The 60,948-nt window shown below is 24.7% G+C and overlaps 4 protein-coding genes across 6 annotated transcripts in view; 3 read left to right on the forward strand and 1 right to left on the reverse strand.

The window, feature by feature from the left end:
- LOC145849583 (nuclear migration protein nudC-like) overlaps window positions 1–253 on the forward strand; it is a 7,986-nt gene extending 7,733 nt beyond the window's left edge. Inside the window, exon 8 of the mRNA XM_082954546.1 lies at window positions 122–253. Coding sequence (XP_082810672.1) covers window positions 122–173 — 52 coding nt within the window. The 3' untranslated portion in view covers window positions 174–253. The remainder of the gene's footprint in view (window positions 1–121) is intronic.
- A 9,640-nt stretch (window positions 254–9,893) lies between these two features.
- Window positions 9,894–11,978, reverse strand: LOC145828635 (uncharacterized). Its single transcript, XM_082936390.1, has 4 exons — window positions 11,891–11,978; window positions 11,081–11,263; window positions 10,623–10,728; window positions 9,894–10,214 (listed from the first exon to the last, which is right to left on the reverse strand). The coding sequence occupies exons 1-4, from the start codon at window positions 11,976–11,978 to the stop codon at window positions 10,049–10,051; spliced, it is 543 nt and encodes a 180-aa protein (XP_082792516.1). The 3' UTR covers window positions 9,894–10,048.
- Window positions 11,979–22,145: 10,167 nt separating this feature from the next.
- On the forward strand, window positions 22,146–41,244 carry LOC145849587 (guanine nucleotide-binding protein G(q) subunit alpha-like). 3 transcript variants are annotated; one of them, XM_082954553.1, is made up of 8 exons: window positions 22,146–22,162; window positions 24,825–24,945; window positions 30,637–30,821; window positions 32,287–32,447; window positions 34,073–34,201; window positions 35,203–35,332; window positions 38,907–39,060; window positions 39,325–41,244. In XM_082954553.1, the coding sequence occupies exons 2-8, from the start codon at window positions 24,825–24,827 to the stop codon at window positions 39,513–39,515; spliced, it is 1,071 nt and encodes a 356-aa protein (XP_082810679.1). In that variant the 5' UTR covers window positions 22,146–22,162; the 3' UTR covers window positions 39,516–41,244. The 3 variants fall into 3 exon arrangements, with proteins under 3 accessions (XP_082810679.1, XP_082810677.1, XP_082810676.1); XM_082954551.1 differs by lacking the exon at window positions 22,146–22,162 and adding an exon at window positions 22,281–22,899; XM_082954550.1 differs by lacking the exon at window positions 22,146–22,162 and having other exon boundaries at window positions 24,728–24,945; window positions 39,325–41,243.
- A 13,821-nt stretch (window positions 41,245–55,065) lies between these two features.
- On the forward strand, window positions 55,066–58,256 carry LOC145829189 (uncharacterized). The gene is made up of 10 exons (XM_082936919.1): window positions 55,066–55,228; window positions 55,389–55,727; window positions 55,835–55,965; window positions 56,024–56,137; window positions 56,208–56,365; window positions 56,569–56,776; window positions 56,977–57,117; window positions 57,223–57,391; window positions 57,594–57,742; window positions 58,004–58,256. The coding sequence occupies exons 1-10, from the start codon at window positions 55,099–55,101 to the stop codon at window positions 58,109–58,111; spliced, it is 1,647 nt and encodes a 548-aa protein (XP_082793045.1). The 5' UTR covers window positions 55,066–55,098; the 3' UTR covers window positions 58,112–58,256.
- The last annotated feature ends 2,692 nt before the right edge of the window (window positions 58,257–60,948 follow it).

Below are 60,948 nucleotides of genomic sequence, written 5' to 3' on the forward strand. Positions count from 1 at the left end.
AAATTCAAAAAAAAAATTTGACGAAATGTTTTATTTATAGTTGCAGCTTCAATGACTGCTGCATTTATAATAATGTTATTTAAAATTACATTTAAATTTAATTAACAATTTAACGTTGCAGATTCATGAAGCAACATCCTGAGATGGACTTCTCAAAAGCCAAATTCTCTTGAGTTAATTAAAAAAATTTCTGCAGTGTAGACTATTCATTTTAGATTATTGCTTTTTCTTTCAATAAAAAATGCTTTTTGAACTGTTTTTATTTTAGCTTTCCCTAACCTTAATAAAATTTATCTAATTTTTAAACCTAGTCTTTTAGCACTAGGTGAATTTTGAGTAGAAAAAAAGCACAACTAACTATCAGCAGGGCTGTCACAAGGTCAGGAAAAACTAAAAAAAAATGACAAAAGTCTGGAAAAAATGGGAGTTTTTGATAAAAAGTCAGGAAATTTGACAACATTTGAAAAAAATGCCAGATTTTGTCAGTTCAAATTCACAAAATTCCTTATTTTCCAAGCCTTCAAATGGTAAAAAATTAATTAAAATTGTAAAATTTTCCTATAAATTTACAAAATTATTTAATTTCCAATGCTTTCATCTGGTAAAAAATAAGTAAGTATCCTTTATAAAACTGCAAAATTTTTCTATTAACATATTGGACAACTACCCTACTTGAACAAGCAGTTCTTGTATGTTTTTAGTATTGATGATCTGTGGCAAGGACACTTCCATAAAGAAACTGATATGTAATGGAAGTGAGATGATTGAATTCAGCAAAAAAACCGTTGTTTTAACCTGTATAAACATAAGGTTGAGAGCTTTATATAGTTTAAGTGTTTGATTATGTATTTTAGAATAAGTTTAAATTAAAGTTTGATTTAGAAAAGTCAGGAAAGTTTTAGTAAAAAGTCAGGAAATTTTTCTCAGCTTGATATGTGGCAACCCTGTTCATAGTCACTTAGTTGTTGTTTATGAAGTCACAATGATTTAGATATTAGAATTTCTCTAATTTATTCTCTTACACAATTTTTGATATAATAGTAGTTTTAATTAAGCAAAATTTGAAAATAATTTCTATAGGAGCATTTTTTTTGTATTGAATTAACTGTATTCTTTCCAGTAAAGATAATTGTTAAGGGTATAGGGGGGGTCCGACATTTGTTATTACTAAAAATGACATTGGATCTTATATGAAAGCTTAAAGTTCAAACTACAAGCCAGTTTTAAAAGAATTAAAAAATCTTTTTTAACTTTTAAGATATTGTAATTTTATAAAAAGTTTCCGATACAAACATATGGACCGCAAAATTTTCGCGGTCATTTTCTCGAAAATTTAAAAAATCACTAATAATCTATCTTCTCCTTCATTTTTTGAGCTAGAGACCTCAAACTTTCAGGAAACGTTCCTTTTATAGTTTATAAGACTTTGAACGTTGGAATTTTAAAAATATTAAAAAATAAATATTTTAGATAAGAAAATACAAAAAACTAGGTGGTTTTTTTTTTAATAAATTTTATCTTTCAAAATTAAAAAAAAATCCTGCTTTTAATCTTTAAAAAATTTAATAATACACTTTATGTAAAATTTTGAAGAAGATTGCTTAAAAAATGAAGGAGATAGATTTTTAGTGAAATGGTCTTTTTAGGCGTTTTTAGTTTGCGCCTCCCATTAGGAACCTATTGAGGTCACAGACTTTGATCTCTCATATCTCAAAAAATACTAATTTTTTCAAGCGATTAAAAATGTCTGATAGCTCAGATAAGACTCTATAAAATAAAATCAACTTGTAAAAATCAAGGTTGACCCCCCAATGGCCTTAAACTAACATTTTTATAGTTATTAGCACAGCTGCGTATCACTAAGTAAAATTTTGAATTATTGAAAACGAATTAAGATATCAGAAAAAAAATCAGTGGTAAATCTTTTTTCGTATATTATTTTAATCTTGCAGTCGTTTAAAACTTTTACTTTTTTCGCTGTTTGTTACTCAACTTTATATTTCAAATCTGTCAGTTAGACAAAAAGATTTTTTTTGTAAATAAGTAAATATGAAGTTTACACTGTATATATAATTAAAATTTGCCTTGAACGTTAATAAGTGAAGGAAAATTAGAAGAACCATGATCAATTACAAAAAACGCTAGAAAAGTAAAATTTAAAACGATTGGTTCCCAGTTAATAAAGTTATTTATATTTAAGATGTTTTCTATATAAACACATAGGTATTAGAGGTAAGTTTTGTATATTATACAGGTACGATATTTTGAGTTTTGCATTATGACATTGGGTCAGCCTTTTCTTTTGATTTATTTGGGAAAATATGCTCTTATGTTTATTATGAGAATAAATACTATTGTACTCTCACAATCCCAACCAGAATTTTTATACACTGATACCCCTTACCCTTGGTTGGCAAGCGGTTCTCGGATTTGTTCGGTTTACTGTGCGTGTCTTAAAATTTTTATATAACAGTTTTATTAAAGCTCTTACTATTTTAACTAGTATGTACAATTTCAAATTTACCTGTATACTAATGCTTGTTTGCAGTGACTCATTTAGTTTTTGTCCCCATAAAGGAAAACCTTGCTTTAAAAATATTGATTAAGTCTTTTAAAGCTTTAGATAACTACCACAAACTAAATGTTCATTGCTCATAAAAACAATATCAGAAGTAAAGAAATAGAAAAAATTATGTTGTTTTATCTAAAAAAAAAGTAAGTTCTATATTTTAACTGTTGAGTTAAAAGCAAATTTGACAGAGTAATCTATCCAAGAAGATTGAAAATTAAACTTTCATTATTATAAGAAGCACAATTAAACATTTTCAACTGTTTAATTTTAATACAATTTAAAAACTCCCTTTGCGGTGAAACAGTGTAATTATGTTTCTTAAAATAATAAAAGTTTAAGTCTATGTTTTGTCGATAAACAGTTTTTAAACTAAAACTTGATTCATAAAGCTTAACGTTTGAAACTAATATAATACTTATAATCTGTTTTAATTAGAGTATATAAATTTATTTGAAATTTTTTTATACTACTAAACTGTTCCTTAAACTCTCAATTCATATATCAAGATGACTATTTTCTGAGCTCCTAAGGTCTGAAATAAATAAATATAATACCTACTCTTTGTGTGCTATAAAATTTGTAAATAAATTTCATTTTAAAGTACTGTAAACGGTTAGCATAAATCGGAAAACTTTTAAAGATTCTACTAGTCATTAACTTTTATTAATTGTGCAGAAAGTTGTAGATTTTAATTGTTAAAAGTAAAATACAAACTTAAGTGTTAGAGGCTTATGTTTTCGCAGAAATAACGACTAGCTTTACTTAAAATGAAAATGAAACCTTTATTTTGAAACTATACACCTTAGTACAACGAAAAACAATACTTAATACAACAAAATATAGCAGGACTGTTTACCTAAAAAAAAATTAAGTATCAAACGTCCTACAAACCTTTAAACTCTTTTTTAATCAAAATACTAATTTTAAAATAACTTTATTTTCTTATTTAAATATTTACAACTATGGTGTTAATTACAAGTAAGCTTTTTTGTTAATTTACTTTTATTTCGTCATAATATGGTGGCTGGGAAAATTAAAGTCAATTTTACTATAACTTTAAAAATTCGGCAAATTTACTTATATTATTTAAATTCTATAGAGTATATTTTTACAGAACAATTACAGTTATTTTAGGTCCTTAATTTTTTATTAATTGATTGCAAATCATTAATCGTTGTTTGCTGATCATTGTAGTTTTCACTGCATTTACATAATTAAAATAGAAATTCTTTTCAACCAAGTATTATTTGTGAAAAAGTAGTTTGCATAAACTTATACCATTAGATGTTAGGTAGCACTAAACTTTTGTCTACTTTTAAACTATTTATCATACGTTTAATTTTATCAGAAAAAGATTAAAGATAAAACTTTTTTTAACAACAAAAATATAAAATAACAATTGGATTTCGATTATCAGCCCAAACTCATACAAAGATTAATTTGACCACAAAGTAAGCAAGGTTTGATATTTATTGGCTCAATTCGTTTACACATAACTCTAATTAAATAGAAACAGCACAGAAGTTTAAACATATTAAAATTTTGTAACTTCTATTTTCCACCCATCCTTATCCTCATGATGGTGGTAGTCATGGTCAGGAACAATATCAACGAATTCCAGATGTTCTTTTTTCTTTAATCCCTGCAAAAACTTTTCATCCTCATTATCTCCAAAGCATACCAGCTTTCTGTTCTTAACAAAAACTTTGTATTATAACACAAACACTTTTTTTCTCAAAATACTACTTTATTTGACAGGGATTAGAAGGTAGGCAACAAATTAAATTAGTCATATTTTATAACGTTATATATTTCATTAATAAAGAATAAAAGGAATAATTAATCTTAAATATTACAACTTTGCTAACAAATATACGCTAGCATTTTTCAAGTAACAAGTTAAATGCCTATCTTTACAAAACTTTATTAAAGGACATGTCATACTTGTAAACAACAAATATTTGAAAAACTTGTTTTTAGTTATTGCAAAGTAAAACTATATGTAACTAAAACACAACTGACTTTTCAAACATCACATAGACAGAAACAAAAACGATTAGACAAGCTGAAAACATGGCTGCAAAACTTGACCATAAAGGAATAGCTTGGTCTATTTTTTCTCCATGATCTGTCGTTAATAATTTCCTTTTTTTTTAAGGATCAAAGATAAACTTTTTACAAATTTAAAGTAAAACAAACATTTATAGATTGAATTATAAAATATATACCAAAACTCCACAAAGTTATTTGAAATATTAAGGATGTCTATAAGAACAAAGTTGTGCATTATATCAATAAGAAAATAAACTTAATATAAATATTTTTCATAAAAATTTTTGAGATGTTTTTAATAAAAATAAATAACAAAAATAACCTTCGCACTTTGTATCACACTCATCGTAATGGGTGCCTTGAGTAAGTTTCTCTCCCTGTTTAAGTTCCTTGTACATGCACCATGTTCGATCTTCAATTAGAGGTGCACACTCGTCTTTGTAGGTGACACCCTCATAAGTGAAAGTTGACAAGCACTCATGTCCGTCCTTCGTGCATTTATGTTCTATATTGAAAAGAATAAAATTACTATAGAAATCTTGTCGTAATAACAGGGTTGCTTTAGAGAGGCTGATCTTTAAGAAAGCAAGCAAGCATTAATATTAAATGCTTGATATGCTATACAATGTATAACTTAGTTTTAAAAGAAGTTTGTTAACTCATTCTTAGGTCTTATTAAGCACTTATAAAGTGCACTTATAAAGTTGCTGAGATGAATTATTTTATTAAAATTAAACTGTAAAGTGAAATGTTAAAGTAAAAAGCTATTTACTGAAAAGCGATTAATGTTGAAAGGTTTAGTTTATTCCTTAACTCATTTTTTTTTTAAGTTGCAGCGGATATACAGGTGAAGTTAATAAAATATCCTATGTATGTTTAATTTTTTCTTTTATATATGTTAAAGGTTTAAAAATATTTAATAATAGTTTTAAAAAAGCTTGAGTAAAAGTTTAGTTTTTCTTTAAATGTTTTTTTCTTTTTGAACCTAACAAAAAATTTGAATCAGCGACATTAAGTGTTAAAACTAACACTACTCAAAATAATACATTTTAAAGTAAGTATTTTATCAAAAACCATTAGTCAATTTTATTTAGTATTTAAACATGAGTTATAATTTTTATTCACAGAAGACAACAGTTTACTTACTTCCATTTGAACTAGATCCAGATCCATAAACAGTTGAATCTTTAAAAATTAAAACGGTCAAGAAAAAAAGTGCTGAAATATAAACCATCTGAAAAAATTTTAAAGGTTACTAATTTTTTTTTACTTATTTATAAAGAAAAAATATACATGTTGAAAAATTAAATTTGATAAAAAATACTTTTTCAGCACTCATATTGAATGGACTTTTATAATGAATTTATCTTTTTTTTTTGGATGAAAAATTAAAATGGTTACTACAAAATTAAATTTATTTTGATTGTTCAATACAAAAGAATTATACTTGGGTTTCAACATTAAAAAGATAATTTAAAATTAATACAACGATTCAAAAAAAGGTTTGTATCTTAAGTTACTAAAACTGAAGTTGATATAATTTGTATGTTTGCCTATAGCTGTAAATCTGAAAGTAGATTCTACATTTTATATCAGTAATTAAAAAGTATAAGTTTTGCAAAAACTTTTCACCTGTCAACGCAAAAGCCTAGACATTTTCATAATATATACTGTCGTAACTATTTCTACTATAAAAAAGTTAATAACACATTAAAAACCTATCCTAGAATTGTTTTGATTTAGTCTATGCAAGAACTCAAACACCAATAAACTTGCAGAGAAACAACATTGCTTTTTATAATAAACTTATTTAGTTAACATTTTTATATTACTATATTATGTAAAATTAACAAATAAAAATATTAGGCTTTGTACCACTTTTGGCAAATTTCTATAAATAACAGATCACTGTTGTTTTATTTTGTATTTAAATCATAAAAATTCTACCTTTAGGTACAGTTCTATATTTTAATTTATAGTTCAATATTTTAGAAATACAGCTGCCTGCAAATGACTTTTTTAAACAAATCTGGCAACAAAACAATTTTTACATTATTTATTATCAGTATTTATTACTTTTAAGATAATGTATGTATTTTTTATTAAAAAGTATTTGACAAAGTTATCTTTATAAACAAGCGTTCTTACACCCGAAATTAACAGTGTTTTGTGGCTTATTGTTTTACAAAAGCACAATTTCATTTGTTGTCCACAAATTGATTGCAGCTAAAAATAAGTTGATTAACGGGAGGACCTGGCCCGTGGGTCGTATTTTGCCGACTCCTACCTTACAATGTACTAGTTGATTACACATTAAAACCTTTTTACAAATTTAAAAATATTTGTATTACTATTTGAATTTTTAATTAATTTATTTTTGTTGCTAATCTCTAATAAGAAATATAGGTCTAATTTTATAAATTTAGAGAAAACTTTAAATAAACAATTTGTTATATTTTCTTTTGCTAGTACTCTATGAAAAGGAGCAAAAAGTGACCATTTTAACTATATATTTGTAGAAAATCTTAACAAATTTTTACATACTTATTGTTTAATTGAAAAGCAGCTTATTAAGTTACTTTTATAAGTTTTACTTTATTGTATTTGTTTTTTTTAACATACATGTTTACTTGTATATTACGCTAAAAAGCTTTTGGTAGTATTTTTAGTTTATATCTTCAAATTTAATTAAAGTATTACTTGAATGATAAATTTATAGCTTATTTCAAGAACTAAAATAATGCAATAGTTTAAAAAGTAAATTATTTAAAATTATACAGAAATAAAACCAAGTTTTTTTAGATTAGCTTATACTTATTGAAAATAAAACCTTACTTAACACATACTTGAAGTTATTATTAAACTAACATCTTTAACAGCCAAGACACAAAACTTCTATAAAATAGTTTTAGCCTCGTAAATCTATTTAAATAACACATTAAAAAATCAAAATAAAAGAGAATAATAACTTTAAAGTCATTAGTTACTGAAAACTGATAGTATTTATTAACTATGTCAAATACACAATAAAGATTTTCAGAATTAAACGAAAAATACATAAAAATAAACTTTATAGCACTTCTCTATATTACACCTACATATATGATTATGCATTTAGCAGTATGAAATAACTGTAAAAGAACGTAATAGAATAATTGAACTTGGAAAAGCCTTTAGTCATAAAGCTTTTCCTTATATGTAGTCAAACTAAATTAAATCCAATAGAGCTTACATCACATTTATAGTTTTTAATTTTTTTTTACATTTTTTCTTAAAAAAAATACATATAGAAAACAAGTATGAGTGTTTAATACTTTAAAGAGAGTGTAAAAGTAAATCTCTAATTAAGTATTTGACAAACTACTTTTTGATGAATACTTTTTTTTACAGTAGTTTTGTTAGAATTGTACTGTGTCACTTTAGCGATAACCTAATTTTTTGCAACTTTTTGGTTAGTCGCTATGTGTTCTGTTTTAAACAATTGTTAACTTAAAGGGTATTCTATATTTGTGTATATTTACATGGTCCTTTTAAAATACTTAAACTCACTATAAGTTAGTTAAAAATTAATTATTTTTTTAAGGTGGATACTAAATGCTTTTATAGAATTTTTCGATTTAGAACACTTTGTATGCAATAATAAGTATATTAGTTTTGTTTACTGTGAAGTCTCATATTTTCAGTTAAAAAAGTAATTAGCTTGCTACTGCTTACTTCTAGCTCACTCAAATTCGCTCAAACTTTAAATAACTTATGAGTTAATTTAAGCTGCTTAAAATATTTAAAGTATATTTATACATACCAAAAGTTCCAGATAGCTTGATTTAGATTCTGAAGTTTTAATCGCAAAAAATTAAATACTTAATTTGTCCAAACCAGTAAAGTACATTTTTAAGTTGTTGCAAATATTTGCTTAAGATAATGTTTTTTATTTTATAATTTAAAAAGCTAAGTATTATTTTCCAAAAAGTAGTTTGCATCAATTTATGCATTTAGATGCTAGGTAGCATTAAAGTTTTTCTACTTTTAGACGAGTTATCATACGTTTTTTTTTTTAATAAATAAAGATTAAAGATAAAACTTTATTAAGCAAAATTAATGTCAAAAATCAACATGACTTTATTCTTTTTTAACTGCAGTTAGTTTGATTACATATTAAACCACACTTGATAATCATTAAAAACATTATAATTTTAATAAGTTTTTAAAGTAATTATGTTGATCTGTTTTATTTAGTTAAGATACCATACTTTAGTTTATACTTTATATATTTATAATATTTTTTATAACTAAGCAATGATGTTCTAAATCTAAATAATAAACTTTCGAAATTTGATTGTGCAGATATTGAATTTGACCAAACAATTTTTTTGCAACTTAAAAACCACTTTTTTTACCTATTTACAAAAAAAAATCAACTAAAAAAGATAGATACATTGATCTTTTTTCCAAAATTTTATTTAATACTAATGTTTTTCACACATAAACTAAGAAAAACATAATTGATCCATTTTTAAAAGCAGTTTTGACTAAAAATAAACTCATTTAAATGAGTAGTACCTATCATTTAAGTAATGTAAGTAAACAAAGAAGAGCATCAATTAAAACTTCAAATATTATAGAATAAGTCTGAAAATATTGTTTCAGTATGTACTGTTGTACACCGTGAATACCATTGGTTTAGAATACTATTTATGTACTAATATTATTAGTTTTAAAATATTGTATAATTATATTTCTTTGTTTCAATTTAAGAGATAATCTCTGAAAAACTGTATATGTGTTCAACGATAATACTTAACGAACATTTCATTTCATGTTATGTAAACTTTTCACTCTTTCAGAGACCTTCAGTTATAACTAAGTTCTTATCCAATTACAGGTTACGTAGTGTTTACTTCGGTAAGAATAGTTTTAGATAAGTGACATATATTATTTACAAGATATTTCTATATATTTAAGTTTTACTTTTTTGACTTTAAAAACATAAGCAACTAAAAATAAAATGTTTGATACATAGATAATGTTCTCTTGGGCGTACTAAAGTAAGAAAACAATATCTACAATAACTTGGGTTGTCATATTAAAAAAAAATTTACAGTAAGTAAAAATCTTTTGATGTAAGTTTTATTTAAACTAACCTGTTAAAAAGTTGAATTAGTATTAATATCTTAAGTTGAAAAAAGCTATTGAAAAAAATAATTTAGACAAAATATAAAACATATTAATTTTTAATGTAACTAAAATATAAAATGAATACATTATTTAAGTACAAACTATTAGGGACTGGTTCCTTACTAAAATTAAACTAAGGAAATTTTCAGTTTTATATGAAACTACCCATTATAACAACATTTATATTGGCTAAATTCATTTACATATGAAGTTGGTAAAGTGAAAAAGGCACAGAGTTTTAAATGCTTTTTAATTTTCAAATTGTGTAACTTCTATTTTCCACCCATCCTTATCCTCATGATGGTGGTAGTCATGGTCAGGAACAATATCAACGAATTCCAGATGTTCTTTTTTCTTTAATCCCTGCAAAAACTTTTCATCATCGTCTACATGACCTTGAAAGCATAACATCTTTCTGTTTTGAGTATAACATCAATAAGTTATTCACATTTTTATTTATTTTAGTTTACTCACTATACTACTTTTTTTAACCGGGACTAGATTGTAGAGAACATATATTATGATTTATATTTTAGATATAGAATATTGTTAAATACTTATTTAATTATAATGTTTTAACCTTGTTACTAGTCTTTATAAAAATATAGTTTAACTAATCTAAAACATAACAACTATGCTATGAATATGTAAGCTATTTCAAAAATTTAGGCTGAATGCTTTTCTATAAAAAAATTTATCGTAAAATTTGCCATGCTTGTAAAAATATTAATTAAATAAAAACTTTTAAAAAAGATTAATTTTAATATTAAATATTTTATAGTTATTTTACTGTAAGACTATATGAAACTAAAAAATATCTAACTTTTCAAACATAACATAGACAGATGCAATGACAACTATACAAGCTGAAAACAGTGCTGCGAAACTTGACCATAAAGGCACAGCATGATCTACATGTTCTCCATGATCTGTAGTCATTAGCAAACTTTTTTAACAACACAGATAAACTGTTTATAAATTTCAATTGAAAAATATTTCTCGTTAATTAAATTCAAATACGTGTATAAAACATTTTCTTAAACTATTTTATGTTGTAAAGGACATCTAATAAACTTGTGTATAAAATAAGCGAAACAAGTTTTTAACATTAATGAAAGCAGGGTTTAAACTTTGTTATGTTTAGAACTATTATGTTTACATGATGTATTATTCATGATGAAGCTCAAATTTAATATAAGAAATTTTTTAGGAAGAATATTTTAATTAAACTTAAATATTTTTCGTAAAACTTTTGAGGTGCTTTTAATAAAAATGAGAGACCTTCACATTTTGTATCACATTCGTCGTAATGGGTGCCTTGAGTAAGTTTCTCTCCCTGTTTAGGTTCCTTGTACATGCACCATGATCGATCTTCAATTAGCGGTGCACACTCGTCTTTGTAGGTGACACCCTCATAAGTGAAAGTTGACAAGCACTCATGTCCGTCCTTCGTGCATTTATGTTCTATATTGAAAACAATAAAATTACTAAAGAAATCTTGTCGTAATAAAAGGGTTGCTTTACACAGGCTAATTTTTAAGTAAGCAAGCATAATAACTAAATGCTTGATATAATAAAATATATAATTTAGTTTTTAATTATTGTTAGCTTTGTTAAAGCATTTGATAACTTGTTAAAATGAATAATAAATACATGAAAACTGTTTTAAGTTATAAATATGTTAAAAATATTTAACAGAAAAAAGCGTTTAAGAAATTAAAGGTTAAACTGTTTATGAACTGTTTTTATATTAGGTTTTATCAAGTATATCATCAGGTTAAGATTTATAAATGTTCTTTATAAATTTTTGTTAAAAAAATTAGATTTAATAAGATAAAGCATAAGTTTGTACAACACTTGAAGTATTTTTCAGAAGTATAACGTTTGAATTAAGTAAGGATTTCTTCTTTTGTTGTTTTTATTTCTATTCAAACATACCAAAAAATTGTATAAAACATTAAGTTTATTAAACAAATATTTCTTAAAACGATACATTTCAAAGTAATTAATATATAAAAATCATTAGTCAATTTAATTTCGTATTGAAACATGGATTGTAAGTCTATTCATTTAAGTAAACGTTTTACTTACTTTCATCCGAACTAGATCCAGCTCCATAAACAGTTGAATCTTTAAAAATAAAAACAGTCAAGCAAAAAAGTGTTGAAGTATAAACCATCTAAAAAATAAGAAAAGTTTCCAACAAATATTGTTGACCTAGATAGAAAGCAAAATTGTATATGTAAAAATATTTTACTTATTAAAAAGTATACTATTTTTGCATAGTTATAGTATAAATAAAGACTTCAATTGAGAAGTTAATTTGCTTTTTTGGGTAAAAAAAGTAAAACATTCAGTTAACAGTTAATATAGTCATGTTAAAAACTGCTGAAATATAGACCATCTGAAACTTGTTTTAAATTTATTTAATTTTTTTCACAAAAAAAAAACTGTTTGTGTGACTATGGTGAACTTTAGGGTTTCTATACTTTTCGAACAAAGTAAAATTATAAATAAAAAGTTTAATTTACGTTGATGCAGCAATAATATTCATATTTTATTTTTAATAAGCTAAGTAAAGTCTCGAAATTAAATTTATGACTTAAAGTATGTTTTATTTTATTTAATAAATTCAAAACTGTGATAAGCTGTTGATTATAGCTGTAAATAAAAAATAATACTCTACATACTATTATAATAAATTAAAAGTTCCTTATGCTAAACTATTTCACTCATCTACGCAAAAAACTAGAATTTGCTTTCGTTTACATAAACCGTCCTAAAGTAATTATTTCTGTCATAAACAAGTAAAAAGAACAATCTTAACTAGTAGAAAATAGAAAACTGTTCTCGAATGTTTTTAATTTCATCTATACAACAACTCAAAACTAATAAATATTAACTTTCTATAGTATAAGTTGATCCATTGATAAAAAATCGTTACACTAGTTACTAGTTTGAAAAGAAAGAAGTTTTTAAATACTACAAACTTGTTTGGTTTTTATTGTTTTATTATTTTATTATGTAAAATTTTAATTTTATAAAAAATCGTTGAGGTTTTTCTACCACTTGTCGGCAATCTTTTAAAAGTAACGGTTTATATTTAAAAAATTTGTAAAGTTGGCGTTTTTTTTATAGGAAAAAAAAAATTCAGACAGCGGTAACTTTTTAAATAATAATAAAACAAAGTAAACTTTTATAAGGCAAAGCTTTTACATTTGATATACATATTAAGAACCACTGTTTACGTACATCTTAGTAGAAGCATATCTTTAAATTTATATAATAAAACGGCTTTCATTTGTTTTTCACAAGATGGTTTCAGCTGAAAATACGTTTAGGGCTTCTGCCCACAGGACGTAGTTTTCCAACCCTTACCTTATGTTGTGCTTGTTTTAACTCATACAGTGAATATACTTTTGATTGAAAAAGTATATACATCAAAGTTTTTTTAAAATTTTACTTTGAATAAAGATGTGCAAATTAAATATTTTAGTTACCACCAGGTTTCGGTGGCAAAAAAAAATTGCGACCATTTTAAGTATAATATAATAGTAAACTACACATAACAATGTTGCTTATCTATAATGTTATTTAAAAACTTTTTCATGCATGAAAATGTAAACAAAAAACTAAAATATTACATATTCGAAAATTCAAGCTTATAAGTGTATAATTAGGTAAAATTCAAACTAATTTTAAAACAAATTGAAAAAAAAAGAAATAAATTAAGAGATTTAAAAAAAAAAGTTTCAAGATACTTATATCTAGAAATTTATTTATGGAATTAAAAACCATAATATTAGAATTTCAGCCTAGTATCAACAAAACATTAACAAAACTCAAAGTCACTGAAAATTTCAAAGTCTAATTAATAACTTATGTGACTTATGGCAATGTAACAGTCAAAATTTAAATGGATTTAAGGTCTATCTGAAAAAAAAATATTTCAATTTTTTTATCTAAGTTGAAAAACTATCTATAATTTTAAATTTAAAATAAATATTACACAACTCAATGAAAAATTCAAAAACCTATTTTGTGCTAGTATTAAATTCTTATTTAAGTTTTATCTGCTTTCCAGTTTATTAATATATTTTTTTTGTGTCTGCATAATTTCATTAATTTCGTTCTTTTTGTTGATGCAATTTGTATCAGATCAGGTATTAATAAAGCTTCTTTTAAGCACAACCTGCATGCTATTGTTCCTGGTTTAGACTTTTTCCCTTTTTAGTATTTTCCAAGTTAATTTGTAGTTCTTGTTTTCTCTTTTTAATTTGTTTGTTAGTTTTGAAAGTTTAGTTGCTTGTTTGTACTGGAGGTAGTTTTTGTCGTTTGCTTTGCTAATAATTTTGGTATTGTGTGTTGCTATACGTTTTTTTTAGCTGATTGGCACTTAGTCCTATGTATTTTTTGTTGAATGTTCTGTTTTTATTGTTGCCTGGTAAATTAGATTTTCTGCCCTACATTCTCCTCCTTCCAGGGGCATGTTTGTTTCTTTCTAAAGCTACACGGTTCCATCTTTGTTTATTTTACTGTTGTTTATTAGTTTTTTGTTGTAGTTTTTTATTATTTTTTCAATATTTGTCATGCAGCTGTCATTTATTTTACTAACAAATATTGAAAACTATGGTTTTTTTTTTTGAACTTGTTATAAGTCTTTATTGAGACAAATAGATCTAAATAAAAATAATCATTGAAGAAATTTTTAATGAAACATTTATTATAATTCACATTTACTTTGTTACTACTCTTGGTAACAGATAAAATTAAAATGTTGTTAATTCTTTTTTACTTATTATTTAGAATACATAAAAAGATTATTTTATACAATTTGTTTGACAAACTACGTAAAAAACGTATTTTTACAAAATTTACTTGATTGTAATTGTTGTTTAACGAAGTTTATTTCTATTTAACGCTAAAAATATATGTTTTAAGCTTTAAATATTATTAAAAAAATTTACTAGAAAAAATATACATTTTAATACCAAGTTTATAGTTCAATTATATGATAAACACTTAAATAGTATTAAAACTAAACACTTATTTTGTTTAACAAATTTTAACAGAACACGTAACAAGAATTATTGACAAACTGATATCTTTAAAAGCTAATACATAAAACTTCTCCCTACTAATTATACTATCGTAAAACTTTAAAAAAAAGCAATAAATAACCAAAACTAGATAGAATAATAATTTTCTTACAAAAGCCTTTACAACTAAATTCATGTATTTTTAAAAACTGTAATTATTTATTTACTATGTCTAAACCTAAATTAAAGTTAAGCATTATACACTAATACTTCACAAAAATGTTTTACCAGTTTTTATAGCACTACTTATACCACAAAATACAACAAAATATTTAGTTTATCATGATTCAAATTGCACATACAGGAAGTTCGTTTATTATAAAAAACAATTTTAACTTAAAATTTGTATCATTTGTAAAAAAATGTCAAGATGTGATTTTAGTTCATAAAATCTAACATTTGAGGCTTATTATTACCTTTTATATTTTACAAATTCCAAGATTTGTTTTTACAATCAATGTCAAAACTACTTTCAATGCTTATGTGTAACAGTTATTTATTTTTAGTTTTATCAAAATTTATGATTTTAAGAGAAACTTTTTTTAATAAAAGAAAGAGTTTTATGTAATTAATTTTATTTAAATTTAGTATCTAAGTTTTTATTACAAATACATATACAAACTTGAAGTGTAGAATATTAACATGAACTATAACTTTTTTTTGTTTACACTTTACACATAAAAATTATCGAATAGGTAAGATATATATATTTAAAAGTTTTGAACATTAAGTCTGTCTATAAATTTATGTAAAAAATTTTATATGTTAAAATATAACAAATAACTGTAAATGATAAAATAAAAAATAATTTTGCAGTTTCTAAACTATCATCGTATTCAAAACGCTATCTTAGTAATTAAAACTTTATTTTACATTATTAATTTAGTAAAATCATTGTTAACAATATGTAAATAGGTTTCTTTAATTTTGTATTTAGTAATAGACAAAAAATATTCATACAGTATTATCTATATCTTTAGTAGCTAAAGTATGACTAGTGTTCGAATACAAAAAAAAACACAGTTTAGTCTTAAAAGGTATTTTCTTCAAAAAGTATCAAAAAAAAGAAATAAGATAAAATAATTTAGCTTACGCAAAAATACGTTGTATTTTTATTTTAACTACTAGAACTAGTCACAAAGTAATATTGATCTTACTATAATATTTTTTCTTATTATCCATATTTAAAGAAGTTTAAAAACTACAAAATAAGTACTTATATAGTTGAAAAAAAAACTTTTGATTTTAGAAGTTCCTAACTTGTTGTCTTGTCTTTTGATTAGCGCCAACATTATATAAAAACACCAAAATTAACTATAATTGTGAAAAATTTACTTCAAGTATAAATAGTTAGATACATAAATGAAGTAAATATACAACACATATTTCTACAGCAGTGTTTTTTTATATTTGAAATATTTTTGTTTTAAGCTTTTTTTCTTTTTTTTTCTTTTAGCTTATCTAATTACCTAAAAGGAAGTGTGTCATCTAGTTAACGTATTTGCTTATAGATTTAAGCTAGTCGAAATTTTTATTGTCAACAAACTCTTTATAGTTAAAGGTAAGAGTTTAGTTCAGAATTAAACACAAATTGTATATAAAACAACTATTAAAGTTATAGAATAACTTTTTTTAACAAAAATACAAAATTTTAAACTTAAAAATCACCTCAAAAATAAAATGAACTGAAAATGTTAAGGCTTACTTTTAAAGTTTTTTATGTTGATACTTAATTTTATTATACTTTTTTAGTTACTTTTATAACAACTTTTCCGAATTTTTAGAAGGTATTTAATGAAATTAACCTTTTAAACTTAAGAAAGTCTATAAACAAAGTTTTGTATAGTAAATTAAATTTTTATGTTATTAAACTTAAAATAAATGAAATAAAAATATAAAATCTCCAAAAGTTTAAAGATAAAACTGCCTATTATGATTTGGTTGAAAAGATTACTTCGAGTCAAATCACATTCGCTAAAAAAATCAAAAACCTACTGTAAGAAGCAACTAATTCAGTTTGTTCATATGTTGTAAATATATTGTAAAACTTGTGTGTGAATTTAGATAGTAATTTTAGTTTTTTGAGCAATCTTTAAAAATTTGTAACTAGATATAAAAAGTCATTGCTACAATTTACTAGCGTGTATCTATAAATCACAGTAAAAAAATTATTTACGAAAATACGACAAAATAAATATAATTGCGTGCACTTTTTAAGTATATCCACAACAGCAAAGTCATTTAGGCCTCATATTTGTAGCCAAATAAAATTTGTTTCCAAAGCAGAGTCGCTATAAAAAATTCTTCCTTAAATTTAGCATTCCTTAAAATACTTATTGTAAGTAATTCGTTAAGACTGGTAGACGCATGATGGTATAAGTGAAAAAAAAATGGCATTTGCAATCTATAAATTGATAAAAACCTAAGTTATTTCAACTCTGATCGACATTGTTTTTAAATAACCAGTTTAAAATTTTCTGCAACTAATGATTATTTTTATAACTATACCATTTTATAAGCTTGATCAAAAAATTATTTGTTTCTGTATTTTTATTACTATATGTAAAGTTCAACAGTATAAAATAGGACACAATAACAAAGTAATGATTAAAAATATTAAAAAAAAACTGATTGCAAAGTAGGAATAAGTAATATTTAATTTTATAAGTAAAATACTTTTGATCAAAACTTATTTTTTATCACTTATAGATATATCTCTAAAATATATCGATTTCAAGTAGATCTCTTTATCTTACAACTTTTAAGAAAATCGAGAAAAATAATCTTATGTTAGTATTTATTAATGTAAACATTTTAAGTTATCATTTTAATCATTTAATATATATTCTAAAAATAACTGAATTAATGAGCAAACTATTTCGGTAGTCATAAGTTACTCTTCTTATACGTGATGACAAACTTTTATAAAAACTAACCAATTAGTTTTTTCATATTATGTTTGTTCAGAATTCAGAAATAAATTATATTACAAAATCAAATAAAAATTTACAACAAAATACCAGGTAATACCCAAATTGTGACTCTTAAGAGGCGTGAAAGCTTCACAAGAAAATCAAATTAAACGATGGTGTATTGACTAATCAAAGAAAAATGTTATATGAATTATTCTTTTTTAGTATTTTACGTTGTTGAGCTTTTAACTTAAATTAAATGAAAAGGCCGTGAAATTAATAAATGAAACTATATCTTGTACCTAAACTTCAAGTTAAAAACTGGTTAGGCGTATAAGCATAAGTAACAATAGATTGATAGCCATTGTCACTTACAAGTTACAACAACAACGAAATTATACTAACTAAAAATACGTCTAACAAAAGTTTATTTTTTAGTGAATTTTTCGATTTTCATTTTAAAAAGAAACGTTTTTAATTAACACAAAGTTACTTATGATGGAACACATACTTATTTAAAGTCAACTTATTTGCGTTATATTGATATAACATGTATGTATATGTGTCAGCCATGGGTTTTGATTTTGCAACGTCAAACTAAAAAAGTTTTTAAAGTCGTCATTAGCACCCCAGTCCCCAACCTACCAAGCCACACAAATTGTATTGTAAAACTAACAACATTTAATTTTAATTGAGTAAGTAATCATTTTTTAATAAGTTAGAAACAAAACTATATTCTTAATGTTTAATTTATAATAATTTTATACCTTTAAATAATTTTAGGTTATAAAATAGGTCGTTGTCTTGTCTAGAGTATCTGAAAAAATAGTATTTTATGATTTAATAAAACTTTATGTTTTATTTAGACAGTAGTAAATCTCTAAAATTTCTTTTTCTTCAAACTTTTTGATAAAGACAACAAAACTTCAAATCAAATTAAGGTTTAAATTAAAAATGTTTGAAAATTTTAGTAAGTACAGAACATTTTTTTTTATAAGTCGTGTAAAGGAATCAAAATATATTTTTTTCCTTGCAAAGTTTACGAAATAGTTAAAATTTAGTTAGCTATGCTGATGAAAAACAAAATGTTTTGCTTAAGATGACTGCAGCTTGAAGTAAGCTAACTGCATCTTTTTAACGGATGGGTACAAAAAATAAACTTTGATAGGTTACGAATTAGTAAATAAAGTAACGCAGATAACCTAATTTTTGTGTGCAAAATTAAATGTACTTATTGAAATTTAGACCTAACTGTTTGAAAACACAACATGTTGAATCAACAATTTTAACAATTTATATACAACAAAAATCAAAATCATTCATAATAATATATTTATAAACACTATAAAGTTATAATTTAAAAAAGAAATTACTTCTAGAATTTCTGAAATAAAGAACGCAAATCGTTAGTTCATTAAGCAAAAAAATATGAGTTTTGAAAAGCCGTAGTTTTTAAACCAATCAAGCACTACACAATTTGAAATGATATAACTTTATATTTAATCAAATTATGTTATAGATTTATGAAGCCCTTATTTATAAAAACTAAATTAGTAGTTTAAGTAAAACTGGTTTATGCTGCAATTTGTCCCAGCTTTAAAATTCTTTGGTTTACGCTTTGATGCACACAAGCGCAATAATATTACCCACAGTGCTCTATTTCCCACACCCGGTGAACAGTGCTGTAAAATAATTTGATGACCTCACTTACTTGTTTATCTTTTATAATTAATATGTGTGTTAGAAATAGAAAAGTTATACTTTTTTGTTGATAATGATAATTATTTAAATTTTCTTTTACCATACTTATCTAACAGATTTAAAGTTTTTGTTTTAAGCTTTTTTGTACTACAACAGTAAAAATAATATATGGATTTGTTCTTTATAATTGTGTTTAAAAGCTGCTAAATTGAGAATATTTTTTAGAATTCAGTTTAGTTTATCTAAATTCCAATATAAATTAAACTATTAGAACATAAAAGAAATGAGAAAACTTAGTCAAGTTCAAATGAACTTTATTATTTCTATGATTTTTTTTGGAAATACTAATACAAGATTAGTATTTTAAGTAAATATTTTAAATATCACAACTTTTTACTATAGTTTTTTTTTTTAAGTAATTTAAAAAAAAATTCTTTTTATTAGAAATTCTTTATGAAAAAATAACAGCTAAAACAATTTTTTTATGTACAAACATTTATCAGCTAAAATGTTTTTTGATGAGTTTTATTTTTGAAGTTAGATTTTCTACATGTTATACTGAACGTTTTCACTTACTTGTGTTTACAAAAGTTTTCATTAATCAAATAAAATTATCTGTTAATTAAAAAAATTCAAGAGTTTTGAAAATTTTTACTTTAAGATTACTTATGTAAAACATATATTTTAGATTAGCTGAAACAACCTTTTATGACAATATCATTAAAAATTGTCAAGTATTTCATTAATTACAAAAGAAAAAATTGAAGCTTATCAATAAGGTCAGTGAACTTTTGTTGAAAAAGATATTTCTGCATTGAGCTACCTACCACTTATTTAATTTGCTACTTTAAGCTATAAATTGTTCTTTAAATACAGAAAGACATACTTGATATTAATGTTTCAGAAAAAAAGAACAGTTTTTAAAAGTCTGGTTAAAAATATAAATTTTAAGGCTTATTAAATTTTTTTTTATTTTATAAAAATTGAATTCAAAAAAAAGATTTTTCCTTCAATTTTTTTTTAATTATCAATTATCATTCTTACAATTGTGTATATATGTACTTAAACTCAAAAGTATGTATAAAATGAAATAAAAAACTTATACAAATACGAAAAAAACTTAAACTAAATAGTAAATTATGTTCTTAATAAAAAAAAATTCCTGTGCAGCATATTCATTTTTTTTTCAAAATGTTCTTCACAATTTAACCTGGAACCTTAAAATATGGCTTTGGTCTTTTAAGTTAACATGTTATTTTAGTTCATAGCTTATTAATCTCATAAACATGTATGTATGATCATGAGTTTATTATGATTCACAATCAATTAAAATTTCTTAAAATTAATGTTTTACTTACAAGACTTAATAACATTAACTAAATTCAACATAATATAGCAATTGTACTTTTATAAGTATCATATAGATAATTTATTTGTTAAGAGACCACATTTAATTAGAAAAAAAAAGTTAGAACTATAAACCTTAGAAACATACTCTTTAAATAAATTTATTAGTAATAAGTTTTATAATTCTTAATCGAATTACAATATATCAAAACATAATGTTATCACAATAAAAAGTTAGAATTATAAATCTTTTTAATACAAAGATTCAAAAACAAATTAAAATACTGGTAGTAAAATTTATTATATACAATTTGTTAGATGTTATCTAAAGTTTAGACTCTCAACTAGTCTTGTTTTGGTTTATAAACAAGCTCATTTTCTTTAATTAAACAAAAAAATTCTAAATTAATGTAACTTCAGAAACTGTTTTAACGTTATTTAATCTTGTTTTAGTATCCATATATACTCTTTATTTCAAGGTGTATACTTTACTGTTAGTAACAAAGAAAAACCTTAAAAATAAAACTTAATTTCTAAAGTCTAAAAATCAAAATTTTAAGATCAAATATGTCGCTAGTATATAAACAAAGTTGGATAGAAAAAGATGCCTTAAATACTACTTTATATTTTACCAGTTATGTGAGCAAATGAGTTAAAATTTAAACATTTTTTCACAATAATAAAAACAAAAGCTTAGTAAGTTTACTAACTCAAAAAAGGTGTTACCCATTAACAAATTTTATTCAATAATCTAAATTAAAATAAAATCATGATAAAAATTGCAACAATCTGAACTAGACCAATGCTATCACAAACAAATCAACATACTTAATATTCACCATCTTTAAAAGAAAAGTAATTACATGTATTCTAATAAAAATAAAAGTATTATCAAGCTCTAACATACAGATTTACAAGCGATAAGCTTTTTAAGATTAAATCTGTCGTGTGAAAACATAGCAAATGTTTCTTAGTTGTTAACCTTGACACTATAAAATATATATTTATCAGTATGTTACTAACAATAGATAAAAAATAACTTTTTCAATCATTTTTAGATAAAACAGATAAACAAAGTAGTCATCAATTTATTAACTGTGTTTTAATATTTGTTTGTTATACTTTACGTAGAAAGCAAGTTTATTTACTAAAGCACTAGGTTATGTTTAAAAAAAATACTTAATTTAAATAAACTCAAATATAAAACGATTTTAAACAGAAATTATTTTAAAGTTTAGCTTTTAAAGAAATCTTTTAAAGGAAATCTGCAAAACTTGGAAAAGATTTGTGAAAGAACCACAAATGTTAGTCTAAGCATGGAGTGATAATCAGTTTTTAAGTTTTTTTTAAGTGTACAGTATTTATAAAAAAAACTGCACTTGTGATGGTTACTTTTATTGTTTTTAAGCCTTTTTAAAACAAACTGTGAAGTATATTTAGGTAAAATAAAACTTTATATCAACAATTTTACAGAAAAGTTTGTTTTTGAAATATAGTTTCTTTAGGAAATATAATTTTATTTTCTATTTCTTCATTATAAGATAGAGAAAATCAAGTGCTTTTTAACTTGCACCATATATAAAAATGTTCTAAAACATTCTCTATTTTTGGTAATTGAAATAAAACTAAAAAAGATCTAGGTTTGAAATATAAACTGATTTTTAAAGTTTAAATTTTGAAACATAAACATATTCTAATTTATAAAAAGTTTTCTTATTTTTTTTAGTTTTAATTCGATAATTTAAGAAACTATTTTTATCATACTTTACTAAGAATACCTTTAAAATAAGTTTTTATAATCTTGTACAAGTTACTATCTGAAAAAGTTATTGTTTTATTTACATTTCTAAACTGCTTCCCATGTTAAATGTGCATCAAGACAAAAGTTCTTTCAAGAACATGAGTAATCTGCGCGAAGCTGTTTCTCAATGCTGCCACTCCAAAGATGAAGTGGAAGCGAGAAGGGTCAACTCGAGAATAAACAAACTGCTGAACGACCACAAACGGGAGATCAGAAAAGAACTTAAATTACTTTTGCTCGGTTAGTGGTGGCATCATCACTCTCATGAATCAGTTCGTTGGTTTTGGCTTGGTCTTTTGATGGTTTCTATTTAAAACTCTGAGACTTAGAATTATTTTTATTGTAGAAATAAAATAAGAAACAGGACTACCTTTAGTATTTGAACAAAAGTACTAATGCAGTCTACAAATCTACTTAAAAGTTGTATTTTGGTATTTAGTTCTAGTCATACTTGTAAATACTCAAAGAGTCGTTTATTCCATTATTTCAAAGTTTATTATTATTTTTTCCCATTAAATTTAAAATCTTTTTTTTTTTCAAAACTAGTTCAAGCTTATTTCTATATTTTTATACTATTGTGTGTCACTTAGATAAAAAAATACTAAAAAACATAAGAAATACATTTTTTTATATTTTAATATACAATCTAAACTGCTCTATGTGAGTATTTTTGTTTATTGAATGATAAAAAAGCGCTCATAAAATTTATCTAAGGACCTTGTTTACAAAAATACCTTTCGGTCATCGAGTCGTAGACTACATGCTTTTACAATTTCTTACGAGTTGAAAAAATATTTTTTTTAAACTAAACTCTTAAACCTTAAAAAAAAAACAATCAATAAAATGAAAGAACAGAAAGGAAAATACTAGAATATAGTTTATATAATATTTAAGTGAAAATTAGGTCCAAGCTTTACTTATATAGCATGACTTTTATTGCTTGAATTTATTTTTTTATTAAAATGTACTTTAAGACTTTGAAATTTACTCAACTGATTAAGAAAGCCTGAAAAAGACCATCCAAAATTTAAGAAACTGTAGAAAGTTACACAATGTTCAAAACCATTGCAATGATGTTTGAATTTATAGTTTTAGTCGTACTATATGTGTTAGAGTAGAGTAAATTAAAAGTTATTATAATTCAATTGTTTACTGTTTAATTATCGATGAAGCTAGTATATCTTTTATAAAACTTTTGTTCTGTTATTAACAATATATTAGTTTTTGAAAGTTTTAAGGATGCTCCTGTAAAATTTGTGTTTTGTTTGTAACACATTTTAGTGATAGTTTTCTTTGTGTTTTATTCCTTTACTTTTTGTTTATTAATTTAGCTTTAAACTATTACTTTTTCACATTTATATCTTTTATACTTTTATATTATATATTTATCAACTTTTTTTATGAGTTGTGAATTAAATTTATTTTCTTAATGCTTTATATAAATGTGCAAAATACTAAATAAAACTAATTTGAATAAAACATATTTATAACCTACTAAAAAAGGTTTAAAAATAATTGTGCTTAAGTTGGAGAGGGAAAATAAAATTTAAATAAAAAATAAAAAGTTGAATACTAAAAACAAGTAATAGTTTATTTTTTCTATATACTTTTGTTTTTGAAAACAATAAAGTATTGAATGTTTTATTATTAAGCTGTTTTGACAAATGTTTTCAAAGTTTTGAGAAATGAAGACTGAATATAATTTTGTTTTGTCGAAAACATATTTTTAATATTTTAATAAAGTACGTAAATTTGAAAATTTATACTACTAAGTTTTGTAAACTAAATGTAATTTTCAAATAAACAGGACTAAGACTTGCTCTTAAAAGTTTTTCTTTTAGTTGTAATTAAACAGCCGTTTTTATCGGTGTACCTGATGATAAATTTTCAATGAATCATAATTTGATTTTTTTATCATCGTTTTAAACTAACGTTTAACATAGTCGATTAATGCAATCTAGTGGTTCATATAAATAAAAGCGAAAAAAAGTTAAAAGAGTATCATTTGCTTCAATTATTAATTAGATACATGATGATAAAAAATACGTTAATAATCAAAAAAAAAAAAAAAAACTTTAAACACTCAGGCAACCTAAATACTTTAATCTAAATAGTAATCATGTTGTAATTGTAAGTTCTTTGAGAAAATGGAAATATTGAATCAGATGGCTAATTGCTGCATTTCAAGAGAGCTGAAGGAAGCGCAAAAGATAAACAAAAGAATAGACAAACTTCTAAAAGATGCAAAACGGGATAAAAGAAGAGAATTAAAGTTACTTTTATTAGGTATTTTCAGATTGTAATACATTAAATTAGCTAAAACAGAAATTACTTTTACCTCGTAAACTTTTATTTTTTCGAGTTTTGTTTACTTTTTGCACACATACCAACTTATAAAAGTTTGGATGAAATCATAGATAGTACTTCATAATGTTCAATGTTTTTGAAAAAAAACTACATTAGAGCTGTACTGAGTACCATAGAACTGAAAAGTATTTCTACTTAAAGTTCATGTATATTATTTTGTTTATATGTAAATATTTATGGTTGTTACTGTAATGTAATTAAATAAATCGAAAACTTATAAATTGGTATTAAAGTTTTATTATAAATTGTTTTTGATCAACAATCTACTTTTACTTACTTGCTACTTAGGGCTAGTAGTAAAAATGAAGAATAATTATACTTTATATGTATAACCAACTAAAAACTAAAACATAAATACAATCAAAAAATTTACGTAAAACTCAACTAACTTTCATCTTAAAGCAAACTTAAGAACTTTCTGAACTCTAATTAATATTATACACAAAAAAAACTTGCCCTTAGCTTTTATGCAAAGTTTTTTAAATATTTCTAATGCTAAACATTATTATTTCGATAAAGAAAACTATAAGTTTACTAGACAAACAAATTTTAAAATTATAATGTCTATATTTTGAAGAACAAATAACATTCAAAATTCATAAAATTGGCTGTCAAAAGATTAAGCTAAAACCAATAAATGTTTATCTAACATTAAGAAATATATGTAAAACAAATGTTAAATTTTATAAAAGATTTTTATTAAAATGTTTCATATTTCAATAAGAGTATTTTTACAAGTTAGTAAAAAAATATCAATAATTGTTATATTGATTCTTTTATAATAATTCGAGCTCTCTTAAATGATTCACATATACTGACATCAAAAATAATATTAACAATCAGTAACATATGTTCTTTTTTTTTCTTTAAAAAGAATTGTTTGGAGGTAGTCTGCCTTTTTAATAGTTGAAATTGTAATTGAAAATTGTAATTTACAGGTAATGAAACTGATCCATTACCTGAACCATATGAAAAACCATATGAAAAAAACTGTCTCAATTCTTTTACAAAAATATAATCTATTTTAATATGCATTGAAAATGTTTAAAAATAAACGAAAGATCTTTGTATATGTTGTTTTTGTTTTTGTAAAAGAATTGAGACAGCTTTTTCATATGATAATTTAAACCAGTTTCATTACCTTTTTTTTTTTCTTTTGATATTAAAATAGTTTTAAGCAAATTAAACATCAGACTTATTTTTAAGTTACTGAAAAAATAAAATGACTCAAACTCTTTCTTTTCTAATATACTTCATCAATTTTCGTCTGGGAAAGTACAATTGAAACAATAAACTACGACTAAACACAAACAATATTTATTGATGTTAGTAAAATATAATAATTAATCAATTAACTAAATTCAAGCATAATCAACATAAGTAAAATTGAATAAAATAGCTTTTAACTAAATAAGGCTAAAGTGTAATCAAATTCTTTCTTTTTGCATAAATTAGGTTTATTTAAATATATTGGAATTGCTTCCAGTCTTATTGATTCAAAAGTATTTGAACATTGTCTCATGATACTAAATTTTGAAGTATCAAAATTGTTTCGACAGCAAGTATTGTTTACTAAATGTTCATCTATAGCTGATTTTTCCATCGCATTCTTGACTGCTACGCTTTGTTTATCTTTTTTGTCTATGATGTGCGAGATAATACATTTTATAACATGCTCTTTCATTCTTGTTTTTAGGTGATCGGAAGTTTCTCCAATGTAACTACTTTCACAGTAGCATTTAAACTTGTAGACTACAAGACTTTTTCTTCTGGTAACATTGGGTCTTTTGCTGATCGTTGGAGTATTGGTTTAGACGTAAAAATAATTTTAGGATTTAATGAAAAATAGGTTTTGTTTGTCATGTCAACTATCTTTTTCTCAATTAGTTTTGACTCAGTACCGACATGTGGTTGTTTCAATAATATCGGACATTTTTCTGGTCCATAAGGTTTAAATTTGTTTAACCTTAATAACTGCGACTTTATTATTCTTTTCACTAACATTTCAGGGTACCCATTTAGTTTGAGAATAGTTTTTGTGTTATTCAATTCATCTTCTAAAAACTCAGGTGACATATTTTCTGTGCTCTATTATACAGAGTTTTAATCAGACCAATTTTTATACATTTGCTTCAAAAGGATTGAAAATTCAAGTAATTATTTGTACAAGTTGGTTTTCTATATACTTGAATTTCAAACTGACCATCTTGTTTTAAAACCAACTCATCCAAAAAAGGCTAATTGATTATCTGCTTCACATTCATTGGTGAACTTGATAGCTTCATGGGCTTCATTTAGCTCTTGAAATAGAAGTTTATTTTCCTCTTCACAACTTGTTATTACAAAACAATCGTCGACATATCTCATATGCTTAGTGTTGGGGTACTTTGTTATAAATTTTGGAATAACATAGAGTTCAATAAATCATATTAGGATATTATCTAAAGTCGGGCCTAAAGAAGATCCACAGCAACTCCGTCGATTTGAAAAAACTTGTATCATTAAAACTAAACTCGACTTCTTTTGTGGCAACTTTCATAAGTTGAACAAAACTTTCTTTATTAAGTGAAGGTTTGTCCATTTTATATAGTTGTTCTGTACTTATTTCTATAATTTCATCTAATTATACATTCGTAAATAAACTTTTAACATCAAAAGATGACATAAAAGTGTTTTTAGAATTTAGCTTTCTAATATCCTCTACAAATGTAAAGGAATCTTTAACTATGTAATGGGAAAAGAATCTGCAGAACTGGTGCCAATAGCACATTTAAATATTTTACTATCTTATGTTGAGGAGATCTGATCGTTGATAAGATTGGTCTGAGTAGAACTTTAGGCTTTTTTAATGTTTTATCATGATATTTAAACGGACCTAAAAATTTGAACTTCGAATTATCATCAACTATTGTCGACATTTTTGACAAATAATAACTTTTGTTAAGAATTACGACATTAAAGCCTTTATCTGACCTAGTTATTACTAAGTCGTGCCTTAATTTGATTTTACGTAAAGCTTCTTAGATTTATTTTTAATCAATTTTACTCTTATGGTTAAATTTCACTTCAGAAAAGTTGTGTGATTCGGCAACGAGATTAGCTTTGAAACAAGATTCAGCTTCTTTGCTGATGGGTTTATGTTACATTGTTTGTTTGAGGAAGTTCTAAAACCCAAGATAGATAACATCTTTATAATTTTCTGTGGGAGTGAAAAGTTAAATCCAAAACTTAAGGCATATAACTCGTTAGCCGGATGAAAAGAACTAAAAAGATTAATAACATTCTGTTTAGCAACTGTACCAAACTTTTAATCAGTTAATCGTTTCAAATTTAATTTGTTTGTGGATTTTTACTTTGATATAACTTTCTGTTCCATTTCTAAAAAATATTTCATAAAAGAATCGAAATATTTTTTATAATTTATTTCTACATATTTGGTATAATGATCAAGCAGAATTTTCAATCTTTTAATACTTTCTTCAATTTTATAAATTTCACCTTTAGTAAATATATTTTCTGTTTTGTAAGTAGATTTCAATTTTGAACTATATATTCTTGCAATTAAAAACTTGGGACACACCATTTTGGATAAACAATCTTTTAGAAACTCTAACAGTAGACCTTTTTCACAAATTTTACTTTTAGTACTTATTAGCTTGCTGCATAACTTTGTAGTTGACTGAATACAGTAAGATTTTAACAATTTAAAAATCGGACTTATTTTTAACTTTACTGAATAAATAAAATGACTCAAAGAGCTAGATGAAACCAATGAAGCTATTATGTGAAGCAGATAATCAATTAGCCTTTTTTGGATGAGTTGGTTTTAAAATAAGATGGTCAGTTTGAAACTCAAGTGTATAGAAAATTAACTTGTACAAATAATTACTTGAATTTTCAATCCTTTTGAAGCAAATGTATAAAAATTGGTCTGATTAAAACTCTGTATAATAGAGCACAGAAAATATGTTCACATGAGTTTTTAGAAGATGAATTAAATAACACAAAAAATATTCTCAAACTAAATGGGTACCCTAAAATGTTAGTGAAAAGAATAATAAAATCGCAGTTATTAAGGTTAAACAAATTTAAACCTTATGGACCAGAAAAATGTCCGATATTATTGAAACAACCACATGTCAGTACTGAGTCAAAACTAATTGAGAAAAAGATAGTTGACGTGACAAACAAAACCTATTTTTCATTAAATCCTAAAATTATTTTTACGTCTAAACCAATACTCCAACGATCAGCAAAAGACCCAATGTTGCCAGAAGAAAAAAAGTCTTGTAGTCTACAAGTTTAAATGCTACTGTGAAAGTAGTTACATTGGAGAAACTTCCGATCACCTAAAAACAAGAATGAAAGAGCATGTTATAAAATGTATTATCTCGCACATCATAGACAAAAAAGATAAACAAAGCGTAGCAGTCAAGAATGCGATGGAAAAATCAGCTATAGATGAACATTTAGTAAACAATACTTGCTGTCGAAACAATTTTGATACTTCAAAATTTAGTATCATGAGACAATGTTCAAATACTTTTGAATTAATAAGACTGGAAGCGATTCCAATACATTTAAATAAACCTAATTTATGCAAAAAGAAAGAATTTGATTACACTTTAGCCTTATTTAGTTATTATTATTGTTATTATTATTCAAGTTTATTGTCAAACGAAGGACCTAGGCATTAAAACCTAAGCCACTTAAACTGAAAGATACTAACATAAAAATAAATAAAAATTACAGTGTTTAGACGAACAGAAACATAAAACTTACACCAGGCACAAACTGAAAAAACTAAAACTTTCACAACCAAAATATTCAACGATTCCAAAGTCACCAATCTCCAATTATACATTCCAAAACAACAAATCTTTGAAACAAGCATTTCTTTTCAAAATTTTTCAGTTAAAAGCCATTTTGTTTAATTTTCAATTTTACTTATGTTGATTATGCTTGAATTTAGTTAATTGATTAATTACTATATTTTTGTAATATATATTGTTTGTGTTTAATCTTAGTTTATTGTTTCAATTGTACTTTCCCTGACGAAAATTGATGAAGTATATTGGAAAAGAAAGAATTTGAGTAATTTTATTTTTTCAGTCAAATGTGCAAAAAGTACTTAAAAAAAGTTCAGATAACAATAGTGAGCTCTTTAAATATATAACCTATTTTTAGATATGTTTTTTAAGTGAAAATTTTCGGTATTTATCAATTTAAATTAATACAGTTATAAAAAGTTTTTTTAAAGATATTGTTGTAAAACTTGTGACTTTAATCATAGAGTAAACTATAAAAAAATCTTAGTTAAAAAATTCTAACTAGTTTTTTTTAGTTTATTAAAATACAAATTATTAAACCCTAAATTTAATTAACCGAATAGTTAATCTACACTTTAAATTAATTTTTGTGCCGAATTACTAAAAGAGTAGGTAACATACATGATTAAATATTTTCAAAACTATGATAAAAAATTCTTAAAGATAATAAAACAACAAGACTTAATTGTTCCTTAAAAAAAGTAGTTTTGTTGTCAAAATCAGCATAAACTACACATAAAAGCCTGGAATTTAGCCTTTATGATAAAAAAACAACACACAGGAACTGGAGAGTCTGGAAAGTCGACTTTCATCAAACAAATGAGAATCATTCATGGCAAAGGGTACAACGAACAGGACAAGATGTCGTTCATCAAACTGGTGTACCAAAACATTCTCACTTCTATTCAGAACATGAGCAATGCCATGCAGCAGCTCCAAATTCCTTATTCAAACCCAGACAACCTGGTAAGGTTTTTAATAATTTAAAGATTACCTGTAAGAAACTTCTACAAAACTGATTGTTTTTTGTTTATTGACTCTTATAGTATTATAAGTGATTGAAATATTATTTTTTAACTTAATAAGAAATTTATCGATAAAAATCATAACTTAAAGGACTATGTTTTTACGCAAGCTTTCATTAGAGAAGTATTACTTTTTTGTGATATTCAAAACCAATTTTAATAAAATTGAATGGTACAAAATAAATTTCAAAACAAATATACCTTTTTAAATAGAAAACAATGTTTCTCTAAAACAGTTTGATGTAAAAAATTTGGGCTTCATTGTTCTTAAAACTGTTTACAATTTAAATTTTATTTAAATACCATCCTAATAACTAGATTTGCTTTTTGTTTCTACATAAAAATAACTTTAATATAAACAAATGTATTTTAAAAGAAAAAGTAATACTGTTTTGCAGTGTTATATGCAGAAATTAAAAACACAGGAAATTACTCATAAAGGCTGTAAACCATTACATCTACAAAAAAATAGTATCACTTGTGCATCGAATCATTATCATAACACAATAAATAAAACAACTATTCTTTCCTACACTAGTTTTAAAAACCCAAAAACATATGCATTTTACGTATTTAACTTACTTTTCTTCAACAAACTTTCTAATCTAAACACATCTTTTAAGTTAATACATAAAAATAAGTTTAACTTTAAAACCATTTGAAAGATATGAGTATAAAATAAATTGATGCCTCTCACTTTTTTCTGCTTCTCAAATTAATATTTTTTTAAAATTTTATATAAACGAAAAAAAAATTAAGCTTAGTATAAAATAACTTGTATAATTATACTAAATTTTTGAATGTTACAATTTTTAAAGTTTTTAACTTAATATTAGTTTTGTTTTACAATCTTTGAATATTTACTTTACAACGAAAGTTTTTCAAAAGAGTTGAAGAAATCTATTACTTAAAATGCATTCTAGAATAAAAAATGAAGGTGTATTTATTTTATTGTAAGAAATTTTATTAAAATAAAATATTTTTATTTAAAAAGAAAACAAGTTCAAGTGGTTATCAGTTTAGTTGCAATTATTTGATTTTTAAATACACATCATATATAAATGCTAGGATTTCTATATAATTAAAAACTTAAGCTTGAAAAGTTGTGTGCGAAAAAGTACAAGCTTTAGAACCGCTAGATTTATAAAAGCCTTATTTGTGATGGCTCTGCTTAATAACAAACTCACAAATTGCCACAATTTTATGGCCAAATGGTAACTGAGCCAACTAGCAGCACAAATAAATCAACTAATCCTGAGTAAAAAAAACGTCAAAAAAAGTATTAAATATGTTTCAAGTCGACATAAACTAGATTTATTACAACTAAGTAAAAAATATATTGTATGAATATTGAGGAATGTGTTGAATTTAATTTCATCTGAAATGAAAAAAACGAACTAACGCAGGGTGAATCGGAGAAGCTGAGTGACATTTTAATCGACCGAGTGACAACTTTCGACCATTTCAGCGGCTACGTGCCGGCTGTGTCATCACTTTGGCAGGATGCAGGAATCCAGCAGGCCTACGAGAGAAGACGAGAATACCAATTGTCGGATTCTACAAAATAGTCAGTTTTTCTAAATGATAAACTTTTAAAGGTTTAAGTTAGAGTTTAAAGTGTCTTCTCAAGTTTTTTTAAACGCAGATGAAAGTAGATGTTACTACTTACTAGACTGTATTTTTCGAACCAGAAAAAAAAATTGAAGTGAAAACATTTTGACAGTAAGGAATATAAAAACTTTAAAAAATACTTGGATAAGTTTTTGATTAAAATTTTGCTGTGTTTTCTCTCTGTTCTTCAATATAACTGTTTTATCATTTAAGATCTAAGACTACTATAACTGATTTTTAAGGATACATCATTTTTACCGTTATAAAAAAATACTAACTTTAAAACATTTATATTGATAACGACACGTATAAAAATTCGACTTAATATAAGTAACTTATATATTTTTTTAATTTTCTAACAAACATCGTTAATGTAATTTAAAAAATTGTTAAATTCATATTCTTTTGTTCTTTTTGTAATATGTTGGTCTAGTAGTTCTTATAACTACGCAAGACTTTTAAGATATCAGGCTACTTTTAAAATTTTCTGTAAAAAAAGATTTTTTTGTAAAGAGTTTATTTCATAACAATTTTTGTTTTAGACTTTAAAACATCTTGATTTAAAATAGAAAATTATTAATTTAAACGGATATATATCTTAAAGTATCAAAGTTTGTAAAAATGATGCAATTTATGCAATTAAAGTAGTGTTTAATATCAACTGAGTTTACAAACTTTTTTATAATGTTTTAAAAACTCTTTAGAAAAGTATCTAAGATAAACCTTTTTTTTTTTGACTAAATTGACTTTGAGCATACGTCTTAATTTGGCTCTTTGAGTAGCATAAGATAATAAAAGATATGCTTTAAGAAGACTTCTAATAAAACTCACTAGTCAGTTAGTTAATAACAAAAAATACTTTTAACAGTAATCAATATGTTAAAAATTACCATATTTGAAATTAAATCAAGAGAAACTATAGTTTAAATAAAAACCTATTCTCAGTTTTGGAATGGATACTTGAGTGAAATAGTCTAGACATGTTGATTTAATTATGCAAAGCATGTTATAATTATTAATTTATAAATAAACTGGTTTTAATATTATAATATTTAATATTTAGATTAGTACCATAACTTGTAGATATTTGTAAATGTAAAAACTAACAACGGTTATTTAAAAAAAAAACTTTTATAACAAAATAACAATTCAACATAACAATATTTTAAAATTTTCGTGGAAAATACTTTTGAAAAACAGTTTCAAAAGTTTTTTTTTATATAATATTTTTTATTCTACTGTTTAGAATAGGGCAAACTTTGGCCCGAGTTGTATTTTACTGTTAAAAACATTAAAATAAAAAAGAATATTTATGGTAAAATTTTACAATTGACATTTTACTTAATAATTTGTAATTATTAATACTTTGTTATTGCTTATTTCATTTTATTCTTGTTTTTAACGTTGATTACTAAAATTAACACGAATAACTGCGGTCATCGAAGGCTTTTTTCTATACAGTATGCGGCATGCAAGCAACTTTTTTAGATAAGTTGGCCCTCCACTTGTAAAAGGCATATTATAAGAAAATACTTGCCTTAAACAAGTTATTATTGCTTAAGAAGATTTATTTTTATGCAGCTATCTAAACGACTTGGACAGAATAAAACAACCAGATTATCTTCCAACTCAACAAGATATTTTAAGGGTCCGTATACCGACAACAGGAATAATAGAATACCCTTTTGACCTTGATCAAATTATGTTCAGGTGAAACTTTATTTGTCAAAATAGCTAAAATATTTTTTATAAGTAAAGTTTTTAAAACGTTTAGAAGTGATTTTAATTAATTTTTATCAAGTTATTAATGAGTCGTTAAAATTTTTGAAAGTTTGATTAAAAAACTTTTAAATTTATTATAATTTAAAAATAGTTTATACTTCAAATAACAAATTTATAAAGTACTCTATCTAATTAAATTAGCACATGTTCCTATTACACACAGAAACATGGGTTAGTTTAATAAAGAAAGAGTACTGTTTAACTAGTTTATTATTATTTAATCCAGTGAACTTGTTTTGTTAGGATCTTTATTAGCAAACGATTAACTTTAAATTTTGAATAGTTACTTCAAATAACTCATTTTTTGTTTATGATTTATAAAGTAATCTATCTTAATTAAATTAGCACATGTTCCTATTACACACAGAAACATGGGTTAGTTTAATAAAGAAAGAGTACTGTTTAACTAGTTTATTATTATTTAATCCAGTGAACTTGTTTTGTTAGGATCTTTATTAGCAAACGATTAACTTTAAATTTTGAATAGTTACTTCAAATAACTCATTTTTTGTTGATAAACTAAACGGGAGACTGTTTGTTGTGTACAATTATACTGTGTTCAACTTTTTCTTTTAAAATATAAGTTTTAACAGAAGTTTTTTTTAAATTAATTACTGATGGTTAATTATTTGTATAGATCTTTTTTTTGTTATTTTTCTGAACTTATAAGCTATATATCTTTCGATACTTATTTTTTTTTTATAAAAGCTAAAACTTTTAATAATAAAAACTAGGAGCAATATTATTAGGCTTTTGAAAAGTACTTACGTGTGTTATCTAACAATATTGTTATATTGTATATACGTATGTAACAATACACGATAAATCTCATGCTATTCGTTCCAAAAATTTTTAGAAACTTGTAATCTTTAAACTTATAACTAATTTTCAAACTTTTTATACATAAATAACTAAATTTAAAAAAAAAGAATGGTTGACGTGGGGGGTCAGCGATCTGAAAGGAGAAAGTGGATCCATTGTTTTGAGAACGTAACTTCAATTATGTTCCTTGTTGCGTTGTCGGAGTACGACCAAGTGCTCGTGGAAGCAAACAATGAGGTTTGTGCATTTAAAATCATTGTTAAGAGAGCGATTTTCTTACCCTAGTTGAAAATAAGAAAGATGTCTTTTATTATCAAACAAAGTACTGATTTCTAAAACTTAGTAAATTTAACAATATTGCTCCAAAATTTATGATAAAAAAATAAACTTAAAAAAGAAACGAGGGTTTTTGCAAAATTTATAAGTAGAGATAGTTGAACATAATTAAAAAATAATAATTCAAAAAAAAAACTTTGCTATATTTCCATACAAGTATTTCTTTAAATAAAATTTCAATTTATTTTTTCATCATCAAAGTGATTTGAACTAAATCATACTTGTTGGCTTGCTTCTGTGACAATACAAACTTTTAGGAAAGCAAAAAAAAACAATTTTTTTTATAAGCTCAGCAGGGTCTTTTATCAAAAATAACTAATTTTTTAAGTTACTGTCATTTTCTGCAAACGGCTGGCAAGACTTTGATAAATATATTTGACAAGTTTAAAAAAGTTTTGCTAACTTTAAATAGCTATTAGCAGCTTTTTTGTTACCAACAAAAAAAAATGAATTAGGTTCTGATATTTTAAAAGTATACATTAGTATTTTCTTTTAGTCATAAGCAAGATCAGCTTACATACATGTTTTAAGTAGGTATTTTGGTATTTCAAATTTAAATTCTTTATATAAAAATAAGAGTTTTTTTTGTGTACAAGAAGAATACATTTTAGTATAAAATTTTTTTAAATACTAACAATATATTTACATATGAGCGTGATTTTATTGCAAATAGCTAGCCGGAAAATCAAAACAAACAAAGTGCACGTAAATTTTAATTGCAATTAAATTTATGCGTTAAAAAGTTATATTCAAGCCTATTTTATAAGACAATAAAAATTTCAATAACAATAGAAATAATTGAAATGACTCATGATGTATTATAATACTAAAAAAGTATAACTACTAATTTTATTGACATTAAGACAATAAAAGGTAAATGGTAAAAAGTATTCATAAATATATTTATAAATATTTATATATATAACAAAATCATATAAAAGTTGAGATGTTGTTCTACAGTTAACTTTTAAAAAATCCTTATGTAGCCACAATTTTGTTTATATTATGAGGCAAAATTGTGTAATATAAAATATTATAAATAATGTTCAATATTTGTTAAGTCTGTTTTTGAATACTTCTACACTGTTTGTATTTTATAAGCTTATATTAAAACGTGTTATATATAAAAGTGTTACTTGTAAGCTTTAGTTTATATCTGATAGAAAGAATTGATAACGTTTTACATGGATAATAAAAATTGAACATTACATCTAATTAATTTAGTTTAGTTAAAGGCTTTGTGTGAAAAAAAGATATTTAAAATTCAGAAACAAACTTTAAAAATAAGTTGTAAAACCTAGGAGGTTTTGCTAAATACAGTTTAATAGCTGAAACACAACCTTTGTCTCTATGCTCCGTTTAATTTCAATCAGTAGTATAAATAATTTATACCATTTATTCTCAAAATTAAAACTGTGTGTGTATACCAATTATTTCACATATAAATTATATTCTCAAAAATATATTTCGGCAGGCCACATGACGTTTAAGCTAATAAACAAGTGCAAATATTTATATTTTGTTTAATTTATAAAAAATTACCTCAGTTGTGTAAGTAAGATAACATTATAAATAATTAAATAAAATGCCAACAAAAATTTCGTGTTTGTTATGTTTGTTCTACAAAATTATAAATTGCATTAAAACGAAGTATTGTTAAACAAATTTTAGTATTTGATTAAAAACTACAATAAAATTGACTTTTTTTTTTAAATCAAATTTAGTTTATGTAATTCTTACGTTTCATTTCTTACAAAAGATTAACTTCAAACAGCTATTTTTTCGATAAAAGTTAATCCTCAAAAAAACTTGAACTTTAAATAACAAATTAAGCTAAATAAAATTGTAGTAGAGTAATAATAAAGTAAAACTTTATAAATCAATAATTAAGTTCCGGGTTTGAACCAATGTTTGTTTACTTTTTTTTCGTTTACATTAAGTTTGTACTAGATTCTTAAACTTTTTCTATCCTTTCAATTCTAACAATTTAAGCACCTAGTTTTTAAATGTTTCTACTACTTTTAACTTCTTGTTGAAAAAAATAAAAATTTTAAAATACCAATATAATGTGATAAAAGCCTAAAGACGTTTATACAAGAAAACTCCATTAAGTTGCAATAAATATTCATTGCTTTAACCTTGTTTCCCAATCACAAATTTAACTTGTAGAAGTAGCTAATAAGCTTTATACTTTAGTTAGTTTAAGGCTTGATAGATTTTAACAAAAGTACAATATCTTTTAAACTTTATTAGAAACATTAATTTATGCAGGTTTGTTTTATTGAGTTAACTGTAGATTTTTTTTATATGCTTAAAGTACAGTTTCAATAAAAGAAATTACAAACGACTTACTTGATGAATTAGAAACAAGTTTTCAAAGTTAAAGAATTATTTAAGCATATTACAGTTAATCATTCCAAGCTAATAATTAATATATTTTAAATTGGTAGTAGTCTGCAAAAAGTATCAAAAGTTATTAGTTTGGAAGTTTCACTTAGACTGTTTTGGTATTTTTGCATAAAACAAAACTACTACTTAAAAACGTAAACAGTTTTAACGGTAATACACTCCATTTCGAGTTCTCCATTACGCAATATTAAAAATAAAAGTTATTACATAGTTTAATTTAACATTTTACTACTTACTGTTTAGTTTTACTATTTGGCAAAACTAAGAACACCACTACTTTAAAAAAAATTTCCTTAACATATCGTTTTATTTTAGTCAACCAAAATTTAAATTATTAAAGAATGTACGTAGGTGTAATATATTCTAAACAAAAAACTTTGATGGAAATATTTTGTTATGATTTTTTTCATATAGTTTTAATTAAAGATTAAAGTTTTTAAAACAGTGTGACTTAGGTTTATATATGGGGTTTGGTACTTAGTCTTTATTTGATATATAAAAAACAGTTTTTCAATTTTACCTTAAGAAATTCCAAATTTAAATTTATTGTTTGATGAATTTGTTTAAAACATACTTGTATTGTAATAAAACTCTTCTTTTAGTATATTTTCTGGCGTATAATCAAATTATAGCTTGATATTTTATTCTCAATATTATACTTTCGTGTAAATTAATGTTTTATTTTGTTATCATTCACTTTATATGCATATTTTATTTATTGAATTATACTGTGAAAAGAAGCAAAATGTTCATTAGAATTATTTAAAACGGAATACTCACAAAAATTTTGATATAAATCAATTGTGAGAACTCTAAATTTAAACAAACACAGTTTTTTCACATGAAATTTCCCAAGCATGTCTTCTTGACAACTTGTTAGAGTTGTTTTAAAAGTTGTCTTTCAAAACCACATTTAAATAGTTTTATAAAGTACTACTTTGCATGACTTTACGAAACCGAATTTTTAAGTCAGCACTATGGATGTTTGCTTAAATTTGTGTAGTTTACTTCCACTATCTATTTATACAGAACGTTGTTTTTCATTAATTAAAGTTAACATTTTCAGAATCGTATGGAAGAGTCAAAAGCTTTGTTCCTAACAATAATAAGTTATCCGTGGTTTAGAGAGTCTTCAGTAATCCTTTTTCTCAACAAAATTGATATTTTAGAGGAAAAAATTTTAACTTCAGACCTGCAAGATTATTTCCCACAGTACGAAGGTTAGCTTTTAATTAAAAAACTAAGGTTGTATTTGTTCTACGTCACACAAAAAAATGAAACATAATTTTATTTGATGTTCGCAAAACTAGTTGTATTTAACTATTTTAGACTGTTATATGCTTCATTTTGTGGTATTGTTTAACGAATTAAACGAAATTTTAGATATTAATTAATCTTACTATTGATTTTAATTATTGCGTTAAAATAATCTGTTACACGTAAAGCAAAAAATCTTCAAGCTAGTAATTTTTATCCCTTTCAAGGTCCGAAGCAAGACGCGGACGCGGCCAGGGAGTTTATCCTGTCCATGTTCATCGAGCTCAATCCGGACCAAGAGAAGATCGTCTACGGCCACTTCACTTGCGCCACCGACACGGAGAACATCCGATTCGTGTTCGCCGCCGTCCGCGACACCATACTCCAGTCCAATCTCAAGGAGTACAACCTGGTGTGACGTCATCGCAACGACCTCACGACGTTTGTGACTCAACACAACGCGCCACTGGTGGCCGGACCCGTCTGACCTTGCTGGTCAGTAGGAGTTTGGATCGTGGTCAAGTAACTAAAATGGGATGATAGTGCTCGTGACCATGTTGTCTTTTGGAGTTCACGAGCTTGCGTTGAATCTCATTGAGCCACACAGCAAAACTATAAGCAATTGAACGCAAATTTGTTTTATTTTAGAAATTCTTCAAACCGTTACGTGTGTTTTTTTTTTTGCAATTTTTTCTTCTTCTATTTCTCTACCTAATTAACTAAGCAATAGGACAGAGACTTTCGAACGCATTTATATAGGGTAAAATATCTAATAATGAATTCGCTGCTATGAAGAAAAACTAACTGCAAACACTTTTCAATATCTTTTTAGTCATTGAAATTACAAAAATAACATAGTATTTTGTAGTTTATCTACTAACAAAAATTAAATTTAAATGTTTTCTCCTCAAAGGGTATGAAAAAGTTTAAGTACAACATGCCTTTTTAATTCCTAAATAGTAATTGACTTAAAAGCTGTTTATAATCTTGCTACCTTTTAAATTTGGACTTGCCTTTGTTCGTTTCTTTTTTGATGTAAATCTTAGAAAAATTTGTGTCAAATTTTAGCTTTAGTTCATCTCTACATACATAAGTAAGCTTGGTCGTTTGCAACAAAAAGGATAGGGTCTGTTTGTCGTCGCTTTTTGCATATCGATGTGTAATAAAATTGCGTGTCTCTCTGTTCATGTATTTTTTCAAAGTTTTTCAAAAACGAATCCCGCTGCAACTCAAATTGTTTGTCATGTCACCAGGCTGTCGCTGTGATGACGTCATTTGACACGCATCGTTGTCAGTGACGTCACAATAGATATACGCTCAGGTACCGCATTTAATCATTAAATTATTTGGTTTTCTTGTAATGTTAGTGACGTCACAATTGAGTTGTGCTCGAACAGTGTTGCGTCACTTTGTCGTTTCAGTGTTTTTTATGTGTTTACGTATGTTTTAAAAGGGATTTTTATTTTGAATTGTGAAAAAAACAGTGTTAGTTGTTTGCTGTCCATAAAATTTATAATATCTATTCACTTTTTACTCTTTTTTTTTATTATAAAAATGTTTACGTAGGTTATACTTGTCTTTGAAAAGCAGTATTAGTTTTAAAAACGAATTTTCTGTACTTGTTGTATTACTCGGTACTAAATTTACATTTATATTTAAGTGAGGCCATTTTTAATACTTTGTGCCGTATATGTTATGTTATTTATAATGTTGTGGTTTTAATTAAGATTATCTTTTTTTCTTTTTTTGAATTTGTGATAGTTTTGAAAATAGTTAAGTGTCATTTAAAAACTTTGTCAATGCATTTAAAATAAAGTACAATCAAGCATACTAGGAGTTAGTTTTGTTCTACAAATCTTTAGAAAAAGTTTAAAAAAACTCATAGTGTTATTCCTTAACATAAGTTTTTTAAACTAGCAAGATATTTGTTTTGTAGTTAAAAAAATAGGCTTTTATATCTGATTTAGTAGAACAAAACCTCTAAAAGCATATATTAGCTATTTTTTTCCAATAAAAGATATGGAAAATTTAATGTCACCAGAAATAAAATAGGTATTTAGACATGTTTAAAGAAACAATTAGTTGGTTTAACTGACCTAAACTTTAAACCTTTAATTTAAACCTTTTTTTCACTAAACTTTGTACTTTGTATAAATTTATATATTTTTATATTAACAGTACGTACACCATTGTAAGTTAATCGAAAAAAAAAACAAGTTGGAAAAGTTGTTTGTATTTAATAGTAGTTTATTAATATAAGGCTTAATTTCCTTTTTTGTATGATAACTTTTATTCTTAGTTTATAAATTAGACCAAGAAAACTTGTTTTATAGTTATAGAATACATAGCGAATTAATCTGTATACTGTATGTTTTTATCGTAAAAAAAAATTAGAAGTTAAACTAGCAGTAGTTATACCTAGAGTATCATAATTAAGCTCAGTACTTAAACACTTCGTTTCCTGTTTGTATGATTATATTTTTAGTACGTATCGAGTTATTCAAAACTATAAAGAAATTCTAACAAAATTAAGTAAAATTGTTTATTTTTTAAATAAACTTAAGTCAGTGTAATTACTTTTAAATTTATTTATTAAGATGTTCAATAGTAATAGCTAAGTAATAAACAATAAAAAATCAACAATAAAATGAAAAATTTATGGTACAATTTCAAAGTATTCTATTATTAACCTTAGTGTGTTTAAATTCTATAAACTTAATTGAATAATTTTATTACGCCTACAGAAAAATATAGCTTATTCTAACCAGTCAAACAACTTTAAAAATTAATAATAGTAAATTGCTCTTTTTCGTATTGTACTACTACTTGAACTGTTAGTTTTATCGTTTCAAAAAGAAAGGTACCACAAAAGTACTGATGACATGTCTTGAATAATGTTTTATTAAACTAACACAGGGAAAAGTCGAATTTAAATGTTTAAGTAATTAAATCCTAACGTGTTTGTAACCTTTTACATGAGAAAATACTGTTATTTTCAATTTTGTAAACTATCTCAAAGCTAGTGATGATCTACCAAACTAGGATTCCACCGGGTCTGAATCCTAATAATCTCTTAAAAATAAGATCCAGTCAGGTTCGGAATCGGTTAATTTCAAACTTTTAAAACTTTTCTAGTCTGTAATTCAAAAAAGATCTCTGCGGGCCGGACATTTTAGAAAATAAATCTTGGTGAGCTGCCAAATTTTAGAAAATAGTATACAATATCATTTGTTCAACTCGTTAAACAGAAAGTTGTATTTAAATAATCTTCTAATAAGTACTACTGGGACGGAAAACTATATTAGTAACATATTTGTTATATAAAAGAAACAAAACAATGTTAGTTGTTTTGCTCAAGTTGTCTTCAAACTGAAAAATACGTCGCACACCAAGGGTTCTGCATGGCAGGCTAGGTCTGTTCAACGGACCGTATGTTTACGAACTCTTACCTATTATTATGTTTTAGCTTACCATCAAATAATATTAGATATATAATTTCTACTTTATAAGTTTTAGATAGTTAAATTTTGTTATGGATTAGGGGTGGACAACATAAGACTTACAAGTATAATCCAGTTTGAGTCTAAATCAGAAACTCCAAGAGTTGGCTATTTCATAAATTAAGGAGTCATAAGCTGAAGAGCAAAATAAGGTCATAGGTGTATTTAGAGGTAGTTTTGAGACTTACATTAGATATTTTGGAGTTGATGATGAAGAGCAAAAAAAAATGTCTTAGGTGTATTTAACATTAGTTTTTTGGGAGAGAGAGCCATAACTATTCAAATTTTTTCAAAGTGGTTTTATGAAACGCAATTTTAGGAAACCGTTGTCTAAAACTCTAAACTAATAAAAGTTTTTGCTATACAAGTAAATTGAAAAAAAACGGTAGAATAAACATATATAATTGTTATAACTGTTCAAAAATATAGGTTTAATCGTTTGCTAACAAAAGATCCTAGTGAAATAACTTCACTGGAATATAAATAAAAACAAATTGTACAGTAATCTTCTTTTGTTTTACCAACATATGTTTCTGTGTCTTAACAAATACATGTTTATATTATGATTTTTTGTTTTGTTGTGTATTTTAGTTTATTTTACTTATTTTAGACTTAATAATTACAAACCTTATATAGTTTTATAACAGTCGGATTTAATATTAAGTATATTACCTATTATTAACTATTATCTGTAGAAATTATTTTATTTTAATGAAAACATGTATACAGCTTCTTTATTCTATGCTTCTATTCTTTCATTACAGTAATTATTTTTTTACAGAACACAGTTGAAGTGTGTTGATTCGTTAACACACAGAAACATATGTTGATACAATAAAGGAAGATTAGTGTACAATTTGTTTTTATTTTATAATTATTATATTGATTTAATTGAGAGTACACTCTGATGCTAGTTTCGTACTTATATAATTGTAGTTTAGTAAAAGATAATTAAGAAAGTGTTTGGTGTAGTTTTACAAAACATAACTAAGGACAATTTTACTTTTAGAGTTTATTAAAATATAAAACGTTTCATGCAGCAGGTAATGCTAAAAAATAATAAAATCTATTAAAAAAACTGTCAATTTTTTTTTAAGTGATAAAGTATTTGAAAACGTTTATTTATTAGTTTTATTTGGACAAGACGTTAAAAGGTGTCCGTGCTGTGCAACTCGATAACTGAAAGGTTTTTCAGTGCACCAAGTCCTAGGACCAAATATTCTAAGCGTATTTTTGTCGTTTAATAAACTAATAATATTTATTAGTTTTAAAAGTTATGTATTAATATCCTATTTTAGTGACTTAATATTCAAGAACTTTACTATAACATTAATAAAGTAATTTTATTTAGCATATTAACTTTGCTAAGAAAAACAAAAAATTAGCGTTACAGAAATAGAAAATGTTTTCTAATCTTGTGAAGCTGTACTCACCATTAAAAAGAACTATAGTCTAAAAATGATGCAGAAAAAGATATATTTGATGTACCTACCATGGTTTACTATGGAGCTTAAAAAGTCTTAATTATAATTCTATTGGTCTAATTAAGGAAAACGTATGCTAATAAATATGGCAAGTAAAAAAAAAATGTTTTTATTTTTAACAAAATCTTGTAAATTATATAACAACAAGAAAATATTTGTAGCAATAACAATTAGTATAAGTAATAACAATGTGGATTTGTCTATGCTTAAATGTATACTTCTGTCTTTTCAGTGAGCTCTTAATTATAAGTTTAATGTGATTTTTTTTTTAATATTTAATACTTATCTAAAAGTGCAACGTTTTACCTATGGTAATCTAAACAGATTACTTACTATACAAAATCAGATTGTTTTTTTAATATCTTTTTCTATACCTATTTTCAAACTTTAGTTATTACGATATGTTAAACATAATATTAGAACTAAAATGCATGTAAAAGTTTAAACTTTAAAAAATATCTTTTTTATAATGCTTTAATTTCTTCAAACAATTGTTTGTTAGCTATTTAAAAAAAATTATTACGTTTAAAACTTGATTTTTTTTAAATTGTATTTAATTTAAAGTGTAACATTGTTACTAACATATTTTTTCTACAACAATCTAATATTTTAAATCTTATTAAAACCAGTCGGGTAGTTACAATTAATTTCTATTATTTAAATGCTCAAGCTATATATTTTTTTCTATTCAACGAAAAAATCTTTATTTACAAACAATAAATATCGTGACATATAAATTGTTAAAACTTTTGTAATTTTGCTATTTGATTGTTTTATCGTCTTTCAAATAACATGCCACTTACATGCGTACCCTAGAAATTCTGGTCTTTGATAATATTAAGCTTAATACATGTTTATGTTTATTAAGATCGCTTTTTTATGCAATTTTTACATTCATGTTTCAATCGTGGAGTATTTAAATGTCAATTGCTGTTCATTATCTTTTATTTTAGATCTTTTTACGGTTTTTACATTTATGTTTCAATCATTGAGTATGTAAACACAAATGTCATTGTTCATTGTTTTAGTTTATATAAACATATTATGAAATTTTAAGCACTTTTATTCCTATGTTTTTATCATTGAGTTCGCAAACTTCAAGTCCACAGTTCGTTATTTTCGTTGAATAAACAAACTTTTGTAGGAAGTTTGCTTGATACATTTCAGGTTTTGTACTAATACCTTTGAAATAGTAATGAGCTGCTGATCACAACTTTTTTTTCAATTAAACTTTTCACAAACTTAGTTATACTAAGACTTTAATAACACATTTACGCTTAAATAACCTGATTGACTTTATGCCTTTATTTTTTTCTCTAGATTTTATACGTTTTGATACTTTAATGCAGGGTTTCCCAAAGTGGGCGATATCGCCCCCCTGGGGGCGATTTTAGTATTTCGGGGGCGATAATTAGTAAGGGGGCGAACGGGTGGGCGATAACTAGTAAGGGGGCGAAAAGGGGGCGATTTTGAAATTTTGGGTTGTCATAAAATTTTTACTTTTTATTTTGCTATTTTAGTAATTTTAGCTTGCTATTAAATATTTGACTCTGTGGTAAAACTTAAACAAAAAAGTTTATTGTGTTTATGTAAAATATAGAGAAAAAAATCAAGTACTTATGACTCTTAATTTCAAGTTAATTACATATTTTCAATTATATTGTTTCTTATTAAACATTTACATAGATCATAGACGATCGGAATTCTTTTCACTATTTTCTAACCTTACATATATGTTATTTAGGATCATAAATGCATTTAAAATAACATAGTAATAAGAAATAAGGTTCATTTAATTTTTATTTTGACATATTTTAATTTTTTATAAGTTTTCTATGCACACCAACTTAAAAAAATTCTCATATTTTAAACCACTTTTTATTTTATACTTTAGTTAGTTTAAGTTTAGTTTATGCATACTTTTCTAACATTGTTATTTATACATGTCATATCTAAACTTGTACAGACACATTTAAAACAATATATATGACATAAGTTAATATAGTTTTTGTTAGGTATACATTCCGTTTTTCAAGCATTGTTTTTTTCAAGCTAAGTTAATTTTTATGCCTTGCATATCAATACACACAATTGCTGTTTTTTCGAGCTACCTAAATATAAACTAGATATAGGGATGGTAAGTTTATAAAGTTTGTACGTTGTTAATCAAAATAGTTTAAATTCAAGCAAATAAACAACTAAACATTACCACACACTCAGACTATCACTACTTGAAGACTTCAAATCTCAGGCCAACTAAGCCAACAGGCCAACTTAAGTTTTTGGCTAGAATTGCTTTTTGTATACAAAAATATCAGAAATGTTTTTGTTGACTCAGTCTGGCTTTTTTGCTTGAAAGAGTGGCAAATTAAACTTATGATGTATGTTTTGCTCAATCCACAGTGTTAGTTTGAGTTTTAAAATATGTTAAATTTTAAGTCTTGCAGCTGATATAATTCAAAACATTATTTATATTATTGTGTCCATTACAGAATGAACAATCAGTGTTGCCAAAAAAGTTGAATCCCGGAAAAAGCTTTGAAGTTGTGAATTTACGGTTAAAAATTCTAGAAAAAAATTTGAATTCGAGAATTTTTGATAAAACCTGGAATTTCAAACAATTTTTACATTTAAAGTAGTGAAATTTCGATTTGACTCAAAAAAAATTACCAAATAAATGTTTTTTTATTCAAAAATTTATTATAGTAGCTTAACAGTATTTTTTAATATTGGTAAATGTTTTAAGACACTTTTTAAACTTTAATTAAACTTTATACTAAAAATAAAAGAAGGAATTGTACTTCCAAAAACTCCGTATTGGTACATTACACCTTTACTTGAAAAATTTCACCGATTGTTGTGCTTCGCGTTGGAACTAAACCAAGAAATTCTACTAAAATGTCAAAGTCAGTAAAAACATCTCTAATAAAAATTCTCAGATGAGCAATAGTTATTCTATAAGTGCTCTCATATTAACAGTTTAATTAAAGTCCTAATTTGATTTATGCGACTTTATACCCTTAATACATTTCCTAAACACGACTTCATGTTGTCATTGAAGAAATAAACAAAAGTTTTTCATTACCGCCAACATCAATTCAAGATTTCAATTATAAACGATAACTAATTTTAGGTAATAAGTTTTGCTACTTTATTACTTGCCTTAACATTTTTTTCTGATTATTCTGTAGTTACTAAAGATAATAATGTGATTTGTCGGAAATGACTTTGGTGATTTTTTTTATTGTTTCTTGCAATAACTCCTAACTAACGCTTTTTTTATTCTTGTAGCTCGTCTTATATTTTACAATTACTATTTTAAAATGCAATATTCTTCTTGCAAAAAAATAATTGCTATCATGCTATCATCTACTTCGCTAATGACTCAATAAAATTTTATACTTTTGTTAAACTTGTTTAAGAAACTCAATTGTCCATTGCAGCTGACTTATATACTTTTGGCATGTAATTTATTTACTGTTAATAACCTTTGTTATTTCTTTAGTAGTGAACTTTATACTAACTGGATTGCTACGCAAGCAGGCTATTTTAAAAACTTGAAAACTCAGGTGTGTGTGAAGCTTTTATTTCAAACCCTTTAAAGAAATCTTCCAGTTCTCAGAATAGTTTTTATGACTGTTGTGTAGTTTACTAATTGCATTTTTCTTGTTTTCTTACACTTTGTGTACTTTTTGATAATGATGATATTTTAACTAGGTATTTAAGCTTGATTAACAACTATTTATTAGCTTTTTCAAATTTTAATAAATTTAAGCTGGTTTGATACATCTCAGACATTTTTGCTTTTTAGTGGCAACTATGTAAAAGTCTAATTACTAATAAAATATTTTATTAAAGTATTTGAAAATTAATTATGTTAAATCATTTGTTTTAGCTTTCTGGGATACAAACAGGTATTAATTTTATTATGTTAACTAATTACTAAACTTCTTAATGAGTGTAAATTATTTAACTCGCAAAAACTTTTTTCGAAGTAAATATTCTTAGAAATATAAAAAAGTGTTGATGATATAACAAATGTATAAAAGTTACCCATAAATTGTCTTTCAAGTTAGATTTTTATAAAGAGTTAGGTTGTAAATAAAATTAAAAAAGTATTAAGTTTAACTTATTAAGTGCTTATGAAAGTATATATTTTATTAACAATATTAGTACATATTTATTAAAGTATATTAGTCAATGTAAATCATAATCTAATGAGTATTAATTAAAATAGGTATTCTATGTAAAGCCAAAAGTAATTTTAAATAATAAGGTGAAAAAAAATAAAACTTTTCTCTATTGTGACTAAAACTAAAACCATAAGATTATTCAAATGTCACTAAAACTAAAACTGCGGCCCGCGAAGACTTTTGAAACTTGAAATTTGGCCCGCGACCACCAACTGCCTGCCGACCCCTGATATAGATAAAATATGGATCCCTTCGTGGCAGATCTTTTTGAAGTAAACGACTCACAGAAAACCTTCTCCGACTTACAAACTTACCTTGAACTTAAAGTAATTTTTTCCAAAGAACGAAATGAAAGCTTTTGAACTCAACAAAAACTAAGGCAAAAGTATCCAATCATATGAGAGGAATTTATATTGTTGTGTATAGTTTTTTTTCTTCTAGCTATGCTGTTGAGAAAGCTTTTAGTTTATTTACAAACATCTTGAGCAAAATATCTTATCTAGATATTTTTTAAAGGAGGTGACTTGAGGCTTTATTTGACTGATTTAGAATCAGATTAGAAAAACTTGCAAGCATTCATGAACCTCATCCTTTGCATTATATTTGAATTCAGTAGCAGACATTATTTTATGAAAGTTTTTTTTATTTACTTGGTCTTTTAAAATACTTCTTGTTTAACCTGGTTTGTATTGTATTTAAGTAGTCTTTTTTTATTATAGTTGCTTTTGAGTTATTTTTTCTATAACACGTTTGCATAATGCCTAATAAATATCCCAAAAAAAGTGCAAACGTATACTTTATTAAATTTAACTTAAATAAAGTCTATTACTAACTAAGTATTAATAAAACAAAAAACACAAGATATATAATAGCTTATATAGATCTTTTTTTTTATGACTGTTTTTTTTATGTTTTAGTTGATTTCATGTTTATCATAACGTTATTGCATATAACATATTTAAATTTATCATTTTGTAAAAAAAACGGTAATAATTTTTGAGTTTAAACTTTTTTATTTTGTTCAAAGTGCGAATTGAAGAGGAATCTACTGTACATATAAAATGTTTTATGTTTTCAATATGTTAATAGCTTTGTTTTGACCTGGTTAATTTTGTAGTTTATATTTGTCGATTTACATTACACTAAAAGTTTTTATAGCATAGTGGTTAAAGTAGTTGTTGGAAAGAAATTTATTTGACATATTTTTGTTATTACTTGTTTAATCTGTATAAATAAAAAAACCTTGATAACCATTAAAGTTTTTATTTCATAAATTATTTTTGGTTTTAAAAGAGTATAGATTTGATGTCTCTTTTTGAAATGCTTCATTTTTTTCATTTAAAAGATTATTTAACTCAAACTTACTTTCTAACTTGATTTATTACTGTTAGAAAATCTATATATTAAATAATTTTAAACTATTAATACAACTGTTTTTTGATTTATCTTATTTTTTTAAATATATTAGCAATTAGAATATGTTGTTTATTTCAATAGTTAAACACTAACTTTTAGTTTTTCAATATTTTTTTCTGGTAAATTATTATAGGCTAATAACTAAAGAAAAAATAAAATTAAACAGTATTAAATAAGCAATCAAAAAGACTGCTACACAAAAGAAAGTTTTAACACAATTAAAAGAATTTTTTTATTGATTACTTTCTGTTCATAGAGTTAACTGTAAAACATTAGTTTTTTTTTTGAATTGAAATGAAGAAAAAAAATGTTAAAATTAAGGTTTAGTTTCCTAAAGGTTATTTTAAGTCAAATACTATTTAATGGTACTCTACTACAAAACATATAATTTAAAAAGTTTAGAATTAAATTTTTAATTTTACAACTAACTTGCTTATAATATATCTCAGCATTGAAATTAATAATTTTACTGCATTAACAGAAGGTATTGATAAACCCACTTTTCATGTGAGATAATCAACCAGTCGGTCAAACTTCCTAAAAATGGATCAGCAATAATGTTTTAATATCTATTTCATTATGTTAAAAAAAATCTGTTCATTCTTTTGTAGTTTTTTAATCTCTGGTATTAAATTTTAGAATATGCCTATTTATAAAATAATTTAAGTATTTTGTGCGGCTTAAATAAGTTACTTCTTATTTACTCTAAATGTCCGAAATTCGTTAAATGAGAGATAGTTATAATATCAGGTTTCAGTTAAGATTTCAGATGGGTATCTTACGGTCCAGATCCAATCAAATTTCGACCCGCCATGTAAATTGAAACTACTTGTGCAAAATAAACAAAATTTAGTTTTTTGATGCTTATGATTTTGAAATACACTTTCAATTTGGTTTTCAGTTACTTTAGTATTTCTTAGATCACAATAATAGTAAATCATTTTATTACAATTATGCTCGACTTTTTAGTTTTTTATATGTTATTTTTCTAAATTATGCAGCCCGCAATTACATTTTTTTTAACGAGTTGAAACAAGAAATGATTTTTTAGTAAATATGAATTGCTGACTACAAAAGTTGTCCACCACTACCCTAAAAGTTTCATTAGTTTCAAAACAATTCATAGTTAAACAGGATTGATTACTGATTACTCAAGGCTTTTTAATATTTAAGTATTTTTATACACTTCACTTGGCTTATAAGAAAACAACAGTAACTTATTTTCTCAAGCCCTGTAAACTACTTTGAACACAGCCCAAAAGTGCGTGTATAAGAAATACCAGACTAAATTACATTTCGAACACATTTTTTGGCTCAAATGTTTGTACTCAAGAGAAAAACTACTTTTTCAAATCGTGGGGGGCGATTATTTTTCAAATTTCTGAAAAGGGGGCGATTTAGTAAATGAGTTTGGGAAACCCTGCTTTAATGTATACTTAAATTTACTTGATACCATGCCTTAAGTACAGTCTTTCGCGTGAAACGGTACTTTGAAACACAGTGCAAAAGTCCGTATTTAACCAGAAGTGCGTACGCAAGAAATCCTGATCGGAATTCTGAAGCTTTATGTATTCAGGCTTCATTATTTTTGTTAAAAATCGCAAATACTATATGGTTATCAAAAAGTACCTAAAGTTAAAGTTAAAACATTAATATGCTACATAATGAAATAGTAAAATTCAAGTTGGAGTAATTTAAAATTTTGTTTTGAATTTACAAATAATTCTGTAACATACTTTGCACCTTCTATATTTTAGCTATAATTTTCAAAACATAGAATTTGTTTAAACAACTTAAAATTTTTAGCAGAAAAAAGTTTTTTTTTTTAAAGTTTAAATAACTTAATAAAATTTAAAAAAAAGTGTCCAGAAAACGTTTTATAACATATTTGCTATTTAACTTTTTGATAGTCAAAATAAACTGTATGACCGATTTCTTTAAATACGATACAATTTAAAAACACATTTTGTTCTATAATATTACTTACTGATAGATTTTTTAGGCACCTTTTAGTACCCAGGCAGAAGATAGTAGTAAATTTAAACTGTGTACCCTTTTATTTCAGACTAATTAACTTTTTTATGACCGAAGAAAACCTCTAAGATAGTTTTCATTTATTAATCTTGTAGTGTCAGGAATTTAATTATAGGCTGCTTTTTTTTCAGATCATGTTCTGTTATTTATACTTTGTGAATAAGCATGCGAGAAAATATTTTTTATGTTTTGCCATGTATTAAAGTGTTCTTTTTAGAAAGTCTTGAATTTCGCGCCAAAAACGTAAAACTTAATTTATTTTTGTTAATATAAATCATTAATTGTAAATTAAGAAAAGATATTTTATTAATAATAAAAAACCAACTATGGTTTTTCTACTTCACCTAAAGGTTTTTGACTAAATTTTCGAATGTTGGTTTCCAATCGTGTTTGATAAGCTTAAAAAAATGTTATCTTCCGAAATCTGTTCTTGATACTTTGTTTTAAAACTTTGTTTTAGAACTTTTTTTTTGTGGTTATTTAAATATTTCATTAATATAGAACTGATAATTTAAAAGTTTTTTTTCAATGTTTGTTTACTACTGGTTGTTATTTATAGAACATTTTTGTTTACAATTCAATTTCGAGCACGATTTGTTTTAGTTTGAAATTGAAAAAAATAATTACTTACTGTTAAAAACAAGTCTTTTTGCAAACATATTTAAACTAACAACTTGTTTTTCGTAATAAAAAATAATACTAATTAGATTTTTAAAAAAGTAATTTATTTGATTATATAAAAACTTGATCTCATTTTAAAATTAAACAATATATATTGCTAGTTTTTTTAGTTTTGTTTATTTCAAATTAGCAGCAAAAATTCTACTACGAAAAAAAAAACGTTTATAAACACTATTGTAGCAAACAGCTTTGTGTTTAACAGTTAGAAAATCAGATTTTGAAGTTAACAAAGGTAATTATTTTCCCATTAGTATAATTTTGAAGTAAACAAAAGCTTTTTTAATTGTTTATTCAGAGTAAAAAATAAAACGTTTGAAAAGTTTTCTTCGTCATTTATGTTTACAATTTTATTTGATGACTTTAAAAAGATTAAATAAAAAGATTTGATTTTTTTCACGCGAGATAGTATGTAACTATATAATATTTACTAAGCTTATTCTACTACATATAACCTCAACTACTTAATCTGTTCGTTTGTTTTAGAAGTGTTTTTAAATTTTTTTAACTTGCTAATACTTTTGTTTAAAAATTCAATTGTCAACACTTTTAAGTTTGTCATTAGCGATGTATAAACAACCAGCTGGTGGTGTTATTGAACCAATTTTATTCATAATGTTGGCTGCTCATCAAACACATAGGAAAAAAAGGAAAATTTAATGTTATAAAAATGTTCATTGTAACTTTATTATGAAACAGGGTTTAAAACTTGACTTTAAACATTTACAGTTTAAATTTAAAAAGTGTTTTTAGTACTTTATAAATTTATTAGTTTAAATATGCTTTATTTTACTGTTTAAATAAAAAAATGAGTAATGTACTTAAGATAGATTTTAAAATTAATCTATGGTATAAAAAGGCTTTATAGTTTGTTTGGTTAAGATTAATTCAAATTTATTATCTTAACTATAATAACAAGCCTTTTAGTTTTGTATTATTTTTAAACTTTATAAATCTAATTCTTGCTTTTAAACTCTAGGTTAAATAACTAGTATGTGCTAGTTTAAGTTACTTTATTTAATACAGTCATAGTTTAGTTAATAATGCTTGTTGTTAAGAATTTAAACAAATTTTAATGTAGACTAGATAAATACTTCATTGATAAATAAATCACTTAATTATTGTATAAGCCACAGCATAGATTAAATAATCTTTGTTGAGATTAGTTACTGCTACCTTTTAGGATTTTAAAGAGTATATATTATAGTTAACACAAATATGTTTTATTAAAATTGATGCTTTTATCTAAAATATCTTTATTAAAGTTTTAGTGTATATTACAAGAATTGAAAACCAAAATTGAAAACTTATTTTTATTCTAGATAAGGTTTTATGTTTAATTTATATAGATATATATCATAATTTACTTATGTAATTATTAGTTTATTTTAACTGAAAGGTAGTTTAATAAGAAATGCTAAAAGTTTATTCCATACTATACTTTAAACACAAGACTTTTTTTTTAAGTTTTCTTATTTTTTAAAATTCTGTAATTTTTTTCAAATTTAAATGTTAATTTCAAATTATTGAAAGAAAAATATAACTTTTTTTCTATAAAATTCTTAATCTATAGTTGTAGTGATTTTAAAAGAAATATTTATACCTGAGTTGCCACACACTCAGACTTGTTTGAACATTTTGAATTCTCAGGCCAACTCAAGCTAGATTAACTTTTTTGTGGTTTTTGAAAGACTCAAGCTAGTTTTGTGTTATATTTTTGATGAATTGGAGTTGTTTTAGTTTTTAATTTTTTGTTATTTTAAGTCAGTCTATGTTCTACTAATCCATTGACTTTGAAGTGTTTATATTAATTATTAGGTAAAAATTTCTTCTGTTAGCTGTACTTGAGAAAGGTATTTTAACATACGTTTGTCATAACTCTTATAAAGATTAAGTGTAAAAGCGTATATTTATACTTTTATTGATTAAAAAAATTAAGTATGTTAAAAACTGTGCAAAGTGAAATAACGAAAAAAATGTGCACAGTAAATCACTTATCAAAGTTTTGTGCACACTGAATAATCTAATTCAAAATTTTTTTAAATAAAAGCTTTTTTTTTGAGATTTGGTTGTCTTTATCATGAGATATTAAAGCTTGTTAAAACCAATGAAAAATGTATTGAAAAACAAAAAAATACCTTTTGTGCATACGTTTAAACTATTTTTTACATCAAAGATTTTCCTGTGTACAATAAAACATATTGTACAAAGAATAGGCTAAAGATATTTGCACCAATAGTGGTTTATTAGTCATTATTGACCAATAAGCAAATTTTAAACTTCTTGGTCATAATTGACCTTGAGTTCATTAAAAAAATTATAGCTTCATAAAATAAAAAACATAATTTTATGAAAAGAGGTTTAAAAACCTCATCAAATTTTATTAATTTTTTAAACTTTTAACATCTTTTGAATCTTTTTTTGATAGTTTATGTTTTGATAATATAATCTAAGTTATTATTATATAGCTTATAAACTATTACATTTCAATTTAAAACTTGGAATAAAAACTTAATTAAATATAAATTTTTAGACGAAAAAAAGTTAATGTTTTGTGATTAAGTTGTTAAACATTCATTAGTACATTTTGCTGTGCATACTGCATACCTTTGAAATTTTAGTAGTATAACTGAAAAATTTAAACAATATCTTAATGCAGAGTTTTAAATTAGTTCATATTAAGTAGAAAAAGTAAAATGAATGGTGTTAGTAAAGATGATGTAGAACTTGGTAATGTTGAAATAAAGGAGTCTGCACCTCTTAAGCATGAGTTTGAAGAGCAAAGTAAGCCTAGGTTTACTGGTTATAAAAGGGATGAGCTGCTAGGTTAGTAAATAATAATGTGTTGGAGTATAACTGTAAACTTAATTTATCACATCATTAAGATAGTTTATTATAAAATAATCTTATAGTTATTTGAAAAATTGTAATAACCTTGTAAAAATTAAAACTTGAAAGAAGTATTAAACTTTGATCATTTTATTAGAAATTGCAAATCAACCGAAATGGAAGCGAGCAAGGATGTTTTTATTTGTGTTTTTTTGGGTTATCTGGGTAGTCCTATTAGCTGCTGCTGTTCTTTTAGTTATCAACGCTGATAAATGTAAGCCCATGCCAAAACCAACATGGTATCAAGATACTGCTTTATACCAAATGGATCATAAAAAGTTGTCAGATAATGGCTTGCAAGGAGTAACTGATAATGTAAAGTATTTAAAAAGTCTTAAGTCTTCAATTTTGATGACTAACATGCTAACAGTTGATCCAAATACACTTTTTGAAAGTGAAAAGTTCAGTTCTGTGATAGATTCTCTACATAATGCTGGTACGTTTTAACACAAAGTATATAGAATATTTAATGATTTATTTTACTTATATGAAATAAATATACAAGGTATAGTATTTTGTTTTATATAAATAAACACTAAACAGAAGTGAAGGTTTTAGTTGATATGCCAATATCTAGTGTGTCTGTAAATGATAGCAATGACTTTGAAGTTAGTGAGTCTCCGGAAGCTTGTCAAGAATCTGAGAAGTGTAATCTTTTCCAATGGAGTGATAAGGTATGAAAAAAGTTTAGCTTTTAAGAAATAAAAGTGTGTTGTTTGAATTTTTTTACAGGAATCTGAAGGTTTCTCTAAAATTACTAAAGATGATAAAACAGGTTATTATAAAGGTGAAAATGGTAGGGCGACTATTAACTACAACAACCAGTTTTCACACAAGTATTTGGCAGTTAGTTTTAAATTTTTACTTAGCTTATTACATATTGGGTTAGTATTTATATAAATTTACTTTCTTTTAGGATGCCATCAAAAATTTAGCTGACAAAAAAGTTGACGGAGTATATTTGTCTAATATAGACGAAATTATCAATGATAAATTTAACATATCAAAAATCATTGCAACAGCCTGGTCTCAGGTTTTAAAAATCAATGAAGGTCTTAAAGAAAATCAAGCTGAGTAAGTTAAAATTAAAGCCGTTTAAAAAAATCAAATTGTGTTTACTATTTTTTGTTATTTTAAATAGTACAATTTTATTTTAAAAAGCTAAAATCAATCTACTTTTTTGTTGAACTAAATTTATATTCAAATTTGCCTTTATGAGGTTCAACTTTTATTTTTGTTTGGATTTTCATGATCAATAGAAGTGCTTTGTTCTTTAGGTTCGCTTTGTTTGTTGGTAACTCCGCAATGAGCAATGATCTTGCTTCACTGTATCAAGTTTCAAATATGACAAAAGAGTTAGGATCCGTTCCAAACCCAATCATTGTACATGACTCCATTGATGTAAACGATTTTAACAACGTTCAAGAGTTTGTAGAGAAAATTAAAGCCTCTAGAGAAAATAGGAGAACAGTTTCATCATACCAAGTAAACTATGTTTGTACGGATACTTATGTTTTCTTGTAAAGTAAAATTTTCAATTGGAATTACTTATTTGCTGTCTAATTTTTTTCAACAGTATATGACTACTTGATGACCAGCTAGGTTAAATTTTATGTTAATTTTCTTATGGATACTTTCGTTTTTTAATGTGAAAATTTCAAATAAATAATCTGTATTTTTTCTAGAACAACGGAATGGCTAGCCCCATTAAAAATTCTCTCGCTCAAACTCTTGTCAACATCGCGATTCCCGGAGTTCCTATTGTGATGCAAGGAGAAGAGTTGGGTAACAAAAACGCAGAATACAACTGGAAATACGACAGCGAAGTTAGTTATTCGTATGATGCACAACTTATAATATAAGCACCAATAAGCTTTTTTTATTATTTATTTTAATCCACGAAATATAAGTTAAACATTTAATTTATATAGACAAAATACAAGCCGACAAGTACCAGTGATAGCAAGGTGAAGTTTGCACTTCAGACCGTGACTTCGATGATTAAAAAGACAAAAGTTGAAACTTTATCTAAAGAGTCTTTGAGATATGACACCCAAAATAATGACACATTCATAAAGTTTTACTCCGAAGCTGAAATCGGTCAGTTTTTATAAAAGTCGAAAGCTTTTTATTTCTTTAAAATCAAAAATAACAAGATTTCTTATCTACAAGGTAATGACAATTTTAACTTATATTTATTTTGATTGTTGTTTGTTAAAGTTTTTCAAAAATATCTTGGTATGAATGAGTTATGAGTCAGTTAGTTTTTTTACAATAAAATCAATTTATAAATTAAATTTAGGCAACAACAATTTGTTTGTCATGTGCCGAAGATGGCCACCCAAACCAGCTGTGTTGGTCATGTCCACTTTCAACTCGCCCTCGCAAGTTACTTTCAACGCCATGAACTTCACAGACTGCCAACCTGAGTTTGCCGAAGCTAAAGCAACTGTGAGTTTATTTTATTTGTTTTGCAACTTATATAACTTTATTGTAAATGTTTTAAAAATTTCTGGTGCTCCATCTTATTTCACTAAGTGCTTGAATTGATTTCTTTTGAGTAGTTTAACATTTTTCTTCACGCATAACTAAAAAAATGTTTATCATGAATAATGTTTTTAAAAAACAGAGATATATTAAACAAGCTTTTATTTAAGTACTTTAGCTGTTCATAACATTCTACAACAATTTACATGAGTTTTCAATTTGCAGGTTTTGCTTTCAAACGATATGGAAGGAGATTTCAAGAAAGGCAATGAAGTTGAAGTAGAGAAATTGACAAGCTTGCCTAGCCGCACAACTGTTATTTTTACTGTTTAATTGTTGGCTTAACGTTATTCTATTATACGTTTTGTACTCTCATTTATTTGTTTATTTTATCAAAAAAATATAAATTTATTAGTTTAGTTTCTTGTTTTTATTTCACAAAGTTTGTGCGACTGTAATAAATAAAGTATATGCGTTAGCTCAACTTAGTTTTTTTATAACATGTTTATGAAATTCTTAATATACTTTTTTAAAGTTCAACACTTATTAATGTTTTTTCAAAATTTGTTATATATATATATATATATATAGAAAAACCATTAGTTAGTATAATTTTTCAAATGAAAGTTTAGTAGTAATTAAAACGTGAAACATATTTTTTGTCTTATTTTGTATTACAAGCTGACTTACTACAACAACAACAACTACTTCGGAGTCTCCCAAAAATATATCTACAAATAAACATTCTACATAAAGTTTAAACTGAGTTTTGATAAATTATTTCTTATAAAATTTTTGACGTTTTTATTATACATTATTATATAAAATTTTGATTATTAGAAGAATTTGATGAACTACTGACTTACGGAACACTTCTGTAACAAAATGAATTTAAATACTATTATTTATTTTAATAAGCAAAAACATCATACTTTCTTACCTAGAGAAACAATATCAAAATAACTGAAAAAATTTCAAAAACAAGTCATTGTAACAGCGTAACGCATCGATTTTTCTAATTGATTTTATAAAACTATCTCAAAATAAACTTATAAATGAAACTTTTTTCATATTATTACCACGCAAAATTATCCTTAGTTATTTGATATTTTTTTGAACATTTTATTATTACCTATCATTAGACCAAATCATTAAATCTTGGTCCGCTTGAAGAAAAGACGCAAAGCACTCTTCTGGGAGTTTGGAAAAAAAAAGTTTTTTTCGTCTTCTTTAATATACTTAACAGCCGAGTATTTTTTTATATGACAACTATTTTGGCTATTGTAGTAGCAAACTTCAAATGGTTGATTGTTTAAGTTCGCTTTAAATCTAATCTTTAAAACTGATAATTTAAATTTTTATAAACATAACCAGAGAAAAGTCTATAAGTTTTTTAATAAGAAAACATATTTTCAAGTAGCATCTCTGACATATATACTTAATGTGACTTAAATAAGAATTTATGCTTGTAAGATTACATATCATAACAATTATTTCTCATTGCATTTTGAACTTATGTTTTTGCGCGATCTGTTTTTAAATAGAATAAATTTATACGAGTCAAGTCTATTTTCTAACAAAATTTATGATTTTTAATTGCAAGTATTTGTTTGTTTTAAGTATAAAGTATTGCAAACTCTGTTTGTTTAGGTTTTGTTGTTTGGATAATTTAGAAAAAAATATTTAGTCAAAAAATCAGGGTCCATTACACTTTAGAGCTAAAAAACAATTTATAGTGGGTATATCTTTCAAGAAAAAGATTACTATAAACTTTTTAAAAAACCAGTTATGTAGTTGACTAATTTAAAAATTATATATTAATAAAGTAAAAGTATTGAAATTCATTTAAATCGGGACAACCTACAAAAACAAATTTCAGCAAAATAAACCTTGAGTCTTAATAAAGGAATTCTTACAAAATAAGTTTAAAAACAGCATGCAAAGTGAAATTAAAAAAAAATTTTAAGTATTATTTATGTTTTAGCTATTATGATAATGATTTTTTTTGTAATTAGACTTTTATATTTTATAACGCAATTAAAAACCTATTACCTAACTACAGTTTTTATGTTTCAATTGATCTCTATTAATATCTATTCATTTTAACTTTTGAACGTTTTAATTAATTGTCCTCTTTGGTAAAAAATACTGCATATATTACAAGTAAAAACGTTTTAACTAAATATGTTTTACGTTAAGTATGGTAGTCAGTTGATACTATTTTTGAAGAACATTAGCTTTTTTACAGTAGTATTAATATGCATTTAATAATTTTTAGATTAAATGTTTTTGGCCTATCAATTTCTAAACAAAAACAATTTCATAAACTATTCTTTTAATAATTTGTAGTCTTAGAATAACTTAAAAAAATTTTATACTCTTTTATTGATTTTTTGTACATCATTTTAAAGACTACAAAATATTAAAAGGATAGTTTTTTGAAATTGTTTTTGTTTAGAAATTTTAGTTTACGTTAAAATATGAAACTAATATTTATTTACTGAAATTTATCAAAAAAAAACGTTTTATATAACTTTGAAGTTTGTCACATAATAAACAAATGCCACATGCATTTCATCAGAAATTATTATTATTGCGACCGTGTAATATTGCGTCAGTTCAAAAGCTGTTATGTATAAAAAGTTAAGTAAACAACACCAAAATAACTACAAGACGTTTTAGCTTATCTTACTTTTTAAAAACATTATTAAAAATTGAACAGAAAATTTATTAAAAATGTTTCAAAAATAAGTTTATTAATATTTTTGTTATTTTTTTAGTACAGTGATCGTTTTTAATCTAAAAAAATATAAGTTTAAACAAGTCGTATGTCTTTAAGCAGATCTTAGTCTTTGTAAAATTGCAAAAATAAACTAGTACCTTTAAACGGTTTGAATAAAACTTTTTAAAGCTAAATTGTTTAAAATTTATCTATAAGAAACCTTGTAACAATTTAATGCATGTAAATAAAAACACTTATTTCCGATCGAATAACAACTATGATTTGTGAAGTTGTTAAAACAATAAACTTTTTGCAAAGTCATTGAGATACGTTGCGCTATTACAAACAGCATGACTCGTTTAAAATCACAAACTGAAAAGAGCGATTGAAAATATTTAATTTGCGAACAGAAACAAATTACATTGTATTTGCTTTTCTACTTGGCTTG

This window comes from Thalia democratica, chromosome 2 (assembly GCF_965202585.1).
Source record: "Thalia democratica chromosome 2, ktThaDemo2.hap1.1, whole genome shotgun sequence".
Classification (NCBI taxonomy): Eukaryota; Metazoa; Chordata; class Thaliacea; order Salpida; family Salpidae; genus Thalia; species Thalia democratica.

Excerpts from the sequence above, each read along its gene's own strand:
- LOC145828635 (XM_082936390.1), bottom strand. The coding sequence starts at position 11,978 with ATGGTTTATACTTCAACACTTTTTTGCTTGACTGTTTTTATTTTTAAA. Across the intron at positions 11,264-11,890 it reads TGGATCTAGTTCGGATGAAA|AACATAAATGCACGAAGGAC; the intron begins GTAAGTAAAACG and ends TTTTCAATATAG. Across the intron at positions 10,729-11,080 it reads ATGTGATACAAAATGTGAAG|ATCATGGAGAACATGTAGAT; the intron begins GTCTCTCATTTT and ends TAATGACTACAG.
- LOC145849587 (XM_082954550.1), top strand. The coding sequence starts at position 24,807 with ATGGAAATATTGAATCAGATGGCTAATTGCTGCATTTCAAGAGAGCTG. Across the intron at positions 30,822-32,286 it reads ATTCAAACCCAGACAACCTG|GGTGAATCGGAGAAGCTGAG; the intron begins GTAAGGTTTTTA and ends GAACTAACGCAG. Across the intron at positions 39,061-39,324 it reads TTATTTCCCACAGTACGAAG|GTCCGAAGCAAGACGCGGAC; the intron begins GTTAGCTTTTAA and ends ATCCCTTTCAAG.
- LOC145829189 (XM_082936919.1), top strand. The coding sequence starts at position 55,099 with ATGAATGGTGTTAGTAAAGATGATGTAGAACTTGGTAATGTTGAAATA. Across the intron at positions 55,966-56,023 it reads TTTTCCAATGGAGTGATAAG|GAATCTGAAGGTTTCTCTAA; the intron begins GTATGAAAAAAG and ends ATTTTTTTACAG. Across the intron at positions 57,392-57,593 it reads TTACTCCGAAGCTGAAATCG|GCAACAACAATTTGTTTGTC; the intron begins GTCAGTTTTTAT and ends AATTAAATTTAG.